This window comes from Arabidopsis lyrata (assembly GCF_000004255.2).
Source record: "Arabidopsis lyrata subsp. lyrata unplaced genomic scaffold ARALYscaffold_2, whole genome shotgun sequence".
NCBI classification, from domain to species: Eukaryota; Viridiplantae; Streptophyta; class Magnoliopsida; order Brassicales; family Brassicaceae; genus Arabidopsis; species Arabidopsis lyrata.
The window spans coordinates 12,395,369-12,447,957 of record NW_003302554.1 but is presented as its reverse complement, the minus strand read 5'-3'; the positions used below and the strand labels follow the sequence as shown (position 1 = coordinate 12,447,957).

General features: G+C 32.4%; 7 protein-coding genes and 1 pseudogene across 18 annotated transcripts; 3 read left to right on the top strand and 5 right to left on the bottom strand.

The window, feature by feature from the left end:
• Positions 1-634: 634 nt before the first annotated feature.
• On the top strand, positions 635-2,738 carry LOC9323184 (cullin-2). 10 transcript variants are annotated; one of them, XM_021035593.1, is made up of 6 exons: positions 635-859; positions 1,404-1,586; positions 1,672-1,771; positions 1,861-1,954; positions 2,200-2,228; positions 2,421-2,738. In XM_021035593.1, the coding sequence occupies exons 1-4, from the start codon at positions 804-806 to the stop codon at positions 1,945-1,947; spliced, it is 426 nt and encodes a 141-aa protein (XP_020891252.1). In that variant the 5' UTR covers positions 635-803; the 3' UTR covers positions 1,948-1,954; positions 2,200-2,228; positions 2,421-2,738. The 10 variants fall into 10 exon arrangements, 2 of the variants coding, with proteins under 2 accessions (XP_020891252.1, XP_020891250.1); XM_021035591.1 differs by having other exon boundaries at positions 2,200-2,239; XR_002334110.1 differs by having other exon boundaries at positions 636-859; positions 1,418-1,586; positions 1,861-2,085; positions 2,180-2,239.
• Positions 2,739-3,005: 267 nt separating this feature from the next.
• Positions 3,006-5,636, bottom strand: LOC9323183 (putative F-box protein At1g67390). The gene is made up of 4 exons (XM_002887072.2): positions 5,273-5,636; positions 4,075-4,701; positions 3,796-3,969; positions 3,006-3,674 (listed from the first exon to the last, which is right to left on the bottom strand). Exons 1-4 carry the CDS (start codon positions 5,540-5,542, stop codon positions 3,366-3,368), a joined length of 1,380 nt encoding a protein of 459 aa, XP_002887118.1. The 5' UTR covers positions 5,543-5,636; the 3' UTR covers positions 3,006-3,365.
• A 4,577-nt stretch (positions 5,637-10,213) lies between these two features.
• LOC110230757 lies at positions 10,214-10,517 on the bottom strand (annotated as a pseudogene).
• Positions 10,518-12,203: 1,686 nt separating this feature from the next.
• LOC9324657 (putative F-box protein At1g67390) lies at positions 12,204-14,731 on the bottom strand. Its single transcript, XM_002887071.2, has 4 exons — positions 14,222-14,731; positions 12,998-13,621; positions 12,739-12,912; positions 12,204-12,606 (listed from the first exon to the last, which is right to left on the bottom strand). Exons 1-4 carry the CDS (start codon positions 14,549-14,551, stop codon positions 12,295-12,297), a joined length of 1,440 nt encoding a protein of 479 aa, XP_002887117.1. The 5' UTR covers positions 14,552-14,731; the 3' UTR covers positions 12,204-12,294.
• Positions 14,732-16,045: 1,314 nt separating this feature from the next.
• Positions 16,046-21,262, top strand: LOC9324656 (meiosis-specific protein ASY1). 2 transcript variants are annotated; one of them, XM_021034690.1, is made up of 22 exons: positions 16,046-16,164; positions 16,295-16,351; positions 16,591-16,687; positions 16,808-16,876; positions 16,969-17,061; positions 17,264-17,384; positions 17,483-17,552; positions 17,650-17,691; positions 18,030-18,158; positions 18,241-18,354; positions 18,462-18,504; positions 18,589-18,624; positions 18,717-18,844; positions 18,951-18,963; positions 19,111-19,187; positions 19,291-19,395; positions 19,511-19,661; positions 19,750-19,826; positions 19,923-19,983; positions 20,054-20,202; positions 20,294-20,404; positions 20,521-21,262. In XM_021034690.1, the coding sequence occupies exons 1-22, from the start codon at positions 16,162-16,164 to the stop codon at positions 20,572-20,574; spliced, it is 1,800 nt and encodes a 599-aa protein (XP_020890349.1). In that variant the 5' UTR covers positions 16,046-16,161; the 3' UTR covers positions 20,575-21,262. The 2 variants fall into 2 exon arrangements, with proteins under 2 accessions (XP_020890349.1, XP_002888593.2); XM_002888547.2 differs by having other exon boundaries at positions 16,047-16,164; positions 19,294-19,395.
• LOC9323182 (REF/SRPP-like protein At1g67360) lies at positions 21,168-22,318 on the top strand. Its single transcript, XM_021034691.1, has 3 exons — positions 21,168-21,267; positions 21,346-21,585; positions 21,700-22,318. Exons 2-3 carry the CDS (start codon positions 21,346-21,348, stop codon positions 22,198-22,200), a joined length of 741 nt encoding a protein of 246 aa, XP_020890350.1. The 5' UTR covers positions 21,168-21,267; the 3' UTR covers positions 22,201-22,318.
• An 88-nt stretch (positions 22,319-22,406) lies between these two features.
• LOC9323181 lies at positions 22,407-23,974 on the bottom strand. Of its 2 annotated transcripts, none has more exons than XM_021034692.1 (3): positions 23,783-23,974; positions 23,101-23,406; positions 22,407-22,613 (listed from the first exon to the last, which is right to left on the bottom strand). In XM_021034692.1, exon 2 carries the CDS (start codon positions 23,399-23,401, stop codon positions 23,111-23,113), a length of 291 nt encoding a protein of 96 aa, XP_020890351.1. In that variant the 5' UTR covers positions 23,402-23,406; positions 23,783-23,974; the 3' UTR covers positions 22,407-22,613; positions 23,101-23,110. The 2 variants fall into 2 exon arrangements, with proteins under 2 accessions (XP_020890351.1, XP_020890352.1); XM_021034693.1 differs by having other exon boundaries at positions 23,101-23,413; positions 23,783-23,897.
• Positions 23,975-28,887: 4,913 nt separating this feature from the next.
• On the bottom strand, positions 28,888-30,472 carry LOC9323180 (F-box protein At1g67340). Its single transcript, XM_002887069.2, has 3 exons — positions 30,179-30,472; positions 29,923-30,085; positions 28,888-29,835 (listed from the first exon to the last, which is right to left on the bottom strand). The coding sequence occupies exons 1-3, from the start codon at positions 30,397-30,399 to the stop codon at positions 29,092-29,094; spliced, it is 1,128 nt and encodes a 375-aa protein (XP_002887115.1). The 5' UTR covers positions 30,400-30,472; the 3' UTR covers positions 28,888-29,091.
• Between the last annotated feature and the right edge of the window lie 22,117 nt (positions 30,473-52,589).

Genomic DNA, 52,589 nt, shown 5'->3' with positions numbered 1-52,589 from the left:
CTCTTCTAACACAAGATATCACAACATACTTATGATTCTCATATTTGTTGAACCAGTAAGAGCTAACTATTGTTGTCACTTTTTTTTGTCGACAATTATTTTTGTCACTTTAGATGTAAGAGTAAGACATTATGACATAAGAAAACCGGAAGAGGTCGATTTTTGTTTTTCTTACAAATATCCAACCAACAAGATGAGAGAACAAGTTTGTTATAAGCCATTGAGAAACTAGTATTTTTGTCATTTAAAGCATTCATAATTAGCCCAAAGATTTTATGTCACAAAGAAAAAAATAATTATATAAAGAGAGAAAACAAAAATATACACTACAAGAAATGAGGATATTAATAGCAGTACAGAATAGCGTTTTTGATGGTTCTGCTATAGTTGAGTTTCAAAAAAATATTCATAGCGTTTCCAAAAAAGCAAACGCTATAATAGGATGACCGCAAAAACATTTTGTAGTGACGCTTAATGTTTAGTTTTTCGATAGCATAGACGAAAATAAAAACGGTATCATAGGAGTAACCGGGAAAATGAAAATTATATTGCCTCCTAAAAATTTCTAAGTAATAACAAAGTAAATAAATAAAAGAGAAACAAAAAATAATTAGAAGAGAAATAGATCATTAGGTTTAATTAACTTTGGCCATCTGTTCTCTCTTTTTTTCTCTCTTCTTTCTTCTTCTTCTTCCCCGACTTAAATTTTTCGGCGATGGGAGACGAGAAGCCGGCGATTGTGATGGCCAATCGTGAAAGAGATAGAGAGCTCTTGATTCCCGTCGCTGATTCCGGCGACAAAGATGATGGTTCTTCTTCGAAGCCTTCTTCTTCTTCTGCGCATCAGTCCATCCACGAGGTCTAGTTTTTCCACCTTCCCAAACTTTATATATATCTTCTGGTCCTGATCTAGGCTTTAGTCGCCAACTTCTAGATTCTGAGAGCTCTCCCGAATCCCTGTGAAATCGGATTCGATATCACTTCCGAATCTTCTGGTACGCGACAAAATTAGGGTTTTAGATCGCAAAATTTCTCGTCACATGTCTCGGTTTCATACTCTTCTTTAGTCTTTAGCTTGATTTCTTATGTTTATGTCACTGTTTCGCATTTATCTACTCGATTTTGAACGAGTTAGGGCTACGTCGCGTTCCTGTACTCGATTTTGAACGATTTAAGGTTACGTCGGCTTCCCTTTGCTATGTTGATTCTGCGAAATTCTTGATTTGCTTTCATAGATTGATGTGTTGCGCTCGGATTGTTTGTTCACATTCGTTGTGTTCTTTCTCTCTTTGTGATTTATCGCCGTGGATGCGTAATTTCTTTTTATCGTTGTTCTTTTGGTAGTCTGATTAGTTTTATTTTGTGCTTAAGAACTGAATTCCGTTGTTGTTATTCCGTTGTAGATACTTTATTGCAGAATCTTGTTCAAGGTCGATTGAAAAGAGTCATTTCATAATGGCGAAGAAGGAAATTGCCTTGGAGCAAGGATGGTCTGTCATGGAGATTGGTGTTGCAAAGCTACAAAGGATTCTGGAAGAAAAGCCTGAGCCACCATTTGAGTCGGTTCAATATATGAATCTGTACAGGTATGTTTTCTAATAATGATGTTTCTTGTTTTTACTACAGTACAGTACGGATACTAACCACAATGAATTGTTATGCAATTCACAGGACTATCTACAATATGTGTGTCCAAGAACCTCCTAATGATTACTCACAACAACTTTATGATATGTATCGTGGAGTAATTGATGATTATAATAAGCAAACAGTGAGTACCATGTTTTCGTTTGGGCTTGATTCTTGAACATTTGTTTTTACAACTTGAGCAAACAGTCTAATGTTTTTCTATGTGATTAGGTGTTGCCGGCTATAAGGAACAAGGATGGTGAATATATGCTGAGAGTGCTTGTTAAGAGGTGGTGCAGGAAGTTTACATACATGTAAAAAGGAGGTAAACTCATCTTTATCTTGTTGCAGTATTTGATTCAGTATGGTTGTGTGATGAAACGGCATAATCTTTGTTTGGACGAAGCCTCAAAGGAACATTGCCCTTGTTGGAGCTCATTCGTCTTATGTGCAACGGTAACTATCTTCACCATTGTCTGAGCATTTAAGTTTATATTAGTTTCAATTTGTGTTATTCATTTTCTCAGTTTACTTGTGGTTATGGCTGCAGTTTTGTGGTTATGGCTGCAGTTTCGTCTTAGCTTCATATCCTAAACTTGGTGAGAATAAGGTTCAATTTCTTCTCTCTTTGCTTAGTCCATTATTAGACACATTCGTGTTGCTTTAGTTCAGTTTGGTTTTGTATGATTCTGAACTGCTAGTTTGATGATGGAGATTAGCAGCAAACAAATTACTTTTTCAGAACATAACTGATATCTAATTATTTTAATTGAACTAAATCAATGTTTCAGGCCAAGGCAACACCGAAATGCAATGTGACTATAGAGGACGATATCAGAGAGTGAGAGCACTTTAGAGAGTAACAAGGAGACTGTGAATGGTGATATCAATGGTGAGTTTCTGGAACACATTTGATAAGAGTAACAAGAAGACTCTAAAGAAGATTTTGGACTAGATGAGGTCTGTTAGATAGCTAGATAGCAGGTTAAGTTGAAACTTATGAGTTGTGTAACGTTTATTTAATTTGGTTTTGAACCTAATGTTGTCAAACAACAGTTATTGTTTAATTTAATTTTAGTTTTCTTCATTGATACAAAACAGATTCAGAATTACGTACAGGACAGAAACCAAAAACCAAAACAAATAAAAATGCTATTTTATTTCTGTAAATTGCATAATATAAATGCTATTTTATAAAATTGTATTGCATAATTATAAATGCTATTTTCGTTGAAAGAATAGCATATTAATGAACGCTATTTTAATTTAAAACATTACTTGTTAAAAATGCTATTTAATGTTATTTTATTGCATGCTAAATCTGCTATTAAAAGATTAAACATAAGAGCAAACAAACGCTGTAATTACATAAATAATAACAAAATATACACGCTATTATAAAATAAAGCATTGCATATAAAAACCGCTATTGTATATTGACAATATATAGCACTACTGAAAACCGCTATCATACACCATCGACCTATAATCATGGGCGAAGATATAGCGTTTTCTACTTCGCTATCATTCCGTTAAATAGCGTTTTTTGGACGCTAAGGATAATCATTTTTTGGACGCTAAGTGATAGTTTTGCCTTCCCATCTTATTTTATCAAACAAAAAAAAAAATTACATAAAGAGAAAAGAAAACAACATGAAATTTGTCTTTTTAACTACAAGTTTTGTCACATAGGACTAGAGATATTAGTTAGGACTAGATTCGAACCTTTAATTTCATCAGAAATATCCAATACTAAGCTCCTCGTTACCCTTTGGAAGTTCCATCAGTTTGGTAACGGCCGCTTCTATATAAAACTTTTCGGTTGCAGAAACGGAAGACGTCTTGATCATCATCTTCTTCATTACGGTCCCTTGCGTTATAAAACGCGAAGCTAATTCAAACTGTTTCTTATCCAAACCACTGAAATTAAACATCCACACAGCTTCCACTCGGAATACAGCATTGGGAAACAAGTTTTTCTCCCACTTTTTCTTCTGTGTTCCACGAATTGAAGATTCACCTTCTTCCGTATACACATAGTTATGCTATATATACAAGAACATACATAAACATGTTTTGGATTTGATACGTACTAAATAAACCGAAGTGATAAACGAGAAAAACATTAAATCTATCTAACTAAAATGAAGCATAAAATGTTCGTACCTTAAAGAATATATCGAGCCTTTTCATTATTCCATTCCATGCAACTAAAACTTGCTTGAACATTTCAAGTTCTTTCGTGTTCATTATATCCACGGCCACCGCCAAAGATTTAAGCCGCCAGAAATAGTTAGCATCTCTACCTACCAAGAAGTGATGCCCAAGATTTTCCATCTCCTTTTGATTCATATAAACAACGTAAACATGTCAAACAATATATAAATATCATTATCTATATATCTTTATAACAAAAATAATAATAATGCAATTGCTTGTACGTACCCGAGCATTATAGGAAATGTTGTAATTCAGGATTGGTACTCTCTCCGCGTCTATAGCCCCATAGTTTTTAGTAAAAAAAAGTCTTGAGGACTTGATGACGATGTTATATTCCCCATCAAAAATGTAGTCCATGGAGAAAATATCCAAAAGAGGTGCAGACACTTCAATGCTATGAACATAATAGGAGGCCACATGCAAGAGCTTTAGATTATTGTTATGAATCTTCAAGCAAGCCCTTGCATTGTACCACATGAGACGAAGCACTAGCACCTTGAGAGAGGGACACGATGCAATAACTGTGTTGAACACATTAACCTCAGCAAACATATTCTCAAGTTTGAGAATCTTGAGATTATGGCAGGTCTTGAAGGCATTTGCGGTTTTTAGTTCGTATCGATGTAGGAAGAGTGTTGTGAGCCTCGGATGAGAAAATGTGTTTGGGGACAATCGAAGGATATTGACACCCTTACCGCCGTAACTACAATGAATGTTTGAAAGTGCGAGAGCTCTGGTTTGTTTCTGAAGAGTAAGTAATTGAATCCAAGTTTCGAGCTCGCCGTCTTTACATTGGTGTGAGTAGTGTTGGATTATGCAGCTCAGCAGATCACCATTGTGATTCTTTATAACCTTTAAGGAAATATGATTAGTGATATTAGTAACAAATCTGCACACATACAATATAAGTTGTCAAGAAAAGCTAATTCTTTTATCTCTTGTGCTTAAGTCTCGCTGATAAAGATTTGTATGTGAAGCTATATTAATTGTTATATTCAATAACCTGAAAGATATTTATCAATTAAATCATGTAACTAAGTGAATAAAGCAAGAGATTTTTATTAGATTTTCATTAACTATTATAATAATACATTGACAATCTATATATGCTCACTTTCAAATATATTGATGAACAATAATTTAAATTTTGCCCGCGAATTACCGTTAGTATTTCGTTTTATTATTGCGGGAATTAAAGATAATAACTCATAAAAACACCTAACCACAAAGATGAACATGTTTGAAATAAGAACTCTTTTGTTGTTTGCCTCGAATTATCTAAGGTTTTCATATTAATAATTGATACATCCAAGTGTATTTGATTATAACATTTCTTCTTCAAATCAAAATGTAATGTAATCATCAATTCAATCATCAGTACAATGATCCAAAAGATTTCTAGATAGAGAAAACAGAGAAAAACCTGGGTTATCAATTTGGCAACACGATTAGAATGAGAGGGCAGAGGTTCCATGTTTCTTAAGAAAGCGTATCGCATATCGAAGAAGAGATAAGGCACTTGCTTCCATACACTCTTCCATCGTTTAGACAAGACACTTGTCCTGACGGCATCTTCTGTTATCATTTGTTTGAGGATCATGACCAACACATTGTCCGGTAGTTGACTAATCCGGTCGACCGGATCGATAAGGATCCGTCTACCTCTTGCATTCACCGATAGATATGCATTCATGGATTGGATAGATGATGAAATGGAGATATTTTGAGAGAGAAAGATTGATTTTGAGAGAAGAGAGACTGATTTTGACTTGTACACCTACAAAAGATGATGATAGGTTGGTTATATATATGCCATATGTTTATTTACGAAGAGATAAGGAGGATTATAGACACAGAAAATTTGTGGGTGGTGTAATGAAACCCTAATTAAAGTTTTTCTTCTTTTTTAAAAAAGTTTTTTTTTTATTGACTAATAAAAATGGAAAGAAATCCACAATTAATGCATAAATATGCTTTCTGGTCAAACTAAAGAAGAAATATCTGCAGAATATGGAAGAAAAAATCAACTTAGAAACTAACTTTTTAATTGCAAAATAACTGTTCTTTGATATAATTAGGCTCTAAACCCAAAAACAATATAATGTATGGGCTGGGCGGAAACATTTTTTTTTTTCTCTTATGCATTAAACAGAGAATCCTTTATAAAATAAAATAAATAAGAGATAATTGGGTGAGAGACTATGTATCTGGACAAAATTATTTTTTTGGTAATTCAATATAGAGTCTAAACAATGTAATATTTAGCCCAATTTTTTGTCTAAACTAACCCCACGCGTTTCATTTATAATAAATGAGACAAACACGTCAGATTATTTCTTGGATGTTCATTTGCTTCACATGTTCATCATTTTCTCAAGTCTCATCATCTTCCTCTAACACTATTGTTCTCTATTCTGATTTAACTAGTTCGTTGTGTATATTAGTCACTTTGCTTTGTTGTGTATACTATTTACTCTGATGCGTCGGAGAATTCGCCGTCTATACTATTCATTCTGTTGCGCCGGAGAATCTGGATATTTGTTATTTATCTATATTCTTTGATATCTCTCCAAGAGTTCAGTTAGATCTGCATTTTTGCGTTATAGATCTGTGTGGATGCCCAAATTTTTTTGGCGTGGATGTCCAAATTTTATTGTAGATCTATATTTAAATATTTACAAATATAAAAATATTAATAACTCTTTATATACATGGTTACATGTATATAAATACTAATAACACTCTATATATGTTTTTACATGTATATAAATACTACTAACACTCTACATACATTTTCGTTCTCTACATTTTTGCAATAAATGAAATGTCTTACTCCCCCGTTTTTGAATAGTTGTCGTTTTAACTATATGCACACAAATTAAGAAACTATTAATGTTGTTAGTTTTTCAATATAAAAATATCATTAATTATCTACCTAAACATAATTTAACCAATAGTAAATCAAGTTGCATAATAAAAATAAATATAAAAAATAAAATAAAAAGTAATAAATTTTGCATCAAAAACTGAAAAAACGACAACTAATTAAAAACAAAAAAATTTCTCTAAAACGACAACTATTCGAAAACGGAGGGAGTATTTATTATGTTAGTTCAACTGATGAACATTTATTAATTGTCAGTTGTTTTTTGTTTTCCTAAAAAGTCAAGACTGTTGCTTCCATGCATATCATTAAAAAAAAAGAGGTGGTTTTCTCGTAAATATTCTGAACTTCAAGACTATTTGTTAGCTTTATTTATCTACGTTAAAGACCACAACCCCATAATATTGATTACCTAATTTTCTATCTTATTTTTGTCTCGGCACAAAATTGACCCAATAAATATAATCATTAATCTCCAAACAAAATATCCATCCTCTTTGTATTTCCATTGAAACACCCTGGAACCTAGAATATACGGCTCACTCTTTCTTGTGCACTAAGCCTCCCTTTTAATTTCCCTACATTTGTAGCTGTTGGGCTTGATTAGTAATTGGCCCAGATGCTATCACTAAGAAACAGATTTTCTGATTTGGGCCATTAGAGAATTGAGTGAGGCCCAAAACTTCACACATAATAACTCTCTCTTTATGTGATTTCCTGGCATGTTGGTGTAGACTTCGTTTGAGCCTCTGTTGAAGAAAACATGGACAGAGGCAAAAGAACGGCTTGGGTTTAGCCATTTGCTGTTACTGGTTCAACATCACATTTATGATCATCCAAATGCTCGACCTAGAAGCTTGTGAGTGTCCTCACTCACTCATTCACTTTCCATAATGTACGTCTTCCCTTAGTTTGTGAAGCAAAAACTGGTTTAACATTCTTAGTTTCTTACTAAAAATGTGCAGGAAATGCTAGCTAGGAGTTTCTGCGGTTGGTGTTGGAAATCAGAAGCGGGTACGCGGAAGCAAAGCATTTGGAAACTCACGTGGAAACTATTTTTATAAAAATTCTATAAAGGCAGGGCGCATTGAAAGTGTATATATTATATGTATAAATATATAATTAAACATTAAGAAATATATCATATTAAAAATTATAATTAACCATACAAATCTAATACATAAATGGGTAAATTGCAGGGCAGGGCAGAAGACCAACTTTTATTTTCATGGTTTGGCAAAGTGAGAACTGGTTCTCATGTTTTGACAATTTAGCCAAATTCTGTGTACTATTCCGTGCCAGCGTAACGACGTACTATTCCGTGTACGGTTCAATTATGCGGTTCAGTTAGGTACACTGTTCCGGTTAGGCTAAGATAATTTTTTTATTTAATGTTTTGTGCGGCTGTACAGTGAAAAGGGAGAGTAATAACATTAAAAAATAAAGAGACATCAGTATTTAATGCCCAAAAAGTTGAGACATGACTCTTGTCATAATTAATGCAAAACTCATCATTACTTGTTGTAATATTAGTTTATACGTTTGAAAAATTGTAAGAGATAAGCATAAACCATCAAACAAACAAATTAGTCTCAACGAATTTGATGCTGGAGAAGTTTTGATCTTGTTGATTTACAAAGTTTGGAGCCAAGACAAGCATTGATCGTGTAAGTAATCAAGTTGGTTAAGAAGTTTTTTGTTATAACACAGTAGGATCTTGATTGTGTTCGAAATCAACATTGTTTTTTATATAAAAACCCAGAAATTTTTATTTCCAATTTTGTTTGTTGAAAATGCTAAATGAGGATATATATGTTTAAAAGTGTGTACTTGGAAATTCTTTTTGGTTTTTGTAGATATAATCATGTTTTGAGTTATATTTAATGGGGTTCTGCTGAATTTATGATGCATGTGGGTAATGGATATTCCCGTATTTACTACGGTGGGTGAGTGGAGATGCAAAAAAGAAGAATAGAAATTTGAACCAGAGGAAGGCATCTTTGGTCGTTGTGTACGTGTTAAGGAAAACATGACGTACACGGAATTTGTACGTACATTATGCGAGGTTTTTAGTGTGAAGTGTTTTTAAGAACAGAAAAGTCATACAACAAACAATGTCTTATCTTGCAATCAAACAATGCTTTTGCTACAAGCAACCTAGGTCATGTCCTACAAAATTGGAGATGGTTTGCGTTGATGATACTTGTCCATGGCATTTGACAGCTCAAGTTGTCAAGAATTCAGAATGTTTCACAATCACATCGTATGAATGGTAATTGTGTGCAATTTAGTATTGGAAGATCTGTTTTACCTAAATCAGAGTACGATTGTTGAATTAACCAATGTTGCAATTTAAGAATTTTTAAATATTACACGTACGTTGCCTCAACAATGGTACATACTGTGAAAGACATACACGTCCATATACTCAAAGGCATCATTCTAATTTTGTTCTCATCTTTAACCTGGTTTCTTCTACAACAACTTTAATTTTATGGCCATTGTTCAAAATTTTCTTATAATCTTTTGTTTTTTTACATTTAATTTATTTATTGATTTTGTAAATCTAGTTTATATTAGCGTATTTTGAAGTCGAAAAACTAAAATACAAATTCTATAACTATTACGTACATCGTCTCCACAATAGTACATAATCTAACAGAAGTACATATCCATTTTATAATCAATACTGTGTATACCGTAAACTACATACACGTAAATAGAAAAAACTCAAATAAGAACATATTTCTACCAAAAATATCTTACCAATTTCATACAAGTTTTCTACGAACTCAATTAAAAAAATATTAATAATTTGTTTTCAATAAATAAGTGAAACCAACTATGATCAACACACAAATGGACTCTAATGAGACTCACAAAACTCCAGCTCTGTTACGCAATTCACATAATTATATGTCAAATACGAGAAGCAGTAGAAATAAACCTCACAACTAAAGAAAAATATTGAGGAATAGTATGTTTTAACGTGACACAGAGCCGTGTGTGGTTTGAAAATCTTAAACACTTGTCAGTAGATGATTCGCTCTTCCATTTTATAAATATTTATTATTTTTATACTTTTAGTTAAAATTCTTTTTTTTCTATCGTTTAAGACCCATTTTCATATTTTTATTTCTATTTTAAATAATATTTTATTTATTATCATCGAAGACTATTCACGATTAGCAATATCATATACACATATGTGCGTAACGGTAATAATATATACGTACACGGTAGTAATGTGTACGTACACGGTAGTAATGTGTTCGTGTAGTAATGTGTGTATATATGTACGTAAATATCTAAATAAATTGTATATTTACGTTTCAAATATTTTTTGACCATAAAAACAAAACATTCAAATCATGTATCAACAACACATGAAAAAAATACAGTCATACAAATAACTGACATAATAACTTAATTTTGATTTCAAAAAATTAAATTAATATTGTACTATGAACGTTCCAATAAATATTTTTGTGTACGTACATAGTATAAGACTTATGTGATTTAGGCATTTTTAGGATGTAACTGTTTGGAGAGGTCGTACACGTGTACGTGTATCTCAATATTATCGTGTACGTCTACTGGTTTAGTTTAAAATCTTATTAATTCTCAACAAATAATATCATATAACATAACACTTACTAAAAATTTTCAAAATAACAATTAAATAGAAATAACAACATCAAAACAAAAAAAATATCATATATATCGTACTAAATACATAATATTTGGCTAACTCGCCGTATGCACCATCGTATATACCAAACATTACAAAAATTCCTAAAAGGACCATAATTCTCTTCAACAGAACCACATATAATTTTATTGTAATATACCAAGTACTTGATCCTCTTGTGTTACCCAATAACTCATCAAAAATTCCTAAAAGGACCATAATTCTCAATAAATATATCTCAACAATTTTAACTCATCAACAAAGATATACGTACACTATTATACATGTACGTACATAACGTTTTTAAGAATGTAGGTGTCGAGGATATTGGGCATCATGGAGAGTCGCAAAACCCTTCACGGAGGTAACAAGTTCATCATAGGTAAAGTCATATAAATGATCCACTATGATGAACCAAGAATAACACATCTCCTTTATCGGAGAAACATAGAAGAAATTCAGAGGGACAAAATATATAACTATGGTTTACTTTTTGTCTAAGTCGCAAATTGCGTACGTTAACAAAAAAAAAACTAAAGAAGAAAGCACACCTAGTATAAAAAATCAATTTCTTGAAAATTTGCAGAATCTGGGTTTGCTATTGAAGAAAAAAGAGAATTCTGAAATGATATGATCATACGAAAGATATACTTGAAATCAAAATTTTGAAAACGATTTATCCTGATTTAGGTTGGGCATCAAGTTTTTAACGAAGATTCAACTAAGATTACTACTTGCAGGAGAGACGATACTCTGTTCCGCTTCTCTGCAAATTTTGAAAAAAAAATAGATCTTTGAAAACGGTTTCGTAAGACTTGTGATTCGGGTACTAAAATCGATCGCATGAAAGTAAATTGACATTATGTTCTACTCGCCAAAGACGCAAATCAGAGATACGATAATCTAACATATTTACATGTCAACATAATCAATGATACGTACACTATAAATTGCATGTACGTACACTGAAAAATTTTAATGAAGGGTATAATTGTAATTTGGCAGTCGTCTTCAACCTCTGCATCCCTAATTTTGCAGCTGTTTTCAACAGTTATCTCAGAATTTTGTTTTCTATATACATTTTGAATGTTTCTTACATGTAAATATTGTACATCTAGCATATTTTAAGTTCGAAAAACTAAAGAGTTTGAGTTTTGTTTAATTGTCCGGTGATTAAGTCGATTCCGTCGAAAGAACACTTGCTTTTTCACCATTTTTATCATTTCTCCAACTCGCCACAAATCTCTTAATCTATTAACTCTAATCTCTCTACTTGATAATGAAGCAAAATCAATTATTTCACTACAAAATTTCAGATTTAAAATAAAATTTCCTTTGATTTTAGTATAAAGAGCAGCTCGCCTTTGTACTCGGATTATTTCATTTCTTTTTCTTTAAATTCTGATTTTCTAAAAAAATTTATATGTTTAAGTAAAAAATATATATAATCATTTTTTCTTTCATGTAGTTTGGTTGTAGAAGAGTTAAGAAACGTAACCAAACAAGAATAGTTGTTCTCTAAGGGTAATTTGGTCTCAAATAGCTCAATTTGCTATTCTCTGAAAGGTCAATCTCACTTTGCCAAAACATGAGAACAAAACTCAAAATATTGTTTTACGTGAAAATAACTTTACATAAATTTTAAATACCTCAGCGAGTCATTGCAAGAAGATGGTATTTTTTGTCATTTAAACTTAAAAGCATTCAATATTAACCTAAAGATTTTATGTCATAAAGAATAATCATCAATATAAGGGAGAAGAAAATGACAACATTATGTTTTAAAATTTTGTCTTTTTCACTACAGGATTTGTCACATAGGAGATAGGACTAGAAATATTATTTTCTACTAGATTCGAACCAAATGCCATCAAAAGCATTCAATACTAAGATTCGCATTACCCTTTGGAAGTTCCTTTAGTTTGGCCACGGCCGCTTCGTTCTCTAACTTCTCCTTTGCAAAAATCGAAGACGTCTTGATCATCATCTTCTTCATTATTGTCCCTTGCATTACAAAACGCGAAGCTAATGCAAACTGTTTCTTATTCGAGCCGCTGAAATTAACCATCCACAAAACTTCCACGCCGAAATCAGCATTGGGAAACAGTTTTGTCTCCTCCCACTTTTTCTTTTGTGTTCCACCGTTCGAAGATTCACCCTCTTCCTTAGAGACATTGTTATCCTATATATATACATGAACATACATATAAATATGTTGTGCCGGATTTGATAGATACTAATTAAACAAAAGTTATAAAAGAAAATTTGATCAAATCTTAGTACTAAAATTAAAGCATGTATAAAATGAACTTACCTTAAATATTATATCGAGCTCTTCCATTATTCCATGCCACGCTACTAAAATATCCCTCAACATTTCAACCTCTCTCGAATTCATTACATCTATGACCACCTTCAAAGACTTAAGCCGCTGAAAATAGTTAGCATCTCCACTCACCACGAACTCATGTCCAAGATTTTCTTTCTCCTTCAATTCATATAAAAAATTTAAACATGTTATACAATATATAAAATACCATTTTCTATATATATACAATTGCTTGTACTTGTACCTGAGCATGAGATGTAATGTTGTAGTTCATGAATGGCACTCTCCTCGAGTCCTGAGTCCAGCTTTTAAACAAAATTCTTGGTGCATTGATGACGAAGTTATACTTCCTATCAAACATATAGTAGTAAACGGAGAAAATATCCAGAAGAGCTGCAGACACGTCAATGCAATCTACATTACAGGAATCCAAATGCAAGACCTTAAGGTTGTTGTTATGAATCTTCAAGCAAGCCTTATCGTTGTACCACATGGCATTTAGCACCAGCACCTTGAGAGAAGGGCACGATGCAATAACTGTGTTGAACACATCAACCTCAGCAAAGATTCTCTCAAGTTTGAGAATCTTGAGATTATTACACTCGTTGAAGGCATGTGGGGTTTCTAAATTGTATCCATGTAGGAAGAGTGTTGAGAGGCTTGGATGGGAGAATGTGTTTGGGGACAATTGAAGGACATTGGATCTCTTACCGTTACCATGAACATGAAGGTTAAAAAGTGAGAGGGCTTTGGTATGTTTCTGAAGAGTAAGTAATTGAATCCAAGTTTCGAGCTCACCGTCTTGACAGTGGTGTGAGAAATGATCGATTGAGCAACCCATCAGATGACCATTGTGATTTTTTATAACCTTAAGAAAGAAAGAAAAATAATGATTTTAATAAAAGAACGATACACATATACAATGTAAGTTGTCAATAAAAGCCAATTCTTTTATATGCGCATAAGCCTCTATAATAAAGATTTGTAGAAGCTACATGAGTTTAATTTATCAATTGTTAAATTCAGTAGTGGAAGATATATACCAATAATATCAGGTTAAACTATGATGATAGGGCAATATATTCTTTTTAGATTTTCATTAATTATTATAACAATGCATTCACAATCTATGTTCGCCTTCAAATATATTGATTAAAAAAGTCAAAAATTAAAAAAATTCGCTCAAGAAACCGTTATGATTAACCTTTGTTATTGCGGGAATTTAAGATAAAACCATATAAACAGCTAACCACAAAGATAAACATGTTTCAACTGTCGTATATACAAGCAAGTGTATTTGATTTCAAATTGGTCTGTGTCTAACATTTCTTATACGAATCAAGATGTAATGCAATCATAATTAACTCAACCATCAGTCTAAGTTTAAAGGGAAACGAGATAGATAAAAAGAACATTTAATTTGGTTGGAAACTCTTAAAGGGAACAATACAGAAAAATAGAGAGGAACCTCGGTTATCGATTTCGCAACATGATTAGAAAGAGGATCCAGAGGTCCCCTCTTGTTCAAGGTAGCAATTAGCATATCAAAGTGGAGGTAAGGCACTTGTTTCCATACATTCTTCCATCGTGTAGACAACACACCTGTCTTGACAGCATCTTCTGTGGACGTACTTGCTAGGATCTTGACCAACACGTCGTCGGGGAGTTTACTGATTCGGTCGATCGAATCAATGAGGATACGTTTGCCTCTTGCATCCGACGATAGTGGTGCGTTCATCGATTTGAGTTGATGGTGAAGTTGAGAGGTTCCGAGAATTGAGAGAGGGAAGAGACTCATTTCGACTTGTAGACTAAGAGAGATTAGAAAAAGATTATAGATGAAGAGAAGAGAGACGAAGAGGTTATATATATACGAAGAGATAAGAATGATTTTAGACAACGAAAATATATGGGTGGTTATTGTAATGAAACCCTATATGATTTTTTTTTCTTTTTCCACTTTTGATTTGCATTATAATTAAAAACTTTTTTTTTGTTGACTGATATTTGTTAAAATGGAAAGAAATGAACAATGAATGCCTGCCTTATAAATGTTACAAGATAAAATGTGCGTTTTTAATGCTTTAAGATTTCTTTCCATTTTACCAGAACATAACATATATAACCCATCACCAAGTTAGTGACCTCAAGTCTTTTGCATATATGCTCTATTTTACGAAATACATGTATCGAGTTTTGAAATTTTCTAATTAAATAGGATTCTGAATGTATTGGTTTCTAACTCTAAGCTTCATAACTGTAACGATCTTTTGAAGCTTTTTAACTGTATAAACTAAAGTGGGAAGTATAGCATGTAAAAATAACTTAAAGCATAATTAGAAAAGCTTTCTAACTTTCTCTTTGTTAAGTTCAAATGAAAAAAAAAAAACTCTTTCATTTTAATATAGGTTTGATTGTTATTATTTTGTCAAAGAAGTATAGGTTTGATTAACACAACGCATATTTTTCATGTTCATATTGTTATCTAACGAAACTTTATTTAAAATTTATAATAGTATTCATGTTTTGAGCTATGTTTCCAAAGATATTTTCATTTTGTTTTCATTACTTTTTTAAGGTTTTGCTTCCCTCTTTAACTTTTTTTTTCCGCCGACTTTTGTATTATCTTAAAATGTATTTTTTTTTTTTGGTTTCGTAATATAATTCTAGATGACAAAAGAAAAAAAGAAAAAAAGACCTGTCATAGTATTCAAACATCAAACACTCGTCGTTCTCACTAACTCGATTCTACAACTTGGGATGGAACTTTTCACCTTCTGTGATGCATTTCTGATCTCTCTATGGTTCAATACTTCAATTTGTTCTTTGTTATTTGAACTTTACTTGGTTTAAAATGCAATTGGGCCTAAAGGCCCTAAACCCAAAAACAATGTATGGGCTGGGTTGGGCTATAACATTTTCCATCTTATGCATTAAATAATCAAAAACAAATATATATTAAAAAATTTAAGATCGGGGTAGGGTCCACTCAAGAGCAACGAACTTTTGGTAGCGTTTGTACGTGACTACAGTCTATAATAGGACGTTAGACATAACTAGACGATATTACCCCTACTATCACCTTAAATACCAGCGTTACCCCTTAATATCTTCTGGACGTTGGAGGTAATTGGTCGCAATTACCCTTGCTTTCATCACCAAATACCAACGTTGCCCCTAAATATCCTTCGCGTTGTTACACAATTAATCGATATTACCCCTGCAATCACCACTAAATCTCAACTTTGCCACTAACTATTCTATAAAACTTCAAACGATTTCACAAAGAGACTCTGACACTACCATTTCTCTCCATTTTCAATTTTTTTTGAAATTTTATCTTCTCTCTTTCTCTCTGAAATTTTCTCCGACGAAGAATCTCGTTCTTCGTTTCACGCTTCTGCAAAAATGGTGAGAGCAGAAGTCGCCGATCATCAATTTTTCCTCTCCGGCTCGTTCTTCATCTTAGTCTGTGGAGTTTTCGCTCTGTTCAAGTTCTCTCAGTCTGATTTTAGCGTTGCGTTTTGTTTCTTATCTCCAGGTGATGGCTCAGAAGCTGAAGGAAGCAGAGATTACTGAGCAGGACTCGCTTCTTCTGGTAAACTACGCCGATCATCATCGAGCTTTTGTTTCTTAACGATTCGTGAAATTTCTAGTTCCTTCCTTGTGATTTTCGCAGATATTGATCTGGATTTCAGATCTCGTTCTATTATACTTATTTTTTCGCTTAATCTGAAGAATCGTGAACTGTTTCTATGTTTTTTACGCGTTAATCAGCTGGAGTTGTTGCTCGTTTACACTGACGTCTTTGTTTTGGTTTTCGTTTTGTTGAAATAGACTAGGAATTTGCTTCGTATTGCTATATTCAACATCAGCTATATCAGAGGACTCTTTCCTGAGAAGTATTTCAACGATAAATCGGTTCCTGCTTTAGGTGAGACAGACGCTAATCTGGAAGTTTCTAGAGCTCTTTGGCTTTGGGATCTAAAGAAATCAAGTTAAATTTTCGATTTCTGTAAATATTGAAACTAATATTTGGCGGATGCTTTTGTAGATATGAAGATTAAGAAGCTAATGCCTATGGACGCTGAATCTCGCCGATTAATTGATTGGATGGAGAAAGGTTTTCTATACTAATGATTTTGGCATTTAACGCTTCGTTTAATTGTATCGTTGTTAAGATTTGGTGATCTTGTTTCTTATCATGGAATCTAGGAGTCTACGATGCGCTTCAGAGGAAATATTTAAAGACGCTCATGTTCTGCATATGTGAAACAGTAGATGGTCCGATGATTGAGGAATACGCATGTAAGTTCTGGCTAGTTGATTGGTTAGCTTTGATAATTAGTGTGGCTCACTGGTGGATTGTGCGATTAATTGAACCTCACACCTCCCTGATTAATTGGTGTATGCTTTGATTAGTGTACTGTTTTTGCTAAATCGTTTTTAAGCTGAATTTCAATGCTCTATATATCCATTATCGATTGATGAAGAGTCTGTGTTATTGCAGTTTCTTTCAGCTATTCAGATTCTGATAGCCAAGATGTCATGATGAATATCAATCGTACTGGAAATAAGAAAAATGGAGGAACATTTAACTCCACTGCTGACATTACTCCAAATCAAATGAGGTGTAGTGTTGAGATATTTCTTTCCTACTTTGAGGTCTATATAGTTTTATCTTCCGTAACAGGCTTTATAACTTTTCATGATTGTGTACTGAAATCAGGAGTTCAGCTTGCAAAATGGTTCGTACACTAGTTCAACTGATGAGGACTCTTGACAAAATGCCAGATGAGGTAATGAATATTGTAGATACTCTTCAGGGGAATTTCATTAAAATCAGTTTCCATATTGCTGATTACTGAGATTACTACTTTTTTGCTTCTGTTTCAGCGCACCATAGTGATGAAGCTTCTGTACTACGATGATGTGACGGTATGATTACAGCCTTCCTGAATTCTTTGAACCCTGGTGATGTTTATTATGATCTCAATGCAACTTCAGTAGAGCTTCTTTCGCCTAATAACTCTGATTTCTAGATTAGCATATTATCATTCTTATTTTGTGAATGTGACTTTCCTCATTTACTGATTGATTCTACAAACTTATAACACATACAGATTAGCTTTGAATTTGTTGTGTTGGCATACTAGTGTAGCAGTGTTTGCTTTCTTTTGGAATAATGTCTGTATCATTCAATCACTTTTCTCTACTCTGAAGAAATTGATTGCCCACAAGAAAGACTGAAAGCTGTAGTTTGAACCTTTTTGCAGCCACCAGATTATGAGCCACCTTTCTTCAGAGGGTGTACAGAAGACGAAGCTCAGTATGTATGGACAAAGAATCCTCTGAGGATGGAAATTGGGAATGTTAACAGTAAACATCTCGTGTTAACGCTAAAGGTAATTTGATTGAAGAATAATGCAACTCGCTCTACATGTTTCTCGTCTTATGATGTCAATTCATTGTGGATGATCTGTGCAGGTCAAGAGCGTGCTTGATCCTTGTGAGGATGAAAATGACGACATGCAAAATGATGGGAAGAGTATTGGACCTGATTCTGTACATGATGACCAGCCTTCTGATTCAGATAGCGAGGTTAACAAAGTCTTTATTTGCTCATCTGATTTTTACTCAGATTTTTTACATCCTATGTGAATTACACTCCACTGTGACTAAAATGTAATGCTCATTGTTGTTTTCAGATCAGTCAAACACAAGAAAATCAATTCATTGTGGCGCCAGTAGGTAATGATGACTAACAAATCCTTGTATGCTTCTGCCAGTCTAGTAATGTTTTCACTCACCTGAGTTAACTTAATAATCTAACAGAGAAACAAGATGACGATGATGGAGAGGTTGATGAAGGTAACTTATTATACAAATATTACCGCAAATTTTGATTTCACAGTATTTGAAAAGCTTTCTTCTAATTTCACCAATCTGTTACATGCTCCAAGATGACAACACACAGGATCCGGTTGAGAATGAACAGCAGTTAGCAAGGGTAAAGGACTGGATCAACTCCCGTCACCTCGATACCCTGGAGCTCACAGATATTCTTGCAAACTTCCCAGATATCTCAATAGTAATGAGCTGCTACTCTTCATTTCTACCTTAGAAAGTGTAACTGAGCTCTTGCATATTTAGTTTCTGCCATTTCTTAAATCTAAGCCACTATTTTATGATTTCAGGTTCTATCTGAAGGTAAATCAAGCTTGATGATGATAACTAGGCAAAAACACGCTTGAAGCATCATCATATGATAATTAATAATACAGTTTGCTAATAGCTATCTGCTGTTAACTTCAGAGTCTGTCTTCCTATACTAACTGGTCACATTCTGACTTTTAGAAATCATGGATCAGCTCGTGACAGAAGGTGTTCTTTCGAAAACGGGGAAGGATACGTACATTAAAAAGAGAGACAAGGTGATTATGTCATCCTAACTTCTACTGATTTGATTTCATTTACTGATGACTTTCTCCTTTGCTTATTAATTTTGTTTTCTTCCAACTTAACCCAAAATTTTAGCAGACACCAGAGAGCGAATTCACTTTTGTGAAAGATGAAGCTGATGTTCAAACTGTTCCAAAGGATGGGAAACCTGTAGCTCCTGAAGACTACTTGTACATGAAAGTAAGAGACTCTGACTTCATACTCTATGTTTAATACACTTGCACCAAGGATATATAAATAAAGATAGTCCTGAGATCAATGATTGACTACTTGTACATGTTTTTTTTTTTGTTAGGCTCTATACCATTCTCTTCCGATGAAATATGTGACGATTACAAAGCTTCACAACATGCTGGATGGTGAGGCCAATCAGACTGCAGTTCGTAAATTAATGGACAGGATGACCCAAGAGGGCTACGTAGAAGCTTCGAGCAACCGCAGGCTAGGTTTGCTACCTCAATTCAGACCCTTCTCTGTTAAGTTTTGTTGGTTGTTGCGTAAATGTTTCCTCATTGATGCAATGTTTATAAACAGGGAAGCGTGTGATTCATTCTAGTCTAACTGAGAGGAAGCTAAATGAAGTCAGAAAGGTTCTTGCCACAGATGATATGGTAATAATAGTTGAAAACCAGAATATATATATATATATATATATATATATATATATATATCTTTGGAACAGATTTCTAATGTGAATGGTTTCACAGGATGTGGATGTTAACGAAGCTGCTAACAAGACCAACGGCCTAGAGGGCAAAGTAACCGCAGGTACGACCTTGTTCGCACTCCGCACCCAAGCTTTGAGCTGTTTAATTGATCTAACATTTAAAATAAACAGACGTATCTACCTGTGGAGGCATCCACTCCATAGGATCAGACTTCACACGTACGAAAGGAAGATCTGGTGGGATGCAGCAGAACGGCTCTGTTCTAAGTGAACAGACCATCTCTAAAGCTGGGAACACTCCCATTAGCAACAAGGCACAGGTTGAATGAAAACAACAATGAGTGATAGACATATCCTACTGTGTGTGACTCTTTTAAGTATTTGCTAATTTGTTAATTGTGGCTCACTCAGCCTGCGGCTTCGAGGGAGAGCTTTGCGGTAAATGGAGGGGCTGCTAAGGAGGTCGAGACAGTCAATTGTAGCCAAGCCTCACAGGACAGACGTTGCAGGAAAACCAGCATGGTCTCTTACACTAAACCACAACATTACTCTCTATGCTTTTTTAACTTTTTTAAGTTATATATGCTGTAAGAAACTGACATGCCTTTTCTGGTTCTTGTGATTGTTGTTTTATACAGGTGAGAGAGCCAATTCTGCAGTACTCCAAGCGTCAGAAATCTCAGGCTAATTGAAGATACCACCTCTATCAGACACCATATAACCACCTTCCTCAGTGGTTATGATGTTATCTATCTACTCTACACTCGCTTTTTATTGCTTTATTCTTCCTCTGCATTCAGACAATTTACATGCTTGTCTTAAAGTCTCATTTCTTATGGCTTTTGGGAAGACAATTTACTGCATTAAATGGTTGCAAAAAGTATTACTATCAAACTTTAACACTTACTGTGAGTTATTAAAAGTAAATCCTTTAGTAAATTTCCCCTCATTTCTCTAATGCTCTACATCCTTTTTTTTTTTTTTTGTACATTCTTTTATGGAAGAATTTTGGTAACTTTAAGCCAAAAACCTAAAGCTTATACGATCACTACTCAATGGGAAGTATACAAGTGTCCGTACCAGAATCCCCTAGAATATTTTCGTCACAAGGAGCCCACAGCTAAAATTCCAGAAACATCCACACACGACACGCCTTTCTAGAAAACGATTCTTTTTTTGATGCCCCCACAACACCCTCAGATCTAATCACAACCGTTGGATCGCGTCGACAAGTCCAATTCCACTCGTATTTTTAACCACTCCTCACTCCTCAACGTGATGTGAAGATACTTTGCTGTTTCACAACGTCATAAAGAACAGTGACAGGCGCGATTTCTCAAGAAAGCAAATCGAAGAACTCAAACAAAAAAAAAAAAAAAACTAAGGTAAGAGATTATCATCACTTTTGTTCTTCCTTAACTCAAAATTACGATCAGATCGTGATCTCATCGTCTTTCGTGTAGATGGAAACAGAGAAGAAAAACAGCAAGGAGGTAGGGCTAAAACACCTAGGGTTCGTGAGAATTGCAGCGATCCAGATTCTGGCTTCCGTCTCAAATCTCTACGACTACGCTAAACAAAACTCCGGTCCTCTCAAATCCGCCGTGGAAAAGGTGGAAGGAGCCGTCACCACCGTCGTCACCCCTGTCTATCAGAAATTCAAAGATGTTCCAGATTCTCTCCTCGTCTTTCTAGATCACAAGGTAACCCAATTATTAGATTTATTGTTTGATGGATCTCCGACCTAATTTAGAAACCAGATCGTGTTTAGTTGTTAGTTTTGTGGCTAAAGTTCTAACCTTTATTTACTTTTCTAGGTAGGTGAAGTTTCGTATAAGTTTGATGAGCACGCTCCTCCAATGGCTAAACAAGTGGTGAATCAAGCTCATGTGTTGATCTACAAGGCAACAGAGAAAGCTCAAAACTTTGTGAAAGAGGCTCGTACCGGTGGTCCCAAAGCTGCTTTTAGCTATGCTGCGACTGAGTACAAGTATTTCGTTGTGACCAACTCGGTTAAAGTCTGGGCTAAACTTAACCAGTACAAACCAATCCATGCAGTGGGTGACAAAGCTTTGCCCGTGGCTGCACACTTGTCTAGTCGGTACAACGATTTGGTGACGGATATGACTCAGATGGGTTATTCTTTGGTTGGTTATCTTCCATTGGTTCCTGTTGATGACATTGTTAAGGCTTATAAGAAAGAAGATGCAGCACGAAAGAAAGGAGGAGAATCAGAAGAGACGGCTACTACCGATGGAAAGAAAGGAGAGACTGCTAATACTACTGATGGGAATAAATCGTCGTCTGATTCGGAGTAGGATTGAGACATTTTGTGATTTGTTGTTGCTTTGGAAAGTTTGGTTTGTTGGGTTTGGTTATGTGTGTAAATGATCTTAGGAACTCTCCTTTTTTCTTCTATCACAAAACTTTGAACTAGTGTTTCGATATATTTAGCAACAAAACTTCGAAGAACATGAAAAATTGATCACAATTTAAGAATTTATATCAGTATAAAGATGGAGGAGATGGGGAATCAAAACAACTTTACTAATAACCAATGAGCATTATTTCTTTCTCGTTCGTAAAAAAAAGTGTGGAGTTATTATTTGAGTCTTGATACCAAGCTCCCAGACACCTTAAGAACAAATAGAAACAGAAGAGAGTACAATTCCGAGAAAAATTGCTTGAAAACAGACATGCATCCATCCAGGCAGCATAGAACATCTTCCTTCTGCAACAGACAAACAAACAGATCAAAATCAAGTCTCATTTACTAGTTATGCTTAAATGAAGCTGAAACTGTAGATAACTAGGACGAAAGACTGGAGATTCCAAGCACATATGTTAAGGAGAAGAGATGTACATACTCGTCAGCTCCACCCACAATGCGGATAACAACAAAGGACTGAACAGATAATATTTACCATCACACATCAATATAGCTTAGACCCTCAATTTGAACGCAAGTGCAAACACTAATTGTTCAGACCAATTCGTCCAACCGAAAAAGTTAAATCATATATCGACTAACGCAATTTCCTCTACTAACAGAGACAAAAGAATCAAAAAATCAACCAATGCAAATTCCTCTACTGATTATCTACACCAACGCAAATTCTTCTAATGACAGAGACAAAAGCATCTAAGGATAATATACTAGAGAAAAGCCATATTCAAATGCTGAATCAAAATGGTTCCATACAGTAAAAAAAACTCACCATTGGTTGATTAGTCTGAAGATGAGGAAGGAGGAGGAGTGTAGTTGTCCTCAAGAAGATCATCATAAGGATCCCTTCGACCAGCGACCTGACTGATCTGAGGATCCCAACGAAGCTGAGCGTTGTGACGCTCAAAAGTCCAGAATCCATAAGGACGAATAGGTAATGCCCACATCTCCTTAATCTTCTTACACCTCTCATGCATCTCATATATGTGTTCCCTCGCTTTCCTGTCTCTCTCCTCTGGATTCTCCATTAACCTTAGCACCAAGTTCTCCGCAAATTCCATTATGAAACCCATCTCCACTACAAACTCAAAAACACAAAATCGAATTCACCCCAAAATTGTTTTTATATATCAAATTGAAGCACCAAATCTATAAATTGGGCTCTGTGACCTAAAATTACGAAACCCATCTCGTTTCACAATCGATTTCACCTAGAAAAATTAGGGTTTCTATCAAATCGACGTTGATTTCCACAAATTGGGTTCTCTGACCTAAACATCACAGTAAATTCGGTCCCAAATCCAGATCGAGCTTAAGTTTCTATACATTAGAACAGTTAGAGTGCATCAATCTCTGTATTTCATTTATCCTAAGACGAGAATCGATACGAAACTAAGACGATCTACGTAGTAGAGATCGGACCAAAACCATTTTAAAATTGAAATGGGATATACCTTAAGGTTCGAAACCAGACGATGAAGATCGCTGAAGCTTTTGCTTTGGGATGGTCAGAGAGTTCTGATTGAACGCAGCGCAGAGCGAGTGATGATGAAGAAGAAGAAAACAGAAATCTGATAGATACAGAAACTGCGTGTTGTTTTGTACTTAGAATGAGGAAACAAGACGTTTTTATGTTTCAGAAACGGCACGCGCTTTACCGTACCGTGATCAAAAAATATGCCAAATTAAAATGGCCAAGTCCGATTATTGGTGATCGCAATCTTTTAGTATATAAAACAGAAGTCAGTCAGCAATTTTGATTGCGACATGTGTCATCTTTAGTTTTCAATTACAATTAAATTTTTTAATTAAAAATAAAATCTAAACGAAATAAAAAAATAAGAAGATCTATGATCTGTGTTCTCGGTTTTCCACGATTCTGTGATCAACTTCTCACCTCCATCACTTTTATCAACTGATTTTTTAGGAATCACCACATATACTATATAGTATAAGGATTTATATATCACAGCCGATTAACACAAACGCTCCACCACTCACATTCCTCAAACCACCGTTGACATTATTTTTTAACTAGCAAGACAATTTTCAAAATCTTGGAACTTTCCCTCTTGCTCGACCACAACAGTTCATCTTTCATCCTCATCGTTTATTTGTTCATTTCAACATTAATAACATGTAATGTTATTAATCAAAGGAACAAGAAGGTAGCCGGAGCTAAAAGGTAGGGAGAATGTGTGATATATAAATCCTTATACTATATAGTATATGTGGTGATTCCTAGAAAATCAGTTGATAAAAGTGATGGAGGTGGGAAGTTGATCACAGGATCGTAATTCTCACAAATTATCTGGTTCCTCAAACGATGAGGATGAAACATGAACTGTTGTGGTCGAGCAACAAGGAAAGTTCCAAGATTTTGAAAATTGTCTTGCTAGTTAAAAAGTAATGTCAATGGTGGTTTGAGGAAGGTGAGTGGAGGAGCGTTTGTGTTAATCGGTTGTGATATATAAATCCTTATACTATATAGTATATGTAGTAATTTCTAGAAAATCAGTTGATAAAAGTGATGGAGGTGGAAAGTTGACCACAGAATCGTGGAAAACCGAGAACACAGATCATAGATCTTCTTATTTTTTATTTCGTTTAGATTTTATTTTTAATAAAAAAAAAAAAAGAAAACGAAAAAAATTGAATTGTAATTGAAAACTAAAGATGACACGTGTCGCAATCAAAATTGCTGACTGGTTTCTGTTTTATACTTCCTCCGTTTCATAATGTAAGGCGTTTTGGATAAAGTACTTTGTTTCACAATATAAGTCATTTTCGAGTTTCAATGCAAATTATATATTATTTAAATATTTTATGATTATTTATATTATGCAGTCTCTTTTATGATTGGCTGAACTTTTAAAAAGTAGATCTTCTTAATCTGCGTGTTTTTACCTAAAACGACTTATATTTTGAAACGGAGGGAATATAATAAAAGAATGGTATCAGACTAAATAGAATGATTTAGTAAATTTTGCGTTTAAAAGGAATCGATTTCTAGACTAAACCTACGTATCAACTTCTGTTCGAATAAAAACTAGTAGACAACTACTACTTGGTTAAATCAGTAATACTTCTCGTCATTGTATGAAGATTATATATGCGTATCGGATTTCGTTTTACTTTTTCTTTTTCCTTTTTGGGGCAAAAAGAATTTCGTTATACTAAATTCTTTGTTTATAACATTACATGTAATAGTTTTCACAAGAATCACAACGCGACTCTAAAGTGTAAAATGAACTAAAAAAAGACCAGATGAGTGGCCACAACTATCACAACGATTAAATTATTATTTTTCGACATCACAACATTTAATTTCTATTTCTACCTAAAAGGCCACAACTATATTATGTGTGCGTATATCATTTGAACTAAAGCTGGCAGTTCTAACAACTATCAATAAATGGGCTGGGCCTCTTTGTAGCACCCCACCCTCACCATTAATCTACTTTTATTTTCTCAAATTTCAATTAAGCTGGTACATATATTTTCTGAAACCTGACCCCAAAAATAAGGTAAATAAACAGAAAGGTCCAAAAGAATTTTTGATTGATTGCAATAGAAGCTACTCGTTAAATGAGTCAATCTTGGCAGGTGATTCAGAAAAATTTAACCGACTAAATCAGTATATATATATTCATCATATTTAATTGAATTAATGCAAGCTAGTTTGGTCCAAAACATATTAGTCTACGTACGTCTTTAAGAACATAGGACTAGGTTTTATGGGGGAAAAAATAGCCTTTATAGATTAGCTTAAGCTAATTGCCTAATTATACACATTGCGACTTGATTCGCATGAATTAGATTTACATAGGACGTCAAATAGTTAGGCCAATTATGAAAAATATTTTTCAGTCAAAAATAACTATACTATTAAAATCACCATTTTATTTTTATTATTGTATACTCTTTCACATTTTATGTTCTATACGGAGTATTTGTTTTGTTTATTCCACGCTAACCATACTTGAATATTTGATACTTTACTAGTTCCGTTACCTATGTATTATGTTCATCATTATTCGTTCTGCTATGACCAATTGGAACATTGTAAATAAGTTACGTTAAAATATTTTTTATTTTAGCAGCATTGCTTTATTCTTTTATGTTTTCTTACTTTTATATTTTATGCTTTATTTTATTTCTCAAAGACTATTTGATTAAAATGCTTTGTGGGTGGGTCTAAAGTTTTTTCTTATAATCCCACTTCCCTCAAAATTCTTCATTCTCTCCCACTAATACACTCCTCTTTGTTCCCTAATTTGCTTTTTTTTTTCTCTCTAACGTTTTCTGACAAAAAAAATCATAAGTTTTGTTCTTTGTAAATGTCTGATGTTTTGTTCATTTGGTTGTTAATACTCTACGAATTTCGTCTGAAATACGAACTTTACGATTTAATTATCTATACGAAAGAAACATTTTAAAATCTATTAACAAAATACGTTTTCTTAGTTCCCTTATTTAGTGGTAAAAGTATATATGCGCAATAATGATTTGAAAACAAATTGTAAACCAATGATGATGGATTGATGGGTCCATGAAAGAAAACATTTGTGTTTGTCAGCTAATATTGTGGTTGTGGAGACAATAACGTATCAAACAGGGTCCACGATAATTTATTTAAAAATCAGAAATTTAACTTTCTGTTAATCCATTTTTGATTTGCAGTGAGGTTTTCCCGGTCTACCTAATTGAATTACGAAAAAGGAAAAAGAAAAGGCACGAATTACATGAAGAAAAAGAAAGCTAATAGATTGCACACCCCATGATGCTTTGTCACCCATTAATCTTAAATTTATACTATAATTTAATCACTACTTATTTTAATTATGAACTGTTGCCTGCTGCTGGTATGAGTATCGACAATATTTAATTTTAAGATACAACTTTACCTTGAAAGCTAAATCTCAATTATCAAGTCACGTTCATGTGTTTATCAAATCATTGTCGTGCGGATTTAGTATGTCCAAACCCTTTGAATTAGCCATTAGGTGTGGTCAAAATATCCATAATGAGTAGTAGTAACTTCTCAAATTTGTTAGGTCAAATTGCCAACCATCAGGGATGTGCTTTTAGTCAAGTGGTTAAGTCCATTTGACTCCGCCTTCTCCACGACTCCACTATGTCGCGTTACCCCGCGTAGTAGGGATTGACTATAGATCAGGTCTTGTCGATCCAAAGATGTCAAAAAAAAAAAAAAAAATTGCCAACCATCTAGATAACTAGGTTAGTTTCAATATCTACGAAAGTTCATTAAAAGGTGTAATTGAATGTTCTAAATTCAAATATTAACAAAATATATTTTTATTAACTTACTTACGAACTTACGTACTAACCCCTAATTCTTTTCTAATCCCTTTTGCTAACATTCTCGTTTTCGTTTGATCTTGAGTCTTGACCATTAATTAGATTGATAACAAGAATTATCGGAAAAAAAGGAGAACACTAACATTCTTTAAGGAAACTTGACCAACGTTTGCAACTTGCAAGCGTAGTAAACCTTTAAGGAAACCGGGGAAATAGGTTATTCGTACTCAATGAAGACGAGACACCACCATCAACAGAAGTTAACCCATTCAATTATCAGGAGGCATAATTGGAACTCGAGATTCGCTAGTTCATTTGTGAAGATAACCTCACATGGGATGATGAGAAACTTGAATACCAACTTGCAATAATACTAAGTAACAAGGAAACTTGAATACCAACTTGCAATAATACTAAGTAACAAGGTGAAAGAAGAAAAGAGAAAATTTTGGAGGTGATTGAAAAAGGAGACACGAATAAATGTGATCTGGAAGTCTTCAGCTCAGCCCTGAGAAAGACATTACATATTTCTAATTTCTATGAATGCACACTTAATTTGCAAGGCCACCCTCAAGTCAAAAGAAGTGTGCCTCCAACTCCAAGGCTTGAAGATCAGGGAACATCCACAATAAGATGCCTTATAGGATGTGACACATCTATGGAAGCTCTATGTGATCTTACGTAAAGTACGAGCACCATTGCCTTCAAACGTTAAAGGAATTAGGATAAAAAATGATGGAGTATGTGAATGCAAAAGCCTAATTCGCGAACAACACGGTAGAACATGTTGCCGGAATAGCAACCTCGATCATGAAGATGTTGGAGTAATGGTTGTCAATATAATTGCTAATTCTCGCCATTGTGCCTAACTTTTCAAGTGACTAAGATCATACGAAGAACATTATTCGCAATAGTTGAGACAATCATAGATGTCTAAAGGGGACAATGACAATGATATAAGAACGCAAGATGATTGAATTCAAAATGGTGTAGGGACATTATGCAAACCACGAGGGAAACCTAATGCGAAACAAGAAAAACTCGACACTCAAGATACAAGTCAAAACCTTATCCTCAGCTATTTGGGATAATAAAAGAACTAGCAAAACCAAACTCAAAATCAACAAAATTCGAATGTTTATAAGAAGAAAATTTGCCAAAAAAAAAGAAGAATAAAGAAATTTATAGATCCTCCGACAAAGATAAGATGCAAAGTATATAAAAACTAAATTAAGACTTTTAACATGAAAAATAAAAGCCGTTCATTTTATAACTCTTCTTTACAATAGATTGGAATTACAAAAATTACTCTACTCGATACTCGATAGTAATATTTTTATCCAAATCTTTTCCACTAATAGAAAGAAAAGAACGAAACTAGCTTCCGTTTACCTCATCTCTCGTTGATTTTTTACTATTCAAAGCAGCCGTTACATTGCCGTTAACTCATTTGAAGCAAAACATTCTCACCGTTACCATTTCCGTCAATCTGAACGTTACCTTCTCCACCGTCACCTTCCTCTAGCCACCGTTCCACCGGAGCACAATCCATTTTATGCCGGAGTTTCCAATCTAAAGCTTGACAAGCGCGTGAACAATAATTCACAACGCCACAAACCGAACACCTCCTAAACTCATGCTTCCTCGTCTCCGGTCGTCCACATCCAGCGTGTGAACATAATCTCAACCCATCTCCGGGACAATCTCCGCCGCGTACGGCGAACCAATCTGCTAAAAACCTATTCGCCGGATGTGTTTCCGGTGCCGGTACATTACATCCAAAATCGCTAAGTAAAGGACAAGACTGACCATGGTTAGGAACCGGAGGTGTCTGTGATAAAGAAAGCCACGTTGACCTAGCTTGGATACCGGAAGATAAAACGGCGGCGAGTTCACGAGCGTTGGCTTGAACAAGAAACCTCCGACCTTCAGAGACGTTTTGAGGAACTCCATAACCATCTTGAAGACAGTGACCAAGCTCACGAAGCGCGTCTACGTGACCAAGAAAAGCCGCACGCGCACATAAAGCAACACCGGCTCGAAGATCTTTATCGTTCTTTGAACCACCGCTTCCGTTGAACTGAATCACGGCTAGAGAATACAACGCCGGCGCGTGAGAACTAATCGCGGCTTTAGCCATTAACGACGCGCCGTTTCCTCTGTTTTGTAAACAATAAAACCGAATCTACACGAAAATGGAAAAAAATATCAAAACTTCAGAAACTTAACAATTTTCACGAGACAATAAAATAAAATGAATTTAGAAACTTACCATTCCTAGAGTGTAACAAGCTTCAAGACTTCCGGCGTCGACACACCGTTTTAAAAACCGGTGAGAATATTCCGACCAATTGTGAGCTTTAACAGCGATAGCTTTAGGAGATAATCTGGACAAGACAAGAGGATTCATAGCTAATCCTTTTAATCTCTTACATCTGTTCCCCAAAAGAAAACACAATCAAAATTAGAGAGACAAGAACCAACTCTTGTGTACGAAAACCGACAAGAGATAGCCAGAAAAAGCTTACGTCATCAAAACGTTGATGAAATCAGCAGGACATCGAGAAGTAGAACCAAGTTTACAAAGTATAGAAACAACAAGATCGTCGGGAATTGAATCTAGCAAATCGGCTCCGGTTGTGTGTTCCGGCGCCGGAGAAACAGAAGAAGGAACAACACATCGCCGGCGTTTTCTTCCCGGAGTAAAGTCACCGGAGAGAACTCTCTTTGTTTTTCTTGAGGGTAACATAATCTTGTTTGTCTTTGAGGATTACACAGAGTCTCTCTTATCTTTTCTGTCTATCTTTTTTATCTCTTTGGCTTATAAATATACAAAGAGTGGTTGAGTCTTCTTCTCTATGCGTACATACGTATGCGAAGTTGAAATGACGGATTTGCCCTTGTACTTTTGTCTTATTACCCGGTCAAAACGTCGTTGACCCAATGTTCGCTTTTACGTAGCTTCAAGAATATTTTTTTTTTTTTTTTTTTTTTTTTTTTGCTTCAAGAATATTTATGAGGTTACAATAAATAAGTTAAAAAGAAGAGAAATAAGAGGATCTTTATTTATAATTCGGAACAGTTTTTCTTAAAGGGTAAAAATGAATTTGAAAGTAACTAACTCCGATTATTAATTTTTAACTTTTCACCGCGGAAAATGCTTAGTCGCGCGTGTGAATCACGCTAATGGAAGAGCGAATAAGGGATGTATGTAACAAATTAAGGGAGAGAGAGGCCAAACGTAAGGAATCAGCCAATAATATTTTACAACGGTTACTTCTTTTTTATCTTTTTGTGGCCGTTTCTCCTCTATGACGTTACTTTTTTTTTTGTGTAACTTTTGGTATTTTGCTATTTTTTTCCTAGAAATAATTAAAAGGTGAGAAAAAGAAAAGTTTGCATTTGACTCAAAGAAAAAGAAGTAAATTTGCATTTTAAAAAAAAAAAAGGTGGAAACTGCTTCCGAAACCAAAGAAACTGCAACAGTTTAACTAATTTTTATATTTTCTTGCAAAGTTAGAATAATTTGAAATGTTTATTTAGAATTCACCATATTTTAGCTCCGTCAAAACATTTTGGAAAAATTAGCAAGGGTCTAATTAGACATATTAATTAGTGCCAAAGTTTATGGCTAGTTCGGTTTAATTCTAAAAAATATAGGACTCGAACTTAAATATATGTCCAAAAATAGGACAAAATTCGTTACGATTAAAAAGGTACTGAAATTTAGTCCGCGTGGACTTGTACCAGCCCAAAAAACTTTTAAAAGTATTTTGTTTCTCTTTTATACTTGGTTGGATAGATTTATATGTTATAATGTTATTCATATTTACTTAATATATTTTTAAAAATTTATCAATGATTTATATAATTTATACATGTCAAAAATTAACAAAATTTTAATTTTATTTATATACATACAACTTGATGACGAAAAAAATAGAATGCATTAAAATAGAAGAAGATTTAGAATGTACTGAAGCGGATTCAGATCATGGCTCTACAACATAATGTAGTTTGAAATCTTTTGTTTTATATATTTTTGGTACAAATTTAAATAATTTACATGCTTTTTATCTTTTTGTTTTTGGTTTTGAATGGATGTTGCGGACAAAACGGTCTATTTTGTCAGCGTTTTAGTCCACTCTATTTTTAGAGCGGATAACAATCCGCCGTATACCAAATTTGTTTATTTGTAAAAGTGGTCTATAGTTGATCTACGGCAGATATTTTTATTTGCTTTAAACCGAACTACTACAGACTATAATTTATGAATGGTAAATAAAAAGCGATCTAATCCACAAACGGATTTGTCTGTCCCAACTATGAAAACCATTCGAACCCTTTAAATTAAGTTGGGTTGGATGATTACTAAGTTTCATTAGTGAAAATAGCTAATGAGTTTTTAGAATACTAAAGTTTCATCAATGAAAAAGTTAATGAGTTTCTAGAATACTAAGTTTTATCAGTGAAAATATTTAGAATAAAATAAAAATCATCAATAAAACATAAAATGAAATAAAAAAAACAAAACAATAAGAAAAAATGATCGACCATCATGGCATAGACACCCAAAGAAATGGCTAGAATTGCTGAGAGAGAGACATGAGAATGTCGAATGAATAAAATTTTTAATAAATTTGACAAAATAGCGTGTTTAATTTTATCTAAACAGTCAAAGAAAATTTTTACATTATTTGATCACAATAATTTTCATCAATAACATGTACTTCATTAATTAAATATGGAAAAACCAAGAAATAAATTATAGGAGTAATTTATGTCGGATTGATGGATTGTCGGAATAAATTATGTCGGATTGATGGCTCTTGGAAATCTTCGGATCTAACTATGGGTATAGGATTGTGGTGTTTTCAAAGAACTGATCAAACTTTGCTACTTGGTGCAAAATGCCTTCGGAGATGTCCCTCCCCTCCCCCCCCTTCATTCGGAGTTGGAAGCTTTAATTTGGGCTATGAAAAATATCCTTTCAAAAAGGATTTGAAACAGATTGTTCTGAGTTAGTCTTGATGGTTCAGTCTCCTGAAGAATTGCCCGCATACTCCAATCTGCCAGACGATTTGGAATTGCTCTGTGTCTCCTTTCCCCTTTTATCGCTTTCTCTTATTCCTCGTCTATGTAATGTTAAGACGGACTGTTTAACCCGTTCTTCTAGACTTCTATTTTCTGATGTTATTTTTGTAAACTTTTCTCCTCCTAGTTGGAAAACCAATCATAGAGTTACTTTTTAATGAATGTGTGGTTGACAAAAAAAAAAAAAATTATAGGAGTAATTAGTAATAAATCACAATATTGCCATTTAGTTAAGTTCAGTCTCATTCCTGGCTATCTAACAAATTTTTAGTCTATTTTTAACCCCTTTCCCGAAGAAGTAAATCCATCGAACCTCTTTCCTATTAACTTGTCTTTACTTTATTGCAAAAGTCATCCCACGCCTCTTTCCATCACCTCTATTTTCATTTTATACATTTTTAGTGCGTGTTAATGCCACCTCTACTTTATCATGAATAGCTTAACACATTAACTACTTTATTATGAATAGCTTAATACATTTTTATACATCGGTGTTAAGAAAACAAAAAGGCTTAACACATTAACAGTATGCGATTACCCATATATTATTTCTAAACTCTTTAATCTTTATTGTTCAATACAAAAAAACTCAAGTACATCAAATCTAAACCGACTAAATTTTAAAATATTAGCATTTTTTAAAAAGTCGGAAAGTTGAAAAGACGTGTAATTTGACAAGGTAATTAACTAATAATATACGTAATTAAGACATAAATATAGTGATTATCAACAAAGAACGTTAAATAATGGTTCTCAAGGCAACCGATTCGTCGGCGTTAGCTTGAAGGCCTAGTTAAGCTATTAGCTGATTGACGTGAATCTCCACGATCCTCAAGGACCAGTCATCTTATGCCTCTTTGTACTTGTGGGACTCACTTGTCTCCCCCATCGGTTCTCTCTCATAAATTTCTTTGTTTTTTTTATCTTTCATCTTTTTACGAATCTCGTAAGTCGTAAGAAAAACAAATTAATACGATAATAATAATTCCAACAAATAGAAGAAAAAACATCATCCTGTATTCCTGTCACAAATCTCCTAGGTTGTAAATAAAAAAACAAATCAATATCAAAAATGACGTTAACAAAATGTTTTCTATGTAAATTTTGTATGTGATTTGCATAGTATTTGTCATTTCTGGGTCAGTTTCTGTTTTTTCTCGGTCCGCGATCAACGGAGAAAATATACAGTTGAAGGATGAAAAGTTAAACGAGTTCGACAATAATATCGATGAAATGATAAAATGGTTATATATATAACATTGTAGAACGGTCTAATTATCTTTGAAGCCGACGTGATTTGACATTAGTTTGTGCACAAACAAGATACGTCTCTAATAATATAAAATTTATTTACGTATCAGTTGACCTTGAGACTTCGTTGTTACAAGAATGATCCTTTTTATGAATCTACACATATCTAATGCTTTAGTTGTTAGTTACTTCTCTTAAAAGAAACGAGAAATCCATATGTTAATACTATTTTCTTTGATTTTCACCTTTAAGGCTTTAATCACTATAAGATCTTATCGTGTGTTTTTTTGTTTTGTTCAGAGCTTGAGAGAATTAATAGAAATGAACATGAAATGAATAAGAAGAGTGTTTGATGTAATCATGTAAATAAATAAATAATAAGAAGAGTGTTTTAGATATATCATATATATGCATGTAAACCAAATCTTTAATCTATAAAAAAATTAAATATTATACTAGTATGTATACTTTACATTTTACTAATCATTTATCCCTCATACTTGTACACTACCTGTGTATATCCGTATGCTAGTTGATTCGGCAGGTGAGTTATCCTAAAAATAAAGATATCACATATATCATATATATTTGAAAAAAAAAAATTACAGTAAGATCGTATCCATTATTTTTTGTCTAAAGATGATTTTTGGTGATTTATTCTTTACTTTTTCTCTGTTTTTTTTGTTGGTTTAATTTTTTTTTCCACTTCTTTTTTTTTTTTCACTTCTTCTTCGTATTTCTTACCTATTCAAATTTATTTTTGGTTTAGAAGATAGAGAAAAATAAATTTCTATGAACCGCTTTAGGCTTTAGTTGTGTGCATATTTGGCGCTCTTGCTCCTCACGAGTTCGTCTTGTTAGTAAAAGAACGAATAGGTGATGTATTCTTAAGATCGAATATATATATACCCTAATCAAAACTTATTATAAAAATATATATGTCATTTATTTTTGTATGGGTATAAGATACTATAAGGCTCCGAATGGAGAAAGCGTATCGGGCGGAGCGGATCAAGCGGATCAGGCGTACAAAACAGAACAAAAGCGGATCAAGCAGATCTAGCGGTACAAATGCGGATCAAGCGGTTCGAACGCTTTAAAATATGTGTTGAATGGTGAAAGCGGATCAGACGGTGCAGATAAAATATTTATATTATAAAAACGTTAATTTTAAATAAAATATTCTACATAAATTAAAATTATTTATAAATATGTTTTATGTATGTTTCTAATTATATTATGCTAATATTTTGAATTATACCTGAAAATATATTTATCAGTATTATTACTATGTTTCAATAAATTTAAATGTATTAGATTATAATGAAATACTTATAATACATACATAAATCCATATAATTTATTGTTTATTTGTGAAATAAAATAATATACATAAATGATATTAGTAAAACTATAAATGATGTGTTTTATACTGATTACTAAAATAATTTATGAATATATTACACATTACAAGTTATTAGTTAGCGTACAAATATTAATGTAATAACTTAAAACTATGAAAACAATAATAAAAAATAATAATAAATATCTTGGTGTATTTATTAGAATAAATTGATTTTTAGTTTTGGTATACTTATGTTAATAGGAAAAATAAAAAATTATTATGAACAAATAAATCATTAATAAATAATACTATAATTAAAAGATGTGGGTGATCTGCTTGGAACACACCTATACACGAGCGTTCTTTTGATCTGCTTGTGTGCAAGAATTTTGTTCACGTATTTGATCTGCTTGTGGTTCACATTTAATTTTATAACTACTTTAATAATGATCTGCTTTTATAATAAAAACTGTTGAATGGTAACTCTAAAAGCAGTCCAAAAAAAGAAGCAGTTGCTCCACTCGGCCCGCTTACACCATTCAAGGCCTAAGAGTATAAAAACTTTTTATAAAATTAGTGTCAACATTTTCACTTGAACTTTTAGAAGGAAACATAATTAACTCATAAGTGACACTTTTCGAGTTACACTCAACTACAACACAAAATATCATAAGAGACAAATATGTACTCTATAGAACTAGGGATGTTAATCTAGTCACGTTAATAAATAGAAAGAACTTAAATTAGTGGTTAACAAATAGCTATATATGTTGTTCAAATTCCACACGCAACCTAACCTTTTTTTGCTTCTACATGGGGTGGTCTAAAACTACACTTTGTATCTAGTTTTAGGCCTTAATCATGATGCTAGTTTAGAATTTATTTAGAGGTACGTTTAGCTGACATCTTTCACGAAACAGTAAATTTTGACTGATCTAAATTCATACTACTAATTAGTCAATTAATGGACGTAAATTAAATAGTGTCTGAAATAAAGTAGTCACGTGGCAAACACAGACAGGCATGCAAAATTAGAAGCGAAGGCGTCGTCCCGTGCTCCATTTCACACTCTCGCCGCCGCTATCACCGTATCACGTGCCTTTGCCTCGCCGCTGCCACCTCAAATCTCACGGCTCTGTCGCTTTGATTGTTGGTGAGGTCACCACGTGATTCCAACAACTTTCAAGCTAACTCATATCTTTAATTTTTGTACTCATAATATAACAGATAAAATTATACAACTCAAAATTAAGTCGACCAATTACTTGAAATGTACTTTTATCAAAAAGAAAAAAAGGCTAAAAAATTAATCTATTCTTTTTACAGAAACAAGGAAAGTATTTATATTAGACAAATTTAGAGATCATGGTTCCAATGGTAGTTCGAAAGAAATTATATAAAATATTTTGGTCTCTCGTCCAAAAAATATACAGATTTAGTAATTCAAAAAAAAAGTTTCTTACATTTTCATGTCTTATTTCAACTTCTTTTGCACATTTATCTTTGATCTAGGTCGTTCCAAAAATTATCTATCAAACCATGTCTTTTTAAAGATTGGTTAATAAAGTTTCAGAAAGAATTATATTTTGAGGTAATGTTACATAGCTCATATAATTACTACATAATACTTTTTATTGACAAAACTTTTAGCAATTTGTGTAAAAAAATTAACATTAGAAAGAATCACTTAGTACGATGAAACGGAGAAAATATCTATCAATAATCTAATGTCTATTCAAATTTCAACAAAACAAGTTTCATTATTCTCCTAATAAAAGATAGACTAAATCCAAAACTAAAAATGTATCAATCAAATTCAAAACTATAAAACTCTTAAGTTTTACTTTCAAAGTCACATAATATGCCAAATATTCGAAATGGAAAAATAAGAGAAGAAGAAGTGGTCCCTATGAATTCCATCCGTTCACTCTACTAAACAAAAGATGGAATCAGTTAAAGAGATGAGAAGAAGGACCCATTTCTTGCTGGGAAGTTTGAAGACAGATTTTGTTGTTCCCTTCGAGTGGTGCACGTCTCTCTCCTCCTTTTGCCACGTGTCTTCTTTTATTACACGTTGTACACTTTCCCAAACTCGAATCTTTGGATCCGAGTTTGAAAGATAAAATTCGATTTATATGATCATAATTGTCTCGTTGACTAGAAAAAAACACGTAAATGTCCAAAACTATGTTTAGTAAACACATGGAATATTACGCCGTTAGGGGATTATACATACGTGGACGATATGGATGTTGTCACTTGTTCGAGATAAAAAGGAAAGAAAAATTGGTAATAATGATCAGGACGTCAAAAGCTCACTAATCCAATTTGTTAAGAGACTGATTGAGTTTATTTGTGGATTTTAGCGAATCAGTTATCTAAAAGCATGCGAACTCGAAATTGATTTATATATGTTAATTGGTAAGTTTGATTTAAAACTTCATGATTTTTGCGGATCCGAAAAAGAATATCTTTCTTACGATTCCTAAGTAGACTCGACCTATAAACCTTCTTGTCAATATTTTGATTTTCTTTCAAAAGCCACTAAATCAAGAGGCACCTTAGACTTAATATAATAGTTTATGTGATATATAAGATTATAACATTAATTTTTAAGAGCATTTTCATCGGTCACACATCAAATTGTAGATCTACAAATAAAATAATATTAGTTTTTATTATTTAATTTTTTAATTATTTATTTATTCATTTGAACAAATAAAAAAAACACAACTGTAGAAATGGGTATCTAGAAATTTCTCAAATAAGAAATGTTTATGTCCTCTCTCCTCTTTTATCTAATTTTTTATTCTATTTTATTAAGGAATTTTTCACCCAAAAACTTTTAATGGAGATGCTCTAACATTAACAATATTTTGACCCACTTGTTAACCCGTAATTTACATAGATGTATCTCATAAATACTACTCAATGAGTTTGACAATATCATAAGGACTAACTCGCAACGCCTACTAATCTATGTATTTGTCGTAGTCCCTATAATATATCCAATAATAGACCCTATGATATTGCCAAACTCATTGATCAGTATAATCTCTGTATTTTTATGTTAAATTGATACATCTAGCCATAAAGACTCTCTAAACAATAAAATAGAAAAAGAGAGTTTTTTTATGGAGCAGGCGAGTAACATAGATCACATACGTGTGTTGAAAATACGTACAAGTCAAGTACGTGTCTTTTGTATAACCACATGTATGTGTATGTACGCAATATTTGCTTATGGCTGTATTTACACCTTATATTATTTACTACTCCCTCCGTATTTGAATAAATGTCGTTCTAGCTTTTTTTCTGTGTTTTTAATTAGTTGTCATTTTAACAACTTTTGCATAAAATTTCCTAAATTACCCCCAATTAATTGATCATAATTAATCAGTCTAAATTACCAAAACTATATATACCAAAAATATAATTGTAAATAATCGTTTCTCATAAGGTTAGTTTTGTAATTCTGTGCCCTTTCTTAATTCACCCAAAAACAGTTGAAACGACATTTTTTCAAATACAGAGGGAGTAATATATAAACAAAAGGGAAAAAAAATGATGGAGACAAACCCTAATTAAATATATTGCACCTTTTAAAGATATCGGCCATGCATGCAAAAGGTAGAGAGTACGTAAGAGTAACCAACAGATTCTCTGAAATTAATTAAAAATCAGATATTATAACAACTTTTGGGAAGAACACAAGTAAAGCAACCTCACACGGTTGTCTGTAAACAATAAATATATATATTTATTTCAAAGTTACCTCCGCTAAAATGTGCACCTGAATTAACTTAGAACGTCGCCAATCTCTATCTATATACCTTGGCGTAAAATGATGGGATTTAATTGATGAGTTTCCTTATTGGCAACGAGACAAATTTAAGGGGGACATTAGATGTTAGTTAAGTATTTGGTTTGTCAAAAATAGTAATAACTTTAAATGGCAATTTTTAAAGTAAATATAAAGACAAATGGGATCAAAGGAAATGAACTTAGACATATATATGGGTAAAATTGAGATGATTAGTAAAAGAGAGATATGTTGTTGCTTGACGCATGCGGAGTCCACTCAAAGCTCGCCTCGTAACTGCAGTGACGTGTACTAAAGGACTGCCTCACGTGACCGATATTGTTATGTTACATTGATACGTTAAGTACTGTTCAAGGGTCGAAGCTATTTCATTTGAATCTGATTTCTTCTTTCTTTCCTTTTCATATTATTTATAATATATATTGGAAATGTTAATTACCGGATCATTATACTTCATACATGGTTTTTTCTTCTCCTTTTCTTCATATTTAATATTACATAAAGTGTCACATATTTTGGTTAAACAAGTGTATAGTGTTAATTCCAAAATTTCGTGTTGTTTTTTTTTGGTATCAATGTTAAGTAAAATTTCATGTTGTTATCCATCTGTGTAAGGTTATTATTAGCTAACCATTGCCCATTGGATGTCTTTTATGCAACAACCAACATACGTACGAACGAAACAAGGTAAATGCGCAAATCTTTTATGTGAAAATGTGATGAGGACGTTCATCTCCATCTCCATGTTAACGTGATTTGCTGCCTCAAGGTCAAGGATGGGAGCTAGCACTGATCCTTCTCTTGTTACATTACTTGACTTGTTTGTATCAAAAAAATTTTGCCCACTTCTTAACACGCCACCTTGCTATTCGTTACATTTTTTGTTTACTTTTTAAAGTTCTGTGCTTTTGAGACTTTTATTTAAAAAATGATACGATTTAAGAAAGTTACATCATGAATATATATATAAATAAATATGTTTTTTTGGAGATAAAATTTAGCTATGCGAATACTGATATTAAAACTATCTCCATAAGTGTTTCTACACTAGAAACTTAATATTAAAATAATAATTGAAAAGAAAAAAAGTAGAAGAGAGGAGAGAAACAGTTTCTCAACTGAGAAACTATGAGAAACGTTTCTCAACCAAAATCACCACTTGTTAATTATCTATTGACATAATATATTTAAAATCAATTAAAATAAATAATATAATTAAAATAATAATTTTTTTTTTTTGAGATACTAAGAGGAATGTCTTCCGTTGGAGATGCTCTAAGAGCACCTCCGATGAAAAGTTTTTAATAGGTATCTTACTATGAAATATATATATAAAAAAAAAAGAAAAGTGAGAAACTCTAGAGAGAATCTCTCATTTGAAATTTTTTGAGAACATCATTAGAATCTCTTGAGATACTTGTCTTTCTATGAGTGGTTTAATTTTTTTTCAAAACTATATTTTAATTTAATAACTTAATAAAAGTATTAATATTTTATCTTTAGATACTCAAATTGTGTCTCTCACCTTTGGAAGTGTTCTAATGTGGCACATAGAGTTAATTAGACCATAAAAAGTAATGCGAAGAACCATCTTCCGTATAAATGTATTATGCGACTTCGAAGTTTTCAATGCTCGGGAGGAACATACGCACCTTACAATAGATGACATTATTGATGATGTTTGAGGTTGTAACTTGTTAGATCGGTCAATTATGTTGATATTAGGGTTAGGTTAGCTAGGCTTTATCATTCTAATGTTGATCTGCGAGAATTTTGAATCAAATTTAACTGAGAGTTTCCTTCTAGTCAATGAAAATTGAGGTTCATATGAGTGACTATTAATGCTTGTTACTTTTTTGATTTTTTTTTAAATATATAAATAGTTATTTGATTTGAAAATCACAAGACCATTTAATTTTTTTGGTTAAAAGACCATTTAATTTTTGATAAGTAATTACATCACGAGACCATTAAATTTCACAAATTATTTTCCTAATTAGGTTGAAAAAAAAATTAAAAGAGAATGAAGGTTCACACTGATTATGTAGTAATAAAATGAAATACACGTAGAAGCATGAAAACAAAATTAATAGGTTAAATCTATCTTTTTAACGTATCAAGTCGGAGATGAAATGGATTGGCCGGGTAACGTACGGTAGAGAGGAAGATAAGATTTGATTAAAAGATATGCAGAGTTGGTGGAACCACATACACAAAATAAGTATCTTTATATATATTTATACTTATAGATCAATCAAGTAAGCTCCAAGTGTTATTAATGCATTCTCATACCACTAAGTTTTATTTTATTTAGAAGGCAAGAGTGAGACATTTGTTCCTGGAAGATGAAGTATCCCACACATGCAGTAGTAGTAACCTACGTGCAAATCTATGCATCGTATTTAATAAATAATTACATATGAGTGTTGGTGTGTCGTGTGTGTGTGTGTCTTTATAGTTTATATATAACGTCTGCACTAATTAATATAAACATCCAGAGAATCCAGATTGCGCATGCATTAGCTTCTTTTTATATCACTATTTGGGTATATACGGATTAACAATGACATATATATCTTTGCGCAGAAGGAATATATCAGAAGCGTGATTCTTGAATTTGCGAAAATCCAAAGCTTGGCTGATTTATACTTAAATTAACTACTATGCATTTAGCTATAAAATAAAACTACTATGCATTAGTCTAAGTGCGGTTGGCTCTACCGGTTAAAAGGGTGATGTTATAGTGTTATCAAATTTAATTATAATTCGAATCCTAAATATAATGTGATTTACGTTTGCGGATCCACTACATATATTATCAAATGTTTTGTTTTCCACTTTTGGTTTAATGGGGGTTCATTAAAATTTTAAAACATCAGACCCTACTGTCGAAATGAGCCTAAATAAGTAAATATACCAAAGGAAAGAAAGAAATGAGCCTAAATATACATTGTTAGTCTTTTTAAAAACGACTACAAGACCGAAGAAGTAGAATTGTTTTCTTCCTTAGCCTCTTTCAATTTGCTTTCTACTGTTTATGTAACAAACTGAAAAATAAAATGTAAGACATGAGATCTGTAAATACTCCCTCCGTTCCCTGAAATTTGATGTTTTAGTGTTTTGAGTTGATCCACAAAGATTGATTTTTCTAGATTTTTTTTTAATTAATTGATTTTAATAAATTGTAGATTTCAAGACGTAATGATTAACTGTTTCAGATTACTATTAGTTCATAGTTTATTAAAAATATTTAATAAAAGTAAATAATTAAACAATGATTGTTTCTTAAGAAATGTGAAATCTCTAGAAAATCAATCTTCTAGGAACAGAGGAAATATGTCATAACTCATAAGAACTTTTAACAAATAAAAAATATGTCACATGAACTGGTTAATATTAGATAATATATAATGTTCTAAAACAAATGAGGAATTTCAAAACATGTGTGTTCTTATGTATATAAAAATCGATTTAGATGAAAAAAATAGAGAGCCTTTTTGAGAGATCAAACTTACGAATCCGTAATTTAATTCAATCTATTAAAAATGGTTAGTTTCGGATTTAAAAGATTTATGGGACGAAAGTCTAGAATTATGTATAAAAGTATGCCGCATTAGAGCATCTCTAATGAGAGATTCCTAACAAGGTTCTTAACATTAAAATAAACAAAAAAGAAAAAAGAGAGTGAGTCTGGTTCTTAATTAAGAACATTTGAATTTTTGTTTAGAACCTTATATGCCACTTGTTTTACTATAATTGGTTCAAATTTTGTATTCACCTAAAATTTAATTAAATAAAATAAAATTAAAATTCTTGTTATAAAATTGGTTAGATGTTCATAAAAATTAATAAATTATCTAACCATTGAAGATGCTTTTATATACTTTTTTGTTCTTGTTTGTTAAGAATGCTCTTATATACTTCGCTTAACATGCACATGCTGACATGCACAACGTATTGATGAACTTATGTACGTTTTATTTGTTACACTTTTGTGCGACAATATTTCTTTTTTCTTTCGATAAATAACTGGAGGAACTATTCTTTTGCTTGGTGTTATGATGAATGAGAAATACAATTTTTTTTTTTTTTTTTGAAGAAGTCATATTTTTCTTAATGCCTAATTATATTATTCAGAGAATTACAGATTGTTAAAACGCAAAAACACGTATGCATAATTCATGGGATAACGTATAAAAATGGGGAATTCAAGCCTACCCTAAATTTGATCTAACTAAACGTACAAAATATATAAATAAACATGATGAAAGCATGTAAAAGTGGGGAATTGTGAAAATTTAGCGTAACGAACCATAATAATAAATGGGATTAAGATGAGGGAAACCAAACACATAACTTAACGTTGTGGCCATCTCTCTAAATTTGACTTCCAAACCAATATTTTCCAATGATTAAGATGCAAATTGCCATTTATATAAACGAAAAAATATTATACAATTCGGTTCCAGCTTATATGGTCTGGTATCAGTATCATCAATTGGTTACTAAATTTCATTTTAAATCTTGAATAATAAAGTAAGTGTTGGTCCCGTGGATATATCTGAAACTGAAAAGAGAAGAGATGTGAGAGAGAAGGCGTGCTTCCTTCAATTTATGTTTGAGTAACATTGAAGTTATCCTAACATTCTCTGTTCATCATTTCTCTTTACTCTCTCTTCTTTAATAAATTTACTCAATTCTTGTTTTTTACTTTTGTGAATAAATAAATAAATAAATAAAGTTCCATCGAATCCAACTTCAAATAATTTGGCTACTTGCTAATAATACTGTTTTCTTTTACTCTTTTTGTACAAATTGTACAGAGGTCTTCTTTTAGGTCAAAGTCAAATTTATGTACCTAGTTATATACAGACAGTCTTTATTTTTTGTGGTTGAGATATTTATAACCTTTCAGCAAACCCGAAATTAAAGTGGATGAGGTCAAAGATGAAATAAAAATGTCCAGGTTTTTGGTTTTCTCGACACAAAATTTTGACTCTTTTTAAAGGAATCCTAAATTTTAAGCTTCCACTCTATTACATTGAAAAATACATCAAAAATCATTATCTAATATCGAACACTGGGATCTATATGTATTTTTTCTTTCCGTTAATCCCAACCAAAATGCAGATTAACATCTCAAAACCTATAAAATTCAAGTTTTTGTCACTAAAACGATTACGAAGAGTTGAAAATGATTCAAATCGTATTGGAAAAACTCAAACTATGCTAAAAAAAAAGATATTCAAAATGAATCCTTCAACCATTGGACCACTACGTACATACTACTTGGATAGTGATAATCTTTGGTGTTAAAAGTTATAAACCAAAGCAATAAAAAAGGTTTTGTGCAAAAAAAATTCTCCAACTCATTCATTTTTGCAACTTTACCCTTTAATTCTGAATATAGATAATTTTACGAAGTCTAAATGATACGCAATGTAACTCTTATTTACTACCGTCAAATTCGTTCAAGTTCGTAAAATTTTGACAAATAATATGTCAAATCGTAACTTTAGCGATGAAGAGTTTAACTCTACTTTCTACTTTCAAAATTTTAAAAAACTAATGTGTGTGACCGGAAAAACGTTTACCAGATACGTATAAGGGTTATATTGCGTATTATTTTTGGATTTCATAGGATTAATCTGCATTTTTCGGAGATAAAAAGTGAAGTTGCAAAAATAGGCAAGTTGGAGCTTTTTTGGCACAAAACACCAATAAAAACTATATTCGGGTCATTTTAAAGATAGAAATCGATGCACACCTTCTTCTTCTTTTCTCTCTCTTTTTTTTTTTTTTTTTGCTTTATACTTTCTGAATATTTATGACAAGTTCTAGTTATACTTCGAATGTGTTTATTTTAGTTTAATAAACTCTTTAACTTAGATGAGATAACTCTTTAACTTAGATGAGTTTAATTAGAGCATACTAAATTACTAAACAAACCATTAATTTGTTGACCGACGAAAAAGGGAAACGTCTATAACATCTCATCTTTTACTTTTTTACGTAAGAGAAGACAAAAGTAGTAATTAAGGAAAAATTGAGAGAAAACATGGTCACATGATCGACGAGAGGCTGAGAAATTGAAGACGTACGTCAACGGCATTAAGTAAAGTTACAATTAGGGTTTTCACAAGAACGTGATCATAAAACCAAAGCTCCATAGAAGACTCATAAAACATTGCTTAATGCCTGCTACTTCTTGGACAACCTTTACGTGCATGATAAGTGAATAAACATAACCACCTTCTAAGTTATCCCCTAATTTTTCCCCTTTTCAAAAAAAAACAGAAGATTCATTTTACTTAACTAGCTGATCAAATTTGTATATATATATCCTGGTATATAGCATAATTACTTAATTAGCATCATCAGGATAGTGATACATATACAAATTTGATCAGCTAATTAAGCAAAATGAATCTTCTTTTGTATACGACAGCTTTTACTTTATATATAATCACTCTAAAGTTTATCTTCTGGTAGTTTTAACCTAAACACACATATTCCAAAAACTTGAACTTAAAATATGTATGATATCATCTGAAAAATACAATATTTTTTTTCCACACCTAAATCTTCATTTGGCGCAGGCTATTAACTGCTTTGCCTTATAAACATTGAACCTTACGGTTGATGTAACATGTTCTAGATTGTTAGTAACTTCTATGCACACTACGCCAAATTGTACTTACTTACTAAACGTGACACCAACCAAGATTTAACTTATACGGTGACTAATATCTCTAATTATCAAATTTTAATTTGGCACAGACCAGACCATCCTCATTCCTCACTTTGCTGCCATTATCAGTATATTTCTTTTTAACCTAAACTCATCAACCACTTGGAAAGCATTCTTATACATATAAACATTAACGTCATGATATGAACCTACGACAAAGTTTATTAATCATTTTTTTGTAAGGTCAGCTGAAAACTACACTAGACATACAGAGCCCTTCGCATGTTTTATTTTCCTTTTCTTTTTAATATCTAGAAAATATGATTTTTTAAATAAAGTCTTTTTAGTTATAATAAGGTGACTAGTTTCTCTAAACTTAATTAATTCAGTGATGTATATATCCTTTTGTTAGAGTTTCCTTTGAACCGATTAACCTAAATTTAGCATTGAAGAATTAGTAAGATAAATGAAAATTTGATGCAGGGGAATTATAGATAAAAAGTGATCTTCTAATTTAACAAATTAAAAAATATGGGTGAAAACAAATAATGAGCTAATACGGAGCATAAGGGCAAGCAAAAGATGCAGTTCCACCACAAGGTCAACATGTTATGTTGTTCAATCATATGTTCTAATCTAAGAGTAATCCGATCTTTTGTATCACATGTGGTATTTTTCGCAAGTTCATTTGGGTATTTGAGATTCGCCTCCGATATTATCTGTGTTGAATTGGGAAAAACTCTTTACCAAAGAGTGTCCACCTCTAGTATTAGTCGACGTTTCAGCAAAATTTGAATACTCATGGTAAATCTAAGAAAAAAAATGTTGGTTTTTGTTAATATACTAGTGAGCTAGAAATACTTTAGGACTGATGCTTTCCATACCGGTACTTTACGGGACATCATTACATGGACTAATATTTCATGAGACAACACACTGAATTGATCATACTCGGCTACTTTTAGCGTAGACACTCGAGATGTTGGCTGGCACGTTTAAGGCTGCTTTTCCATCTTTGCTATCTAACTTTCTCGTCATTTTCGTTTTTAAGAAAAAAACATTATGATCTTTTGTTTTTTTTGTCAGAGTCGTTATACAAAAATATTGTTAACTCAACGTTTTTTACATATCGATATTTTTTCCAACCAGACATTAAGTAGAAAATTACTCAGTCCTTGACCGTTAGCCCAATTAAGAGAATACATGCATGTCTATATATAGATATTTGTATCGGTGTTTGTATTTCAATTTTACGCATCATATTGATCACATATTTTTCCATTTATTTTGTTATTTTTGGTTGTCGTCAGGGGTAATTAGTGAATAAGCTGATATGCTAATATTCTGATAAAAGCTTATCAAACGTATCAAGATTAAAAGTATCAATTTTTGGATTTCGAATCGTTATTTAGTTTACGGAACCCATGCATGAGATTGGGATAGGATTAATCAAGTTGAGATGTGACTGAAAGGTAGACAAATTACGAGCTTGAGAGTGCCCTTTTATCTAACTTTAATCTACTCACTAATCCTTTTTTACGTTGACCCGAAATAGAATATATTATCCATTTGCAATCACAATTTGAGCTAAATGAATATGCTCATGACATATACAGCCGCCGCCTTTTAAACTTTGGCCTTATGATTTGTGTTTGAAAGCGAGAGGTGGTAGACTGGTGGTCGGTATCTAATTTCGATCTAAATAATCGAACTCTTGTTACAAGACTGGCGGTTTCATTTTCTACTAACCATTTGTATATGTTGGTTATATTATATCCATTTGTCTCGTTGTGAAAAATTGTAATGGCATGCGGAGTAGTCGGTAATCAGTTGCATATATATTATATTATATTTATTAAAGCTTAACATAAGAATTGAAAATTATGTCTACATCAAAGAAAATAATTGAAAGTATGTCTAAACTAAGTTTTGATTTTTTTTTTGATTTTGAAATTTTTAATTTTGTAACGAAATGACCATTGAAGATTTTACTAATCTGTCAAAAAAAAAATCCGTAATTTAGTAAGAAAATTTTGATTTTAAAGTTGATTTTTAGGTCATGAAATAGTGACTAGTTAACAACACGTTAATATTCTAAAAAACATATGGTTCAGTTTTAGCAAGACACGGTATCAGTTTTTTCTAAGAGTATACATCCATTGCCTAGATAATATATAATGACAATAGTGTGATGTGTGAGCATGCATATAGATATTATTTCGATATTATGTGAGATAACTCCAACAACAAAAGGTTGGTTATGATTGAAGCCTATTCATCTTCGGTTAATAGTTCTTTAACTATTGGTGTCTTAGTGATAACGACATAAATTGCAAATCTATATACATGTACGCAACCTGCCATTGGAAATATTAAGTCCCGGTACAATGTTCTTTTATATAATATGTTGATTGCCTTTGTCGACTTCCTTCGGGACATATATCAACATCTTTCTTATTCTATTTGAAATTGACTTAGAGATATTGTATTTTACGTCTATCTCTCGTAGGACACATATATGTGCGAGTTCCGGTTTAGGAAACTGGTTTAATGAGAGGTGATCGACGCGGTTTAAGTTTTTTTTTTTTTTTTTTAAATGATATTTATAAGTAATTTTTTTCCAAAACTATATGCTTTCAGCATCTAGTCATATATTCTGCACACTAGTCTTAGGAAGCATACCTTGGAATTAGAAACGTGCCATATTTGGATAGCTACCATTGCAAACTTTTGGACACAATTTGTATCATTCCAATCAAAGTATTGAGTCAAAAGATATAGCACTATATATATCACTAAAATTCAAGGCTATCTTCTTTTTTTTTTTGCCAGAGACGGCCACAATTTAAATCCGTGTTTATGGCTGTGTGGCAAACTATGTATATGTGACCAATGGTAGATACATGCGACGGGCGGATATATACTGACAAATATGTGGCTATTAGCGACTAACATAGATACGGATTGTCTATGACCAAAATAATAACAATATGGTCACCAAATGTTTGTGGCGAATAAACGTATAGGAATGATTCACCCCTATAAACATGTTCTAAAGCAAATAAAATGGCTAACAAGAGATTCCTAAACAAACATACAAAACAATGGCTAACAGGTTTTTTTTTTTTTTTTTGATGTCTTGCTTGTTCAACAAATTTCAAAACTACAAACAAACTTGATTTCCAATTTCATTTTAGAACTTGCAGAGATCAAATAATGTGAGCGATTGACTATCATTAAGTGATAAAAATAAAATTTCCAAACCCACGTACAAGCACTGTCCAATTCTTCAACAAACAATAGACGTGATTTTTTTTTAATGGGCCTTACTAAGGAAATGTTTAGAAGTCTAGCCCAATTCCCTTAATTAACTTGAATCGCATAGTTGTATAACGGCCTGTTAGTTTTTGTTGGCGGGGACATTCACCGAATCGTAGCTCAATAGAATATTAAAGATCCATGGGTAGAAATTAAGATTGTTTGTGGATAGTATAGTACACTCTAAAATTACAAAAGAATATGCACAACTTACAAGCTTAACTGTCTAAACAATCTAACCAATCTAATAATAAGTTTTCAGCAAATTCCTACTACGTTTTTGTATTTCATTATGCCATTTTGTTTACAAAAGCAGAAACAAAAGATTATGTTTCTATAAATTCCAAATATTATCAATGAGAGCTTAAATAGATATTAACATTTGACTGGTATGATAGATTTTTTGTTTGACTCATAAATTTTTTTTTTTTGTCAACAAGTTTGACTCATAATACGAAAGAAGATTTTCAATATTTTCCTCTTTTTGATTTTTTCACAGATTATTTAAGCTGAGGTAGAAGTCTAAATTCCATACCACTCAAACTTTTGCTTTCTCGTTTATCTTTCAGTTCCCAAATCTTTCTCCTAAATCGCTTCATTGCTCTCAAGTTGAGACTTTGGGGTTCTCTGAAATCCTTCTTCTCCTTAATTACAATTTGAGGACTAAATCCCACTGGTGTATTGGCACACAAAACTAAACCTTGTGGGTTGGCTTCAGTCTCTAAGCTTCTTGAAGTTGAGGGACTTGATAAGTTTGCTTACCAGAAGAAATAAAAACTGGTAATGAAAACAATTACAAATCCTGGTTTTAATGATCATTTGCTTCTATCTTTTATTATGCTTAATGGATCAATATGGTTAATGCAAAGTGATGCTTGCAATGAAGGTAGTCATGATTTATGGCAGCAATGAATATGTTCTTAAGACAGATTTCAAAGCAGGTGGTGAGAATTTAAAACTTGTATTTTGAAAGTTCTCTTATTAAAAAGAGAGAGGCTAAGGATTTATATCTTATGAAACAGATGTTACCAAGGAAAAGAAAAAAGTGCACCAGAAGATTAGCTTGTGCAATAGTGTATATGTCTCATTGGTAATTCTTGGAAGCCGCCAACTGCAAATTTTTAGATCCTTGAGCGACATCATGTGTAAAGTAGTACTTCACGATAGGTATCTTTGGAAATACATATGCATATAAAAAGACGCAAATCTACGTATGCATACATATTTCTAAAGGTACCGATTCTGAAGTAATACCGCGCACGAGCTAGCTCACAATGATCTAAAAATTTATCAACTGATCTTGCAGCTGGAGGCATCCAATGATTACCAATGAGACAGAAGTTGAATTAGCCGGTGAGAATTGAAGATTTTTGTATTGAAAGTTATCTTATAAAAAAGAGAGGCTAATGATTTTACGATTATACCCAGTTGTCCACTGAAAAGTTGGAATTTGGAAATGTTAAAAGATAAGTTATGAATCTTTGTAATTTATATCACTCTATTTTTTTCTAACCAATCAGAATCTGTAACCTAATATAAAAAATAAAAATAAATTAAACACATTTAATTGTAAAATATAAACTCTAACCAATTTTTTTATAACATAAAACGACATATAATCTCGTTTAATTGTAAAATCTAAACCCTAATACTCCTTTATAAATCCAAACCAACGTATAACCTCGTTTAATTATAAAACTAGATCCTGACCCGCACGTACGTGCGGGGTTTCATATTTCAAAAACATTTCTTACAAATCTTCATACAATATAGATTATTTTATTGTTTTTATGATGTATATTTTAGTGTATTAGATCTAGATCCACATGTACGTGCAGAGATATTTTTTTTAGAAATTGTTATATAGATTTTAAAAATATAAAATATTTTGTTGTGTTAGTGAACTTTGTAATAATATAGATATTATAAAGTTAGAGTAATGAACGAAATTTAGTTGCGTTAGTGCATAGTTATATTTTAAGATTCGGACCTACACGTACGTGTGAAATTGTATTTAATATAAAATTAAGATATTATTTAGTTGCAAAAGTTAAGTGATGTTACGTTTTTATTTTCTAAACTATTCAAAACATTTCTAACAGTTTGATTACATGTGTTAAATAGGATACATATTCGGTTTAGTTTGGATTATTTCATGTATATTAGCTAGGCGTAACTATTTTGGAACAGGAAACCTATCCCGTCTTGTATATGTCATAAATTTTTCGTCCCATAATCCGTCTCGTATACGTGAAATAAAAATATTACGGTCCCGTATCTGTCATAAATTATAACTAAAAACGTACGTATAAGGTTATGTGTGTAAACAAATTTATTTTATATAGTGCTCATAACACAAACTCATACCAGTTGAGTATTAAGTTTGATTTTTAATTTATGTTCCCCTGCCATCCCGTCTCGTAATTCTTATTCTCATTTCATTCCATTAAAACCATGTTCCAAATTCTTGTTTGCTTACTTTAAAATACCATAAAATACATAATGTGAGTTTTGCGGATTAATATGTATGATGTTAAAGTTACAAATATTTTAACAAATTTATTAATGTTTCTTTCCTTAGCTAAATTTTGCATATTCTTCTTTTCATTGTTTAATCATAATTAGTTCAATATTTGGACTAAAAATAAAAGTTTTAGATACATCTATAAAAGAGATATGCTATTGCTGCATAATTTGTGTTGAATGCAAAATATATAATTAGTTTACATAATTTCAAAAACTGTGTGCAATATATTATGGATTTATTTAAGAAAGATCTGAGTTGAAAAGAAAAAAATAAAACACAAAATATTTCAAAATTAATAGGGAGACTCACAAAAATGCCCCTTTTTCAATACCCCTTTTCAAAAATGCCCCTTTTGGATGTCCATTTTTAAAAATACCCCTTTTATGTACAAAATGACTAAATTACCCTTCTTTTAATAAAAGATATTATAAATATATAAGGAAATATAACAAAATTAGGTCCACAAAATACAAAATATTTTTTGGCGGGAAAAGTGATCCCCCAATTTTTCCCGCCAAAACACTTGTAAAAATTTGTAAAACCTGTAAAATACCTTGTAAAATTTTCCCGTAAAATTTTTTCCCGCCAAAAAATTTTCCCGCCAAAAAATTTTTTTTGCGGGAAAAGTAATTCCGCAATTTTTTTGGCGTTAAATTTTTGGCGGGAAAATTTTTCCCGCCAAAAATTTACAAGGTGTTTTAAAGGTTTTTTACAAGGTATTTATAAGGTTTTACAATGTATTTTAAAAGGTTTTACAACGTATTTACAAGGTATTTATAAGATATTATAAGATTTTACAAGCTTTTTTATAAGGTTTTTACAAGTTATAAGGTTTTACAAGTTTTTTATAAGGTTTTACAAGTTATAATACCTTATAAACCTTAAAGTAC

Coding starts and splice junctions, on each gene's coding strand:
- LOC9324657 (XM_002887071.2), bottom strand. CDS start 14,551: ATGAGTCTCTTCCCTCTCTCAATTCTCGGAACCTCTCAACTTCACCAT. Junction 13,622..14,221: donor TTGCGAAATCGATAACCGAG/GTTCCTCTCTAT, acceptor TTCTTTCTTAAG/GTTATAAAAAATCACAATGG. Junction 12,607..12,738: donor AGCTCGATATAATATTTAAG/GTAAGTTCATTT, acceptor GTATATATATAG/GATAACAATGTCTCTAAGGA.
- LOC9323184 (XM_021035593.1), top strand. CDS start 804: ATGATGGTTCTTCTTCGAAGCCTTCTTCTTCTTCTGCGCATCAGTCCA. Junction 860..1,403: donor CGCATCAGTCCATCCACGAG/GTCTAGTTTTTC, acceptor ATTCCGTTGTAG/ATACTTTATTGCAGAATCTT. Junction 1,772..1,860: donor ATGATTATAATAAGCAAACA/GTGAGTACCATG, acceptor CTATGTGATTAG/GTGTTGCCGGCTATAAGGAA.
- LOC9323183 (XM_002887072.2), bottom strand. CDS start 5,542: ATGAATGCATATCTATCGGTGAATGCAAGAGGTAGACGGATCCTTATC. Junction 4,702..5,272: donor TTGCCAAATTGATAACCCAG/GTTTTTCTCTGT, acceptor ATTTCCTTAAAG/GTTATAAAGAATCACAATGG. Junction 3,970..4,074: donor ACATTTCCTATAATGCTCGG/GTACGTACAAGC, acceptor ATGAATCAAAAG/GAGATGGAAAATCTTGGGCA.
- LOC9323182 (XM_021034691.1), top strand. CDS start 21,346: ATGGAAACAGAGAAGAAAAACAGCAAGGAGGTAGGGCTAAAACACCTA. Junction 21,586..21,699: donor TCGTCTTTCTAGATCACAAG/GTAACCCAATTA, acceptor TTACTTTTCTAG/GTAGGTGAAGTTTCGTATAA.
- LOC9324656 (XM_021034690.1), top strand. Junction 17,385..17,482: donor ATTACTCCAAATCAAATGAG/GTGTAGTGTTGA, acceptor TACTGAAATCAG/GAGTTCAGCTTGCAAAATGG. Junction 19,827..19,922: donor TTCTTGCCACAGATGATATG/GTAATAATAGTT, acceptor ATGGTTTCACAG/GATGTGGATGTTAACGAAGC.
- LOC9323181 (XM_021034692.1), bottom strand. CDS start 23,401: ATGGGTTTCATAATGGAATTTGCGGAGAACTTGGTGCTAAGGTTAATG.
- LOC9323180 (XM_002887069.2), bottom strand. CDS start 30,399: ATGTTACCCTCAAGAAAAACAAAGAGAGTTCTCTCCGGTGACTTTACT. Junction 30,086..30,178: donor TTCATCAACGTTTTGATGAC/GTAAGCTTTTTC, acceptor TTTGGGGAACAG/ATGTAAGAGATTAAAAGGAT. Junction 29,836..29,922: donor CTTGTTACACTCTAGGAATG/GTAAGTTTCTAA, acceptor ATTTTCGTGTAG/ATTCGGTTTTATTGTTTACA.